The sequence below is a fragment of the Peromyscus maniculatus genome, chromosome 7 (assembly GCF_049852395.1).
Source record: "Peromyscus maniculatus bairdii isolate BWxNUB_F1_BW_parent chromosome 7, HU_Pman_BW_mat_3.1, whole genome shotgun sequence".
Lineage (NCBI taxonomy): Eukaryota > Metazoa > Chordata > Mammalia > Rodentia > Cricetidae > Peromyscus > Peromyscus maniculatus.
Genome location: NC_134858.1, coordinates 35,051,988 through 35,124,076, shown reverse-complemented (window position 1 = coordinate 35,124,076; position 72,089 = coordinate 35,051,988). Strand labels below are relative to the sequence as shown.

The window sequence follows — 72,089 nt, the reverse complement described above, 5'->3', positions numbered from 1 at the left end:
CAAACCTAAGTCCTCTTCATGAAAATGGAATCCAAAGGAGAGGTGAGCTCTGGTAGGAAGGCTTAAGTATATTTAAGGTGAATAGTTGTGAACTAACATGTGACTCTAATTTCCAGAGCACATTAAAGGGCTACACTTAACCTCCAGAATGAAAGCAAGGTTTGGGGTACATCTTTTAGACTCACAAATCAGTCCTTTAACCATACACTCCTGCCTCCAGCCTCTACACCAGTTACTAAAATCTAGACCTCCTCTCTGCAGTGAATGCTAACAAGTAGAAGACACCCTGGCTCTGGGTCAGCACTATACAGTAACAAGTTGAAGTACTGTTTCCCACAGTCTCTTAACTCAACTGCACATAAGTTTAGTAATGATGTTCTAGGCTAACACTCATTGAGGAGTTACTGTCAAAGGCTCTAAGTTACTGTCACTATACAGAAATCTTCACTTTACAGATGAGACACAGAGTACTCAAAGTCACAAACCCTCCAGACATCAGGCAGAAGGGGAGCTCCAGCAGTCCCACACAGAGTGCATTCCGAACCTGTTTTTCACAGCTGGTCAGGATCACACAGGCATGTAACCTTCCTTTGCTTGCAGCAGGGATGTTCTGCCTACTGTCTCTCCTCTGAAGTGTTCTGGAGGAGATAAAGACCCAGTGAGTAGAGGACAACAGCTTGGAGCTCCAGACCTTCTCTTGTCCCAGGCCAAAGCTCAGAGTCTCAGGTTCATCTTGTAATCCTCTCTGTACTGAAAACCTTGACTTACAACTGTTGTTTATCCAATGACCCTCCAGCTTCTAGTAAGGAGGCAGCTTCTGCCCTGTGAATAACAGAGTAAGAGTGTCTGATCTCAGTGGCCTGTTTATGAAGACAGAGGCTCCCTCAGGACCATTTCCTCAGAGTTTCACTCCCCAAGGAAAAATAAATGTTTGTTTCTTCTGCAGAATTCCATGTTTGCCTTTTAGAAACAATTCTTTCTGACAATTAACAGTTATAATAGCTGGGTAGGGAATGATCCTGGGTCCTGAAATATATACAAATTTTCAAAGTGAGAAACTTGAAGCTTATTATAAATACAATAAAGTAATTAGAAGTAGTCCAGGATCCAAAAACAAAAGTACGTTCAATAAATGCAGAGCAGTTTGACCTGGAATTAGAGGTAAAGACTTTAAAATAACCACTTGAATTACATTTTTAATTTACATAAAAGGGGAAAATGAGATAACAAATAGTACATTCCAATAGAATATAAGAAACAACAAAATACCAAATGAAAATTTCAAAGCTGAAAGTTTTTATAGGAAGTTAGGAATTCAGTGAATTAATATCAAACTAGGTAAAATCACACAAAGTATCAGTGAAATCAGAGACAGAATTAATAGAAATCAGCTATACTAAATTCTATCCTATTCACAATAGTCTTCTCTCTCTCTCTCTCTCTCTCTCTCTCTCTCTCTCTCTCTCTCTCTCTCTCTCTCTCTCACACACACACACACACACACACACACACACACACACACACACACACACACACGAATAAACCTAAACAAGGGGGGAAATAGACCTCTATATGATAGTTGTTCTTGGTTGTAAACATGACAAAAATCCCATCAGCTGGGCACAACTGAGAAGGATTTATCTTGGTTGATCACTTGAAGTGAAAAGACAACCCTAAATCTGGATCTTCTGATATGAGAAGATCCACCTTAAAGGCCACACCTTCTGGTGGCAGCCTGTTTAAAGGACATGGAAGAATGAAGCACTTTGCCTGCTTGCCCTCACTGTCTCTGGCAAGTTCATTCCTTCACTGGCATTAGATATAGCAGGGCACCAGACCTGCAGACAACTGACTCCATGATGGAAGAACCATTCAGGCTGTAAAACCCATCATGTAGACAGCATCAACTGCCAAAAAATGAAAACAAAGACCTAATCCATCAAAGCCCATAGTTCTAGAAAAGTATCTAAATGAACTAACCTTGTTTTTTGGCTTCTGTAGTTCTGCTTCTAGCTAATTGTTCTAGGTAACTGAAGTATGTCAACCCAGGACATGGTTTTTATGCTTAAAAGCTTACCCTGTGAAAGGCTCAGTGCTACACTGGGATCCCAAGCACCCAGTATAGTCACCTGACAGCTAATAAGCCTTTCTATTGGATTAAACCCATGTCCAGGCAGTCTTCTCTATTGAATATCCCACAACACAGAGCCTACATCTTCAAGATTCCAATGTATACTGAAGGCCAGCTGAGATATCCAGCCTCATGGACTGAACAACCACTGGATTCTTGGACTGTCTATCAATAGACAGCCATTGTTGGACTAGCTAGAAAATAGCCTGTAAGTCAATCTAATCAATACTGTGTGTATATACAGATGGACATAGATATATTCATTCAATCAATCCTCTTCCTATAGAAAACTTTGACTAATATACTGAAGAAATTGGCAAAGACACCAGAAGATGGAAAGACCCTTCATGCTCATGAGCAGAATTAATCTTGTGAAAATGTCCTTCAAAAAAAAAGGAATTTGCAGATTCAATCAAGATTTCAGAGCCATTATTTAAAGATGTAAATAAAATAATCTCAAATTTTATATGGAAACACAAAAGTCTAAAATGAAATCCTGAACAAAAGGAATGCTGCTGGATGTATCACCATCCATGATTTCAAATTATACCACAAAGCTATAGCAATAAAAAATTAAAATGAATAAATAAAAGCATGGTACTGGGACAAAAATAGACACATGGATCAGTGGAACAGAGTAGGGGATCCAGATAAAAATCCATGCAACTATAGCTAGAGTGAGGTCACATGAGTAGTAATGGCCCCCATAAACTCATATGTTGAATATTTAGTCATCAGGGAGTGGCACTATTTGAGAAGAATTAGGAGGTATAGTCTCGTAGTAGGTTTGGCCTTTTTGGAAGAAGCGTCTCACTGAAAGTGGGCTTTGATGTTTCAAAAGTCTATGCTACTGGCCAATCAGCATTTTATTTATCAATCAATCATAGCAACATATATTCACGGTATACAAGACATCCCATAGCAGAAATCCACTGTATTATAACCCAAATAAAAAAAGAGAGAGATTTAGTGACATTACCCTGCATAGCTGGATAATGCCACTCTACTCTTAGAAGCAGTGGATGATTTAAAAAATCCTCAGTCCCCAATGTGAGTTGGTGAGGGAGCAATAGAAGCTGCCAAACAGTGCATGATACCCCTTCAATAGGTATACCATCAAGTAGGATGCCTATTTTCCTTCATCTGATGTTATCTCAGATTTTACAATGACAAATTCTGCTGTAATGAATGTGAATTTTTGAAGTCATGACAATTTTTATTTCATTTTTAATCATCATAAAATTGCATAGTATGTGCATATGTACATTATAAAATTATTAAATAAGGATGATGAGCTTGTCTATTACCTCCAATACTTATTATTTCTGTATGATGAGAATCTTCAAAATCCTCTCTCCTAGTTATTTGGAAGTACATAATGCATTGTTACTATTACATCAAGTCAATTGTGCAGTAGCAGGCCAGAGCTTGCTCCTCCATTCTTCCTATTGCTTGTATCCATTGGCAACCACATTCTGTGCCCTTTCTCTGTGCTCTCCCAGCTTCTAGTGGCAGTTATTCTATTGTTGCCTTCTGTGAGGTCAAGGTGATCAGGGTTCATGTGAGGGAACTCACTCAGCATCTGCTCTTCTGTGCCTGGCTATCACATTCATCTTCTAAATATAAGCTCCTAACCAGTAACATTGCTGTTTGTAATCATGCATTCTGTAAGAATACTGGATTTGTTCTCACTAAATATTTTTTTTCAATGGCATTCCTGCCAGCAGTATTAACATACCCTTTTCCCCATGTTTTCTAATGATTTCTTTACAAATTGAAACAATTGGAGACTAAGATTTCCATCCTGATATATTAATCTATAGTTCTTCATTTATATACAGTTGTCTTAGTTCCTTTTCCTGATGCTGTGATAAATCATCCTGACCAAAGCAACTGAAGGATATAAGAATTCCTTTGAAGATAGGAGCTTAAGGCAACTAGGCACTTTGTATCCACATTGAGAAAGCAGAGAGCTATGATTGTTTGTGCTCAGCTTTCTCTCCATTTCATTCATTCCAAGACCCCAGTCATGGAGTGGTGCTACGCACGGTGGGTGGAGCTTCCCACCACAGTTCACTTGACTGATGTAATCTCTCACACTTAGGATCAAAGTCTCTACTAATCTAGAGAGATCCCTCACAAGTCTGTCATGGAGCTTGTCTCCTGGATAAACAGCTATCCTGTCAAGCTGATAATCAACATTAACCAACACATAACTTATGCCCGTGACACAGTCTCGGGCTCTTGATCAGGTTTGCTTTCTCTGTCAATTAAAGAATTAAAAGGCAGGAAATGTCCAGTGCAACAGATAGCAGAGGAGAAAGCTTGAACACCCCAGACGCAATCAGCAGTTAAGAAAGGTGTTTTGGGGGTGAGGAAACACACATACAGCAGGCTCACAAAGAAGAAGACACTCGGTGAAGCAGATCAGATACCCAGGAAACCGAGAATCAATCTCTTCTGGAGGCCCGGGGTTCCTAAAGTCTCTGAAGAGTTTTCTTCCCCTAGTTTGGGTTTGGTCAGTTTGAAGAAAGAGGGTGGTTGGCTGGCTGGGAACTGTTGTGTAGCACATCCTGCCCTGTCCTGAACTTATTGAGCCAGTCCATCAGCAGAGGGCCTATTGTTAGGAGACAAAAATACAAGACATTTGCGGTTTTTGCTGTGTTTTTATTTCTTGTTATTGAAAATAGATTCTTTTCTCATACATTATATCCTGATTACAGTCTCCTCTCCCTCCAATCCTTCCAGTTCCTCCTCACCTCCCATCCTCTCCAGATCCACTCCCTTTCTGTGTCTCATTAGAAAAGAACAGGTGCCAGGGAGTGGTGGCACACGGCTTTAATTCCAGCACTCAGGAGGCAGAGGCAGGTGGATCTCTGTGAGTTCGAGGCCAGCCTGGTCTACAGAGTGAGTTCCAGGACAGGCTCCAAAGATACACATAGAAACGATGTCTCAAAAAACAAAAAATAAAAAAAAGAACAGGCTTCTAAGAGATAACAACTACAGATTATAAAATAAAATATAATAAGATGAAACAAAAACTTTCATATCGAAGTTGGATACAGCAACCCAACCAGAGGAAAGGAGTTCCAAGAGCAGGCAAAAGAGTCAGAGACCCACTCATTCTCACAAGTGGGACTTCCATAAAAATACTAAGCTACTAGCTATAATATACACACACAGGACTTGGTATAGACCCATTCAGGCCCTGTGCTTGCTGCTTCTGTCTCTGGTGAGCTCATAAGCACCTTGCTTAGTTGATTCTGGGGGTCTCATATTCTTTGTGTCCTCCATCCCCTCTGCCTTCTCTTCCACAGGATTCCCTGAGGTCTGAGGGTAAGGATTTGATAGAGATCTCCAATTTAGTCTTTCTTGATGCATAATGTCTAGCTATGGATCTCTGCATCCATTATCATATGCTGCTGGAGGAAGCCTCTCTCTGATGATCTTTGGTAATAACCAGATAAGTCCTAGTGTATGAATATAGAAGAATAACACTAGGAATCATCTCATTGGTTTGGGTTGGGTTTTTTGTTTTTGTTTGTTTGTTTGGTTGGTTGGTTGGTTTTGTTTTTTTGTTTTGTTTTGTTTTGTTTTGTTTTGTTTTGACCAGTCATGTTTGCTTTTATCCTAGGTCTTTGGGCTATCTAGTCTCTGGTTCTTGGGTACCCAAGAAGTGTTGGGTATTGGTTCCTTCTCATATAGTAGGTCTTAAGTCAAATCAGATATTTGTTGGATACTGTCACAAATTCTTTGCCACCATTTGCCTAGCATGTTTTGCAGGCAATACAGATTGTAGGTCAAGGTTTTGTGGCTGGGTTTGGTGTCCACATTTCTTTTTTGGTAGCCTGCAAAGGTGTTTTCTAGTACCAAAGAAAATATACCATAGAGGTGAAGGCTCCATGTAGGCACCAACTTAACTTCTCCATGTTCAGTGAGTTGTGTGGATGTTGTTGGCATCAATGTGATCCCACTGTCAGTTTGTGGAGAGCAAACTTTTGTTCTAGCATCAGCTTGAATATTTTGGGGTTTTCCATGGGACTTTATGGTGATATTTTATTTTGTACTAAAATGTTAATTGTACGTTAATAAATAAAGTTGCCCAGGGGTCAGAGCTATTAGAGCCATAACAAGAGCGTGGCGGTGGTGACGCACGCCTTTAATCTCAATACCATAGAAGACCTGGAAGTCTCTACAGACAGGCAGTCATGTGTTTGGGTTTACAGCCAATGAGAAGGCAGAACAGAAAGTCTATATAAAGTCAAACAGACAGGAAGTAGCTCTCTTTCAAAGAGGTCTCTTGGCAGAAGAGCTAGCTGCAGCAGGAAGGGTAAGGCTCTTAGCTCTGATCTCTTGGCTTTCTTCTTTGCATTGGTTCTGTGTTTATTATTTAACAAGACAGTTGGTTACATCTACAACACTTCTTTGTCAAACAACTCAACTGAATGCAACCCAGGCCCCTCACTGGAAGCCTTACCTAGCTCCAAGACATGGCCAGTTAAGACTCAGTATCCTCCATTACTAGGAGTCCTCATTAGGGTCACTTTCTTAGATTCCAGAAAGTTTCCACTGCACTGGGTTTCCATACCACCCTCCGAGTGTCCCCCATTTCCAGCCATCTCTCCCCTTGCTCCACATCCTCTCCAGCATGAACTACCACCTGTATTTTGAATCTGTCACTTGTGAATTAATGATGCAAACTCTTCTTTCAGTCATTCTCATCTCACTTTCTGTAACTTTTGATAATAAAGCATTTCAAATGACGGAGAGAGAACAGAAGCAGATAGCAATCTCGTAAATACCTCACGTCGGGAGAGAGAATGTGGCTGTAGCTCTCAGAGGTTCTGATGCCCGGCTACAGGGATTCCGCCACCCAGGGTTCTCTCTAGATTTGCCACTCTTCCTTCTCCCAAATAACTACAGGTTTACAGTTGTAGCTGCTCACCACTATAACCAGGTCAAGACTACAGTTGCACAATGTCTCCCGACTGCTGGTGTCCCTACTGTTAAACCAGGAATTGTCCTCTGGTGAATTTATTTTGCCCAGTAGAGACTCTTCCTACCTTGTGCCACTTCTGCAAGTTGCTCCAGGTATGAACTTCTGGTGATGGGAGATTTCATAATTCGGGTCAGGATTGGGTAAGGATAACCCCACAGGCAGGCAAAATGTATACTTAAGACACCAGCATAGTGAATGGCTTTAAAAATATACAAACTGTATGTATATTTTATTAATAAACAAGTTCTATAGAGAAAACTAGTATAATTTCAATGTATATGTAAGAACCCCTCAGTGCTTTAAAAAGTAAGTTTTGTTCTACATTGGATACAGTAGCACATCTCTCTCAAATGCAAGAATCTTAAGCAGAAAAATTAGGTTAAGTCCAGCATGAGCTACACACACAGGAAAGAGAGAAATACATACACAGAGAAAGAGATAAAAGTGGGGAGGGAGATAGACAGACAGACAGAGACAAAGACAGACTTAGTCTGAGTTACATATGGGTGGTCTTTACAAGGTGTTGAGAGCAGCTTTAAGCAACTTGTCCTCTTGCAAAACAGTTTCCTCCCGGTCTGGGGTTCTGATTGTTTCCTCTCAATGAGGGGTTTGACTCTCCACCATACTGCATTCCTCATCACAGCCACTTCCTTTCCTTCTTTCTCCACTTCTCTTCATTCTTCTCTGAAACCCAAGCCACACAGACATCAACAAGCTGCTACATTTGCTGCTTCAGATTCTAACCCAGCAAATCCATAACCTCTACCAAAGACAACTTGGGCCATGCAGGAATTGGGGTGCCAGTTCTCCATCCTGGGTGTGCAGCAAGCTTGGCACATGTCCCAGGAATGCTTTCCTACCATCTCTTCTCTCAATCCCAGGATGGAGGGAAGCATTGCTTCCTCCCTTCTGACCCTTCCAAGTGAATGGAAAATCACACACTCTTCCTCAGTCTCGCATACCCCACTGTTTCAGAAATACAAGCAGAAAACCTTCTACAAATGTCAGTTACCCTGGAAAGTGCACTTGGCTGTCTAATTACAGGTATCCTAATACCTACAGTCGAGTCAGCAGGGAAAAACTAGAAGGCTGAGTCAGAAAATTTGATAACGTGGCACAAGCAGGTAAGTGCTGTCTCTTTAATGAGGCCCAGGAGGTTCACGCTGAGACAGGGAAGCAATTCAAGAGACTATATGACCAGATAACAGTTTCACCTGTAGGGACTCCCAGAGCCCTCTCTCTCTCTCTCTCTCTCTCTCTCTCTCTCTCTCTCTCTCTCTCTCTCTCTCTCTCTCCTGTTCCAGCTCAAAGTCATAGTCCTGTCCCAACACCCCAACCTCTGTGCTCAGTTTTCTGCTCTGGTCGACCTTGTAGGACTTCTTGGTCACTGAGATCAGAATGTCTAGCACTGAGAACAGGGCACCTCTCAGACGTTGCATATTTTAGTAAATATAGGCCATCTCACTGAGAAAGAGGAAGGCAACAGGCCACTACAAGCAATCATTTATTTTATTTTGTTTTAATTCTTTTTTTTTTTTTTTTTTTTTTTGAGACAGGGTTTCTCTGTGTAGCTTTGCGCCTTTCCTGGAACTCACTCTGTAATCCAGGCTGACCTCGAACTCACAGAGATCTGCCTGCCTCTGCCTCCCGAGTGCTGGGATTAAAGGCATGGGCCACCACCGCCCGGCCAAGCAATCATTTATAAATTACTAAGAAACCACCACAAAAGAAATGACCAGACCACACAACCAAGATCTTGCCCACAAATCTGTTTTCGGTTTGAAATATTACCTGATTTTCTGGGTTTATTTTTTTAATGCTATTTTTCTCATTTGATTTTCTTTTGACAATTTCACTGGACATAAAGAAAACATCTGAAAGTATAAGAAAGAGTAAGCTATTTATTATTATGTACTAAACACCCAAAGTCTGCTCCTTCATTGATTTTTTTTTTAATTCATATTTCTAGCTGTCTGGTATAAGTGTTACAGCTCTGAGGGGAAAGGTTTCCCCAGTGCAAGTATTACAGTTCTGAAGAGAAAGGCAGCCTGATATTTAGGAATACCACAAATCTCGGGGCTCAACAAACCTCACACAAGAGATTTATTGGAAAGGAAGAACAGTGGCTGCCTCTGCTCAGGGGTGAAGCAGGAGAGAACTAAGCCAAAAACAGGCTTCATGTAAGGTTTTCATGATCGAGGATTTTTGTGGGTTTTTGTGCTCAGGAATGGTGGGGTTTGTACTCAGGGATAGTGGGAATTGTGCTCAGGGATTGGTGGGTTTTGTACTCATGGATTGGTGGGCTTTATACACAAGGGTTGGTGGGTTTTGGTAAGTTTTTTTCACTGGGGAGTGGGCTCTGACCTTTTATCCTACATCCAGTACATTGGATACTCACATAAGTCTTCCTACCATAGCACTGAAAATGTTGAATAAAATGCTAAAAATGAAAAGCTAAGACACTAATTGGCTTAGCACATCCTTAACAATCTAATGTAAATACTCCTAATAAGCAGCTTTTTTATGTTGTCTTGATAAATAATTCCCCCTAAATTATTCACTGCTCCCTTAAAACACCCAATCCTTAGTTGGTTATCCTGAGTCACAGTCAAGGCTCAAATACTCAAATTTATACCCAAAAAGCTCTAAATTCTTTTCATTAGTCTTTAAACTTCTATAGCTTTACATTCAGCATCTTTATAACAATCAAGACCCTAGGAGTCCTAATGCATGAGACTGAAGTTGCTGTGTTCCACACATGATGTCAATCACAAGTCAATGACAAACACATAATACAGTGATGATTCCATTGTCCCTTGGATAAAAACAAGGAACGTTTTCTTCTATCTATGAAAAGATACAGATGTTTTATGTGCTTATGCACATTCATGATTATCTGTATTCCTCATACCTGTACACATTTGTAATATGCACACATATGCCCATCTGTGCTCTAAGTAAACATGCTAATAAACAATTTCAAAAGTCAAAAAAACCTTAATATTGAAATTTTTCTTGATTTTTTTTTTTTGCTTTTCCATAAAGCTTTGTCTTTACTTGGTCTCAAGACTTGGGAAGGGCTCCAGGGAGGCTAAAGAGCTGCCTAATGGCTTGAGAGGTTTGGGTGGAGGTCCTGAGGCTGGCTGGTGCAGAGCAGAGGAGGGAATCCCTCGAAAAGTGAGGACACCCTTTAATCATGCTTGAGAATGAGCCTCTCAAACAGATACTCACCCAGAGATGGTTGGGGCGAGCTAGTCTGCCTTGGCGTGGCCTAGCCAGCCTACACAAGTTGGTCATGTGGATGGCCATCTTCTTGATGAACTTCACCTCATCCAGGAAGTGATTTTCCAAGAAGTAACAGAGATTAGGGTCTGTGTGGGCAGAAACCAGGGAAGGAAGATCCAGGAATGAAGGGAGCCTGGTTCCAGTTCTTTTCCAGGGCCAAGGCTGCTTCCAAGGTCTCCCTAGTTTTACCCTACTCATCTTGAGATGGCTTCTGAACATCCTGGAAGAGTGTGTAGCCACACCATTGTTTAGCCACTTGAGGAGAGGCTCAGAGTCCTTGTGCTTCTTCTCGGTCAGTTCGGGGAAGAAGTAGTCTACACTCTCCCAAGCCATGTCATCATGATCAAAACAGTAGCCCAGAAAGATGTAGGTATGAGAAAGTCACAGATGCAAGTTGATGAGGCAGTTCATGGCAGCTTCCACTTTAGTGAAATAATAATTCTGACCAATCTGGGAGGTCATGGCTGATCCTCAGTAACTGCGAGGAGCCAGTGTTGGCTGGTCCTAGGAGCCAAAGGCGGTGAGGAGCTGGTCCCAAAGACTGAGACTGGAGAGATGTAAAGCTTCTGGAAGCTGACAAAAGGGGAGTTCCCGGGTCTGTTCTATCCAAACACTGTTGAAGCAAGACACAGATACACAGGACCTCCAAGGCAATGTTCTCAATTTGCTTGATTTTTAAAAATTTGGGAGGGTTTGATTTGTTTGTTTGTCTGTTTGTTGGGTGTGTGTGTTTGTGTATGTGTGTGTGTTTGTGTATGTGTGTGTGTTTGTACCACATGTGTGTAGGTACTTTTGCAAGCCAGAAAGGGGTGCTATGTTCTCTAAAACTAGAGCTACAGGCAGTTGGGAGCCACCCAACCTAGATGCTCAGAACTATGTGCAGGTCCTTAGAAGAGCAGTAAGTGCTCTTAATCACCAAGCGATCTCTACTACTACCCCCAAAATTGTTTTTTATGAAGTTACATTATTGTAAATACAATTAACTTTTAATGTATTATCATATTTTAAAAAGGAAATCTTAACAAGTGTTTGGCCCTAATAACATATACCATATACATATTATACATTATATTATATAAACTAATCAAAGTACATAAATCAGAATTTATATATTTAAATAATACGTAATATTATAAAAAATATGTAATAAAGAAAAAGAGGTCATGAATTTGAAAGAAAGAGGATGTATAGAAGGGACAAGAAGGAGGAAGGAAAGGGGAAAATATAATTATATTTTAATTTCAAAGATAGAATAATTTAAAATGATTATTTAAAAAAAGGAAATCCTAAATGATAGGTAATATGACAAGAAAACACAGCATAAAGACAAACAAAACAGACATCAATTCATATTTCTGAATTTCAATTTATTTTTTTACACCAGATATTTCTGTATCCTTGAATAAAAAACATACTTCTGAGTCTCCAATATCTGATAAATGAGATTAGATTAAATAATTCATCGGGCCCTTATAAGAATAAAAGGTCTGTGGTTATAAAAAAAAAAAGCTTGCATAAAATTAAAAATTGGATGAATGGCAAAATCTGGAATGTTGAGACGTGCTGAGAACTCGAACTGCGGCAACATTATAGGAAACTGCTACTTAGCTCTGTGTTTCTAAGTTACAGAAAAAAAAAACAGAGTTTGTAAATGAATGAGAAAATAACACCTAGTTATAAACTTGTGCATTTTCAACAGAGAAGTACATTTTCTCACTTAAAAAAAAAAAAAAGAAGTATTAAAAGACCAAAGGCTGAAAAAGGTCAAGAAGAATAGAGCTGTGTTTAAACCTCACTCAGATATAAAAGTTTGAAATGCCATTTCTGGGTCTAATGAAGCATGATGATGAAAAAATTGCCCAGCATCTGTAATGACCTAGGTTCACTCCCTAGAGCCATAAACGTCTCTTCTTGTACAAGAAGAAAAACAACTAGACCTTGAACCCCTCATTGCAAACTTGTATCTTCTTATCCAAACACAGCCCTTTCCATGTGAATACTGCTCATTGACCAGTCAAACCACTGAAGCTCTGACACTGCTCCTCTGTTAAGAAAATACTCTCCTGACAAGAGTTTTCCTCAGAGCAACCTTGACATCCTTATTTCTCAAGCTATAGATCAGAGGGTTCAACATGGGCACCACAATGGTATAGAACAGGGAAGACACTTTTCCTTGGTCAAGGGACAAAACAGAAGGTGGCTGGAAGTACATGAAAGCCCCAGAACCAAAGAAAAGACAAACCACAATCATGTGGGAGCTGCAGGTTCTGAAGGCCTTGGACCTGCCCTTTGTGGAATGCATGCGGAGAATGCTGGAGAGGATGAGGGCATAAGAAATGAAGATGGTAGCAATGGGCACACCGATACCAAAGGCCACAACAATGAAGACTACCAGCTCATTTGTGAAGGTGCTGTTGCAGGACAGCTCCAGAAGGGGAAGGATGTCACACATGAAGTGATTGACAAGGTTGTCAGCACAGAAGGTCAGATTCACTATGTTTCCCGTGTGGGCCATGGCTCCAACAAAGCCCATCACATACACACCCAGCAAAAGCAGTAAACACACTTGAGGAGACATGGTGACTGTGTACATCAGGGGGTTACAGATGGCAACATACCGGTCATATGCCATGGCTGACAGAATGAAGGCCTCAGAGATTACAAAGAAACAGAAGAAAAAGAGCTGGGTCATACAACCCGAGTGGGAGATGATGTTCTTCTTTGAAACAAAACTCATCAGCATTTTGGGAATGATGGTGGAGGAGTAACAGGAATCTATTAAGGAGAGATTGAAGAGAAAGAAGTACATGGGGGTGTGCAAGTGAGGGTTCAGCCCTATCAGGGAGATCAAACCCAGGTTCCCCACCACAGTGACCATGTAGAATCCTAGGAACAGGAAGAAGAGGGGCATGCGGAGTCCTGGCTGGTCTGTCAGGCCTGCAAGGATGAACTCAGTCACAGAGGAATTCTTGATAATCATTCTTCTCAGGAGGGAGACCTGTGTGACAGAGAAGAGGACCAATGGAGACAAAGAAACATCATCACCGTCCTCACAAACCTAAGTCCTCTTCATGAAAATGGAATCCAAAGGAGAGGTGAGCTCTGGTAGGAAGGCTTGAACTATTTAAGGTGACTAGTCAGGAACTACCAAGTGACTGAACTTCCAGAGCACAGTAAAGGGTTATAATGAACCCCCAGAATGAGAGCAGGGGTTGAAGGACATCTTTTAGACTCAGAAGTCAGTCCTTTAACCATGCCCTCCCGTTTCCAGCCTCTACACCAGTTACTGAAACCTGGACCTCTGCTCTACAGTGAATGCTAACAAGTAGAACACATCCTGGCTCTGGGTCAGCACTATACAGTAACAAGTTGAAGTACTGTTTCCCACAGTCTCTTAACTCAACTGCACATAAGTTTAGTAATGATGTTCTAGGCTAACACTCATTGAAGAGTTACTAAGAATATGTCACCATACAGCAATCTTCACTTTACAGATGAGACACAGAGTACTCAACGTCACAAACCCTCCAGACTTCAGGCAGAAGGGGAGCTCCAGCAGTCCCACACAGAGTGCATTCCAAACCTGTTTTTCACAGCTGGTCAGGATCACACAGGCATGTACCTTCCTTTGCTTGCAGCAGGGATGTTCTGCCTACTGTCTCTCCTCTGAAGTGTTCTGGAGGAGATAAAGACCCAGTGAATAGAGGGCAACAGCTTGGAGCTCCAAACCTTCTCTTGTCCCAGGCCAAAGCTCAGAGTCTCAGGTTCATCTTGTAATCTTCTCTGTATTGAAAATCTTGACTTACAACTGTTGTTTATCCAATGACCCTCCAGCTTCTAGGAAGGAGGCAGCTTCTGCCCTGTGAATAACAGAGTAAGAGTGTCATTCTGGTTTGCATATCTTAGTGGCCTGGTTATGAAGACAGAGGCTCCCTCAGGACCATTTCCTCAGAGTTTCACTCCCTACGGAAGCAGAAATGTTTGTTTCTCCTGCAGAATTCTATGTTTGCCTTTTAGAAACAATTATTTCTGACAATTAACAGTTATAATAATGGGGGAGGGAATGATCCTGTGTCCTGAAATGTATCCAAATCTTCAATGTCAGAAAGTTGAAGTTTACTATAAATACAACAAAGTAATAAGGATTCAAAAGTAAAAATATTTTTGACAAATGCAGAGCAGTGTGATCTGTAATTAGAGGTAAAGACTTTAAAATAACCACTTGAATTACATTTTTAATTTACATAAAAGAGAAAATGAGATAACAAATAGTACATTCCAACAGAGTATAAGAAACAACAAAATACCAAATGAAAATTTCAAAGCTGAAAGTTTTTATAGGAAGTTAGGAATTCCGTGCATTGAGTTCATACCAGACAAAGTATCAGTTAAATCAAAGACAGAATTAATAGAAATCATCTATATTAATTTCAGATGAGAAAACTAATTCTAAAAGGCCACAGAAACCAAAGCCTCTAGGACAATGTTAAACAAATCCAGTACATGTGTACTCACAATTCCAAAATGTGAATTAAAAAATTAGGTAAAAAAATAATTTTAAGTACTAAGTGAAAAAGTTTCCATCTAATAAATTTGATGAACCAGAAACAAAATAAAACATACATACACACACACACACACACACACACACAATTAAAGTGGATACAAAACATACTATGTATATTATGCATAACATAGTCAAACAGCTGAAAATTGGATTAAGAAGAAAAGAACTTTGAAGCAGGCAGAGACAAGAGGCTCAGTGGTTTCTAAGGAGCTGAAAAGAGATCAACTCATTTATTATAAAAGAAATGGAAATGGGAAGACAATTAAATGACAACTTTAAAACTCTGAAAGGAAACAATTGTCAATCTCGCATTCTATATCTTGTAAAAATACCTCTAGAAATGAAACAATGAAATTGTCAAACAAATGAGAGGTGAAATAACTTATCACCAAGCACTGCAAGAAGTGAGATAGGGAGAAGAAAATCCTCCCAGATTAAAATGTCAGTCTGCAGGAAAAAAACTCAAATATGTGGTCATATGTAAAATACTTTACTTTAAATATCCTTCAAAAATAACTTTTACTGTTTAAAGCAATAAAAGCCTATGGAAGATGTGTAATATATACAGTACATACATAAGGCAAATGGCAATCACACAAAATAACATAATTCAGCCAAAAATATAGATACATATAATGAAAACTACAAGAGAAGTTAGATTAAAAAGAAACTTATGTAAATCAATGGGATCAATATACTACAGGTATAAACACAAACATTTCCAGTTCAACACAAGTAACAACCTGCCATCAAAAGAGAAAACACAGAAGGGAAGCAGGGTTCTATACTTTACTTCAGACTTGCACATCCTTTCAGGTGTTGAGGGATATTTGATCACACTGTAAACCCCGAGTTTGCATTTATGATATTTAAATAAAATTAACTTTGGTTCAGGAGGCTGCGTTAGCAACTAGTTGACAAACAGTGATCATAGAGTCTCAGAGAGCATCCATGAGAGATAGAGAGACACAGGAAGTAGTAGTATAGGGTTTGGAGTGGCCCTGCAATTTACGATTTGGGAAAGCGGAAGCACCAGTCTTTTGTGGATGTTAGCATAGACAAGGGTTAGCTAGTTGCTATTCAGCCTTTCTGAGCTTGCAGGTTTTCACCCCAACCTTTGAATCCCGAGTTTTATTCATAAATAGAGTGATAGAGACTTGGTTAAAGCTACCTTTACCAGCAGTGACAGGGCCAGTGCATGCAGGAGCAGAATTTCTACCAGACTGCAGCCTAGAGAAGCAGGCTGGTAACTGTGGAGTTGTAATTGTTGGTTGATATAGCAGTATATTAAGGCGCAACCATTGTGTCAAAGTTAAAACAACAAAAGAAGAAATTATCTATGCTCACACAGTAAACACCCAAAGTCTGCTCCTTCACTGATTTTTAAAATAATGTATTTATTTAATTTACATCTGGACTGCACCCTCTCTTTCCACTCCCCCTCTCCTTTACTCCACTGCCCCCCAATCCACTCCTTTGCTTTAACTGCTCAGAAAGGGACAGGCTTCCCATTATGATTTTCAAGCTGTCATGAGACCAAGCACTACCCCCCCCCCCATATTCAGACTGGGCAAGGCAATCCAGCATGAAGAATGGGATCCCAAGAGCCAAAACAAGCACCTAGGACAGCCTATGCTTCCTTTGTTTGGAGTCCCACAAATAGACCAACCTACACAACTGTCTCATATATGCAGAGAGCCTGGGTTAGTTCTGTGCAGGCTCCCTGGTTGTTGATTCAGACTCTGTGAGTGCACATGATCCAGGCTAGTGTTTCCTGTGTGTTTTCCTGCCATGCTCCCCAGCCCCATTTCCTACAATCCCTCTTCCCTTTCCTCAGCATGTCTCCCCAGCACAGCCTAATGTTTGGCCATGGGACTCTAAATCTGCCTCCATTAGTCACTGGATGAAGGCTCTCTGATGACAGCCATAAGAGTCATCAATATGGTCACTGTGGTGGTATTGTGTTCCCCAAAATATTGTGTACCTTAATAAACTTATCTGGGATCAGAGAACAGAAAAGCCACTAGTTAGGCAGTGATAGCACACGCCTTTAATCCTAGCATTTCAGAGGTACAAGTCTCTCTGGATCTCTGTGAGTTCAAGGCCACATTGGAAATAGCCAAGCATGGTGACTCACGCCTTTAATCCCAGAAAGCCAGTCTTTAATCCCAGAGAGTGATGGTAGAAAGCAGAAAGATATATAAGGCGTGAGGACCAGAAACTAGAAGCATTTGGCTTGTTAAGCATTTGACTGGTTGAGCATTTGGCTGGGTAAGCTTCAGGTTTTCGAGCAGCAGTTCAGCTGAGAGCCATTGGGATGAGGACACAGAAGCTTCCAGTCTGAGGAAACAGGACCATCTGAGGAATTGGCAAGGTGAGATAGCTGTGGCTGGTTCTGTCTCTCTAATCTACCAGCATTGACTCCAATAACATGCCTCAGGTTTGATTTTATTAATAAGAACTTTTAAGAATCCTTCTACAGGTCACAGAGTTCAGGCTATACATCTACTATTGCCAGAAGTCTTCGGTGGGGCCATCCTTGTAGACTTGTAGAAGTTTCCTTTACATCAGCTCCAACCAATTCTGTAATGCCCCTATTTCCAGTCATCTTTCTCAGCACTGTCCCCCTCCACCCACTTAAATACAGGATCCCTCAAGTTTCCATGTTCACCCACCAGAGTCCAACCAGGAGATCTCCTTTATTTCCTCTTCCCAGGAAGATCCATGCATCCCCTTGGGCCTTCTTTGTTACCTAGCCTCTCTGGGTCTGTGAATTATAGCATGGCTATTCTTTATTTTACTCCTAATATCCACTTATGAGTGAGTACATACCATGTTTGCCTTTCTGAGTCCGGGTTACCTCACTCAGGATGATTTTTTTTCTAGGTCTATCTATTTGCTCTCAAATTTCCTGATGTTATTGTGTTTAAAAGCTGAGTAATATTCCATTGTGTAAATATATAACATATTCTTTATCCATTATTTGATTGGGGGGGCATCTAGGTTGTTTCCAGTTTCTAGCTACTACCAATAAAGCTGCTATGAACATAGCTGAACAAGTGTCCTTGTGGTATGGTAGAGCATCCTTTGAGTCTATATCCAGGAGTGGTATAGCTGGATCTTGAGGTAGATTGATTTCCAACTTTCTGAGAAATTGCTATATTAATTTCCAAAGTGGCCATACAGGTTTGTACTCCTACCAGCAATGGAAAAGTGTTCCTTTGGTTCCATATCTATTTGCCTAATCCTTCACATCAGATGAGGAATATACTACAGTTTATATACTTTTACAGAAACATGAAACATAATAAAAGCGTAAGCTGTCATTTATGTTTTTTATCTTAGCCATTCCAACAGGTGTAAGATGGAATCACAGAGTTATTTTTACTTGCATATCCCTGATGGCTAAGAATGATGAACATTTCTTTAAATGTTTGTCTGCCATTTGAGATTCTTCTGTTGAGAATTCTCTGTTTAGGTAAGTACCCCAGTTTTTAATTAGCTTATTTGGTTGTTTGTTTTGCTGTTCTTCTTGTTGTTTTTGATGTCTAGTATATATATATCCCTCTGTCAGATGTAGGATTGGTGAAGCTCTTTCCTCATTCTGTAGGCTGCCATTTTGTCCTACTGACAGTGTCCTTTGCCTTACAGAAGGTTTTCAGTTTCAGGAGGTACCATTTACTGTCGATCTTAGGGTCTGTACTGCTAGTGATCTATTCAGGAAATTGTCTCTGGTGCCAATGTGTTGCAAAGCTGTTTCCCATTTTCTTTTCTATCAGTTTTAGTATGACTGGACTTATGCTGAGATCTTAGATCCACTTGGACTTGAGATTTGGGCAGGGTGATAGATATGGATCTATTTGCATTCTTCTACATGCAGACATCTGGTTATACCAGCACCATTTGTTGAAGATGCTTTCTTTTCTCCATTGTATAGTTTTGATTTCTTTGTTGAAAATTAGGTGTTGGTATGTGTGTGGATTTATGTCAGGGTCTTTAGTTCAATTCTATTGATCCACCTGTCTGCTTTTATGCCAATACCATGCAGTTTTTAATACTATAGTTCTGTAGTAGAGCTTGACATCAGGGATGGTGATACCTTCAGCAGTTCTTTTCTTGTTCAGGATAGTTTTAGCTATCCTGGAGAGTGGGGTGCTGTGGGATGTTCTGTATGCTGTGAATATGTATTGTTCTGATTGGGTGATAAATAAAATGCTGATTGGCCAGTAGCCAGGCAGGAAGTATAGGCATGATAAGCAGACAAGGAGAATTCTGGGAAGAGGAAAGCTGTGTCAAGATACTAAACCACCATTCAGAGAGCAGCATGTAATGGCACACAGGTAAAGCTACAGAAAACATGGCAACATATAGATTAACAGAAATGGGCACTGAGTTTAAGTGCAAGAGCTAGTCAGTAGTTAGCTGGAGCTAATGGCCGAGAAGTTTTAATTAATATAAGCCTCTGTGTGTTTACTTGGGGAACTCAAATGGGAGAGATTAGTCCCCACTGCTGGCAGGCTAGGACACAGGAAATCTTCCAGCCACAGTGGACAGCCTTGTATTATTTCTAATTTTAGCGGAATTGCTTTGAGTTTCTCTCCATTTAATTTAAGGTTGGTTGTCAGCTCACTATGTATTGCTTTTATATATTTTATATATTGCTTTTCCATATGGAGTTGAGTATTGTTCTTCAAAGTCTGTGAAGATTTGTGTTGGAATTTTGATGAGGATTGCAGTGAATCTGTAGATTGCTTTTGGTAAGATGGCCATTTTTACTATGTTAATACTACCAATCCATGTGCATGGGAGATCTTTCCATCTTCTGATATTTTCCCCAAAATCTTTCTTCAAAGACTTGAAGTTCTTGTCATAAAGGACTTTCACTTGCTTGGTTAGAGTTACTCCAAGATATTTCATATTGTTTGTGGCTATTGTGAAGAGTATTTTTTCCCTGATTTCTTTCTTAGCCCTTTTATCATGTGTATATAAGAGGGGTACTGTTTGGGGGGGTTGTTTTTATTTTTGTCTTTTTAGTTAATCTTGTATCCAGCAACTTCATTAAAGGTGTTTAACAGCTATAGGAATTCCTAGGTAGAATTTTTGGGGTCATTTATATATACTATTATGTCATCTGCAAACACCAATACTTTGACTTTTCCTTTTATTTATTTATTCTTTTATATCATGTATCTTGATCCCATTCATTTCCCCTTCCCTTCACATCTGCCCTCTGCTCTTGTACCCTCCCCAATAAAACAAAATTTAAAAGAAAAAGAAAAAAATTAAATTATAAATCTCATTATTGAAGCTACAGTGTGACAGTGAATCACACCAAAAACCCCTTTGTCCATGTATCTTTACTTGCAAGTATTCATTGCAAAGAGTCATATTTCTGGTTCTAGGCCTCTGGTTTCTACTATACTATTGACGCTGGGCCCTCAGTAGGATTCTTCCTGGGTATCCTGTTGTTGACCTGTGTTGTGGAGATCCTGCAGCTCTGGGTCTGTGGGTCAGGTTCCTTCACCTGCTCTAGAAGATCATAGATGAGGTGGATGATGGGACAGGCCAAGTCATAACCTTGGGTCTGGACCTGGGCAGTTGTAGGGTTGGTCCACCCAATGAGAAATGGGGACAGCTCGCCTGTTGCTGGAGGGCTTCTCTCCAGACTCCACCAAGCCCCGCAGTCCCACAATCCACATATAAAATAATCACTCAGATGCTTATATTATTTATGAACTGTATGGCCGTGGCAGGCTTCTTGCTAACTGTTCTTTTATCTTAAATTAACCCATTTCTATAAATCTATACCTTGCCACGTGGCTGGTGGCTCACCGGCGTCTTTACATGCTGCTTCTCCTGGCAGTGGCTGCAGTGTCTCTTCCCCAATTCTCCTCTCTCCTTGTCCCGCCTATACTTCCTGTCTGGTCATTGGCCATCAGTGTTTTATTTATACAAAATGATATCCACAGCACTCGCCCATGCTTACTACTTCAGGGCTGGCTCACACACCTGCACTAACAGAGTTGGCTCTATTGTGCTCCCCTGGCGTGGTGCAGGGCCTGCTCTCCTGAGTGTTGCAGCTGGTGGGGGTCAGGGATGGCTCTCCCACTCTTATGACCACAGGGTCTGCTCTCCCACCTGCCTGAGACATTGATGGGGCCCAGCATTACCCTACCCAGGTCACCACAAGACAGATGAGGAATGGGGACTTCTCTCCCACGCTCACAATTTGGGGGCTGGCTCACCCACACCTATGTGAACAGGCTTGGCTCCATTGTGCTGTCCTTGGGAGATGCAGGGCTTGCTCTCCTGAGTGTTGCAGCCAGTGGGGTTCAGGAACAGCTCCCTCACTCTTACGACAACAGAGCCAATTCTTCCACCTGCCCCAGGTGTTGACTTCTTCTTTTCCAATTTGTATCCCCTTTGGTCTCCTTTTGTTGTCTTATTGCTCTAGCTAGAATTTCAAGTACTATATTGAATAGATATGGAAAGTGGACAGCTTGTCTTGTTCCTAATTTTACTGGAATTGCTTTGAGTTTCTCTCCATTTAATTTGATGTTAGCTGTTGGCTCACTATATATTGCTTTTATTATATTTAGATATGTTCCTTGTATCCCTGATCTCTCCAAGACTTTTATCATGAAGGGGTTTTAGATTTTGTCAAAGGCTTTTTCAGTATCTAATGAGATGATCATATGAGTTTTATCTTTCAGTTAGTTTATATGGTGGATAACATAGATAGATTTTCATATGTTGAACCATCCCTGAATCTCTTGGATGAAGCTCTCTTGATCATGGTGGACAATCTCTTTGATGTGTTCTTGGATTTAGTTTGTGAGTATTTTACTGAGTATTTTTGCATTAATGTTCATTGTTTTTTTAATTCATATTTCTAGCCATCTAGTACTTTGGATTCTCACATAAGTCTTCCTACCATAGCACTGAAAATGTTTAATAAAAATGCTAAAAATGAAAAGCTAAGACACTAATTGGGTTAGTATATACTTCTAATAAGCATCTTTTTAATGTTGTCTTGATTAATAACTGCATCCCCCCCAAATTATTCATTGTTCTCTTACATCTCTGAATCAGTTGTTTATCCTGAGTCACAGATTTCTCTGTCAAAGCTTAAATACTCAAGTCCACACCAAAAAGTTAATCTATATAACTTTATTTTCAGCAACTTTATAACAATTAAGACACTAGGAGTCCTAATGCATGAGACTGAAGTTACTGTGTTCTACACATGACCTCTCTTAAGTCAATTACAAACACATAATTCAGTCATGTTTCCATTGTCACTTGTCAAAAAACAAGGAAAATTTTCTTCTTCTATCTAAAATGCAGTATTGAAAATCTGCTTGATTTTTAAATTTTTTTAATGTGTGTGTGAGGGTGGAGAGAAAGGGGGATGTGTGTAATATTCATTTGCAAGCCAGAGGAAAGTGCTGGATCCTCTAGAGCTAGAGCTACAGGCAGCTGCTACCCAGTGTGGGTGCTCAAAACTCTGTGCAGGGCCTCTAAAAGAGCACTAAGTGCTCTTAATCAGTGAGTCATCTTTATCACTTCCCCTAAAATTGCCTTTTTAAGAAGTTACATTACATTATTGTAAGTAGAATCAAATTTTAATGTATTATCATGTTTTTAAAAATAAATCTTACCAAGGAGTTGACACTGATGTCACAGGCCATGACATAAATACAGCAGATGGCAATTGATAATTCAGATGTCAACCCACCAGGTGAATAATTCTCTGATGGAAGAACCCTGTCAAGCAAGACTTACAGACCATAGACTGAACACTGCTGCTTCTGTAATTTCACATGTACAAAAATAGCTAGTGGAATCTCCCTATTACCATACATTTTCATGTGCTATGTACATGTAATCTCATGATTACATCTCATTTTATGGGCATATATGTCTGTGAATCTTCAGGAAGATGACTTCTTTTTAAGCTGTATAATTTTGATGACTAGAAATATACTAGAATATTCTTCATAACTAGGTCTATTGTTCCATGAGGACTATAAGACACTTAGAAGCCTGTTTTATCTCTTTACTCAGACTGACATAAGAAAACAACAACTTGTCCCCAGTCTAAGACAAGCTATGTACAATTAGCTGATTCATAACCTTAGAGCAATTACAAACTAAACTAAACGCCTCTGCAAGGGCCTCATAAGTTTAACCTCCACAGAAATTACACAAGGACAAATTCCCAGAGGTCTAATTGTAGAACCAAGGTTATTAGCACAAAACAACCTAAAATACTATGTCAATTTTTCACTTGCTAATAGTCTGGCTGATAACACAGACTAGCAGTCATTGCCCGGGAAAGTGCCAAGCACCATGTCCCCAACTAAGCGTTGCCATGGTAAGTGGCTCCTCTCCTTATCATTTACTCAAGGAATGCATTATGACCCTCAGAAGGAGCCTTGTAACCTAATTCACACCCAAAAGCTTGTTGTAAAATGCATATATAGCCATGTAGAGCAAAGGAGCTAAAAAATTGGAGCTGAAGAAAAATAAAAAAAAATGACTGAAACACATATGTGAATCTTATTCCCTCAGATAGATGGAAACTTATTCTTACAGACCCTCAGGTAAAAAAGTCTCCTAAAGTCCTGCTACTCTGAAAGCATTCTCTTTGCAACCCTGAGTGCAGACCTGAGAGCTGATCTCTCAGGCTGCATCACCCTGACATCATATACCATATACCTAAAAATCATATTATACAGACTAATCAACTTACATTTGTTTGTACTTTGTAATATGTAATAACTAAAGAAAAAAAGTGTTCACCTGCACACCAGGAGAGGGCACAAGATCTCATTATAGATGGTTGTGAGCCACGATGTGGTTGCTGGGAATTGAATTCAGAACCTCTGGAAGAGCAAACAGTGCTCTTAACCTCTGAGCCATGTCTCAAGACCTTGCCTTGTTAGAAGAGGGAATGGGGGTGGGTTGGAGAGGGAAGGCGGAAGGGGTGGGAGGAGGGAGAATCTGTGATTGGTATGTAAAATGAATCTTAAAATTCCTTAATTAAAAAAAAAAGAAAAACTGGTCACGAATTTGAAAGAATAAATGGGTGCATGACAGGGGACAGAGGGAGGAAGGAGAATGGGGAAAAGACATAATTATATTTTAACTTAAATAAATAATCTGAAAATTATTATTAACAAAAGGAAATCATGAAGGAGTAATGTGACAAGAAAACACAGCATAAAGAAAAACCATAAAAAGACATGAATTCAATTTTATGGATATGAGTTTATTTTTGATAATTATTTGTTATGCTTGCATAACAATATATTTCTAAGTCTCCAGTATCTGTTAAATATGAGTTAAATGAGACTAGGATAAATAATTTATAAGGCCCATTCAAGAATAAATGGTCTGTGGCCGGGCGTGGTGGCGCACGCCTTTAATCCCAGCACTCGGGAGGCAGAGGCAGGCGGATCTTTGTGAGTTCGAGGCCAGCCTGGGCTACCAAGTGAGCTCCAGGAAAGGCGCAAAGCTACACAGAGAAACCCTGTCTCGAAAAAACCAAAAAAAAAAAAAAAAAAAAAAAAAAAAGAATAAATGGTCTGTGACTATAAATAATTGCATAAAATTAAAAATTGGAAGAATTACAGAGCCTGGCTTGTTGGACACAGGCTGTGAACGCTAGCTCTGCTAACACCATGGAATATTGCTATTTTCTTCAATGTTTGTAAGTTACAGAAAAACAAAGTTTATGACTGAAAGAGAATATAACACCTAATAATATATTTGATCATTTTCAATAAATAAGTGCATTTGCTCATTTTAAAAAAGAAATATTGGAAAACTAAAGGCATAAAAGGGGGTCAGAAAGAGAGCTGTGTTTAAATCTTGCTCAACTATGATTTGAAATGCTGTTTCTGGACTGAATGTAGCTGGGTGGTGGAGCAATTGCCCAGCATTCATGAATACCTAGGTTCACTCCCTAGAGCCATAAACGTCTCTTCTTGTACAAGAAGAAAAACAACTAGACCTTGAACCCCTCATTGCCAACTTCTATCTTCTTGTCCAAACACAGCCCTTTCCATGTGAATACTGCTCATTGACCAGTCATACCACTGCAGCTAAAGACACTGCTTCTCTGTTAAGAAAATACTCTCCTGACAAGAGTTTTCCTCAGAGCAACCTTGACATCCTTATTTCTCAAGCTATAGATCAGAGGGTTCAACATGGGCACCACAATGGTATAGAACAGGGAAGACACTTTTCCTTGGTCAAGGGGCAAAATGGAAGGTGGCTTGAGGTACATGAAAGCCCCAGAACCAAAGAAAAGACAAACCACGATCATGTGGGAGCTGCAGGTGCTGAAGGCCTTGGACCTGCCCTCTGTGGAATGCATGCGGAGAATGCTGGAGAGGATGAGGGCATAAGAAATGAAGATGGTAGCAATGGGCACACCGATATCAAAAGCCACAACAATGAAGACTACCAGCTCATTTGTGAAGGTGCTGTTGCAGGACAGCTCCAGAAGGGGAAGGATGTCACACATGAAGTGATTGACAAGGTTGTCAGCACAGAAGGTCAGATTCATTATGTTTCCTGTGTGGGCCATGCCTCCAGAGAAGCCCATCACATACACACCCAGCAAAAGCAGTAAACACACTTGAGGAGACATAGTGACTGTGTACATCAGAGGGTTACAGATGGCAACATAACGGTCATATGCCATGGCTGACAGAATGAAGGACTCAGAGACTACAAAGAAACAGAAGAAAAAGAGCTGGGTCATACACCCTGAGTGTGAGATGATGTTCTTCTTTGAAACAAAACTCATCAGCATTTTGGGAATGATGGTGGAAGAGTAACAGGAATCTATTAAGGAGAGATTGAAGAGAAAGAAGTACATGGGGGTGTGCAAGTGAGGGTTCAGCCCTATCAGGGAGATCAAGCCCAGGTTCCCCACCACAGTGACCATGTAGAATCCTAGGAACAGGAAGAAGAGGGGCATGCAGAGTCCTGGCTGGTCTGTCAGGCCTGCAAGGATGAACTCAGTCACAGAGGAATTCTTGACAGTCATTCTTCTCAGGAGGGAGGCCTGTGTGACAGAGAAGAGAACCAATAGAGATAAAGAAACACCATCACTATCCTTCACAAATCTACCTTGTCTTTGAAAGGGGATCCAGAGAGGAGGGGGATGAAGAACAGAAGGTTTTTACCATTTCCACTAGAAATGAACTGCCAAGTGACTCTACCTACCAGATAACAGCAAAAGGCTACACTTCCTCTCCAGGATGAGTGAGTGCAGGTAGTGTCCAAGAGAGGAATATTAAACAGAGTGGGTATCTTTTAGACTCTGAAGTCAGTCAATTTGCTATATCCTCCCCTCTCCTATCTCTGTACAAGTTGCTAAAACATGATCCTCTTCCCTTGGGTGAATGAATCTTGACAGGCAGATGCCACCAGACCTATGACAGTGTCTCAGTCTGCCTCATAAAAATGTGGCATCAGGTTTCTCACAATCTCTTAGCTCAACTGCGTGAAGGGTGAATAATAGCATTATACACTAATACTTCTTTAGGGGTTACTGTGAGAAGCTCTAAGAATATGTGACCATACTATTATCCTCATTTTACAGCTTAGATAAGTGCAACTATGAAATACCCAAAGTCATAAACCCTCCAGACTTCAGGCAGAAGGGGAGCTCTGGCAGTCCTACCCACAGTCTGCATTTATAACCTATGTTTCAAGACTGGTCAGGACCACACAGGCATGTACCTTCCTTTACTTACAGCAGAGATGTTCTGCCTACTGTCCCTTCTCCGAAGTGTTCTGGGGAAGATAAAGACTTGGTGGACAGAAGACAACAGCTTGGAGCTCCAGACCTCCTTTCCCAAGCTCAGAATCTTGGATTTATATTATAATTGTCTTTGTACTGAAATCCTTGACTTTCAACTGTTAATTTGTCAAATAGCCCCTCTAGCTTCCTGGAAGGAGGCAGCTCCTGTCCTGACCTGTGGTAAGAGGAGAATAAACAGTCATTTTTGTTTGCAGATCTCAGTGGCCTGATTATGAAGACAGAGTCTCCCTCAGGATCATTTCCTCAGAGTTACTTTCCCAAAGGAAGCAAAAATGTTTGTTTTCTGTAGAAGTGATAATTTGTTTTCCCCCCCTCAGGTAATAGTTACCCAATAGTATTCAAGGAAAAAATATTGTGAAAACAATTGCTACTTCTTAAATACCCTGTAAGGTACTTAAAACTGTGTCCTTACACTAAATCCTGGCTGCCAAGATCCCAAAACTCAAAAACATATCAATTTTTGTACTTATGTATTTAGGAATATATGTACATTTATGTGTGTGTGTATAACAAAAATCAATGAAAAGGAGGACATGAATTTTAGCAAGGAGAGGTATAGGGAAGGGTTTGCAGGGAGGAAAGGGAAGGGGGAAATGATGTGATAATATTATAATCTCAAAATACTGAAAGAAATAACATTTTTTAAAAATCATTTATTCATTCCTTATCACAGCTCTTACTTCCATTGCTGAGGTCTGGACCTCTGCAAGAGAGATAGCACGTTTCAAAGCCCACAATCATATCCAAGTCTGCCCAACTCAAAGTCCTTATCCTAACTATTAGATTAACTTCCTTATGGGACCCACTGAAACCCATAAGGCAGTGTCTTTTAAAAATGACAAATAATAGCCGGGCGGTGGTGGCGCACGCCTTTAATCCCAGCACTTGGGAGGCAGAGGCAGGCAGATCTCTGTGAGTTCTAGGCCAGCCTGGGCTACAAAGTGAGTTCCAGGAAAGGCTCCAAAGTTATACAGAGAAACCCTGTCTCAAAAAAACAAACAAAAAAATGACAAATAATGTCCAATCATTTTAGTAAAAGTGAGTACAGTTGAGAAAGTTTTACAGGGCTGTTATACTTCAGCATATTGAAAGGTTTTTTCAAATTTCAATTCATTCCAGGAATTAATATTAATTAATATTAATCAGACATCAATGAGACTTCTGATTCCTCTCCCTGCCATCTCACTTAAGTAAGATTGATGATAATAACAACAACAAAATCCCCAGGCAAGCAGGACTGCTCTCCAAAGCAGCCTCTCTCTGAGTTACTAGCGTGTCAAAATGCCCTGACTGTCTCTACCTTTCTCCACTCTCTTTGAGCACGTCCCAGCTGCCTCCTTGGTTTGCCTTTGTCTTTTTTGTCTTCTACACCCAACCTCACACCTCTGCCTTCACCATCCTTTGTCTGTGCTCTGTCTTCTTAAACCTCTGGAGAGGTTATCGTTCCCTCTGTTTTTCAAACCTGGTTGCTCACTACAAATGCCTAGAGTGAGAAAGAAAGTCTGGGCCGACAATCAGAATCTCCGGGTGGGAGTGTGGCCACAGTATCTTTCCAATATTTCTAACTATTTTCAGTACAAGCAACTTAGGGATTCACACAGTTCACAGCTACTCTCACCTCATGAAGACACTGTTCAGTTCCTAGAAGGGAAGATGATCGCTTGAAGTGACAGATCTACTTTAAGTCTCTCCGTTTCTGATCTCTCCTTCTCCATGAACCCATATGACCTCTGGTTTGACTGGAATACAAGGTAAAAGTCATAAAAATGTACAGCATATTTTACACCTCAGACATCAGATTACTCATGATAGAATAGCTATTATAGTACCTTCTCCAAACACAAGCAATGTAAGAACAACAACAAAACACAAAGCAACTATTTACAAACTGTGAACAGCAGATGATATAAGAATAATCAAATTATGGCCACTACTGTACCCACCCCAACTTTTCTGTAGTAGAAACCGAGCATAATAAAGTATATATCCCAAGCAAATGGCAGGAGTGCCTATTAGAGAAGTAAAGGCCAGAGTTCAAGGATGCTAAGATAGCTGGATGTTAATTTATAGGATATACAAAGAACTGTAAAATTAAACACAGAGAAAATTGAAACTTCCAATTAGTAAAGGTGTCAGTAAATTTAACAAATAGTTCTCAAAAAAATGAAATACAGTCAATGAATACATTTTAACACGTTTATTTGTTGTGTGCATGTACACAAACACACACATGCATGCACACACCTGTCTAGCACAGCCAATATGTGGAGGGAAGAGGACTACTTTTTTAAAAACTGTAAAGGCTTTCAACATCCTTATCCATCAGGGAAATTCAAATAAAACTACTCTGGGATTCCACCTTGCCCTAGGCAGAATGGCTACCATCAAGAAAACAAAAGACAATAAATAGTGATGAGGAGGAAAGGCAAGAAATAGCTCTGTTCACTGCTGGTGGATGTAAACTGACATGCCCTGTATCTGGAGTTTTCTCCAGTCCTGCTTGGGCCTGCAGCTGCTCAGACTCAAGTAAACACAGACACTTTTTTTAATTTTTTTTTTCTTTTATTTTACAATACTATTCAGTTCCACATAACAGCCACAGATTCCCTTCTTCTCTCTTTTCCTGCCCCCCTCCCCTTCCCCCCAGCCCACTCCCATTCCCACCTCCTCCAGATCAAGGTCTCCCCCGAGGACTGAGATCAACCTGATAGACTCAGTCCAGGCAGGTCCAGTCCCCTCCTCCCAGATTGAGCCAAGTGTCCCTGTGTAAGTCCCAGGTTTCAAACAGCCAACTCATGCAATGAGCCCAGGACCTGGTACCACTGCCTAGATGCCTCCCAAACAGATCAAGTCAATCGACTGTCTCACCTATTCAGAGGGCCTGATCCACTTGGGGGCCCCTCAGTCTTTGGTTCATAGTTCATGTGTTTCCATTCGTTTGGCTATTTGTCCCTGTGCTTTATCCAACCTTGGTTTCAACAATTCTTGCTCATATAGACCCTCCTCTTTCTCACTAATTAGACTCCCAGCACTCCACCAGGGGCCTAGCCGTGGATGTCTGCATCCAGATTCCTCAGTCCTTGGGTGGGGTTTCTGGCACAACTATTAGGGTGTTTGGCCATCCCATCACCAGAGTAGGTCAGTCCCGGCTGTCTCTCGACCATTGCCAGCAGTCTTTTGTGGGGGTATCTTTGTGGATTTCTGTGGGCCTCTTTAGCACTTTGTTTCTTCCTTTTCTCATGTGGTCTTCATTTACCATAGTCTCCTATTCCTTGTTCTCCCTCTCTTTTCTTGATCCAGCTGGGATCTCCCGCTCTCTTTCCCTCAACCCTCACCCTTCATTGCTCCCGCTCATGTCCAGGCTGTTCATGTAGATCTCATCCATTTCTCCGTCATTGGGTGATCTCCGTGTCTTTCTTGGGGTCCTGTTTTCTAGGAAGCCTCACTGGTGATGTGAGTAGCAGTCCAGTCATCCTTGTTCCACATCTAGTATCCTCCTATGAGTGAGTACATACCATATTTGTCTTTCTGAGTCTGGGTTACCTCACTCAGGATGATTTTTTTCTAGATCCATCCATTTCCCTGCAAACCTCATGATGTCATTGTTTTTCTCTGCTGAGTAGTATTCCATTGTGTATATGTGCCACAATTTATTTATCCATTCTTCAGTTGAAGGGCATCTAGGTTGTTTCCAGGTTTTGCCTATTACAAACAATGCTGATATAAATATAGCTGAGCAAGTGCTCTTGTGGTATGATTGAGCATTTCCTGAGTATATGCCCAAGAGTGGTATAGCTGGATCTTGGGGGAGATTGATTCCCAATTTTCTAAGAAAGCGCCATATTGATTTCCAAAGTAGTTGTACAAGCTTGCATTCCCACCAGCAGTGGAGGAGAGTTCCCCTAGTTCCACATCCTCTCCAGCATAAAGTGTCTTCAGTGGTTTTGATTTTAGCCAGTCTGACAGGCATAAGGTGGTATCTCAGAGTTGTTTTGATTTGCATTTCCCTGATGATTAGGGATGTTGAGCAATTCCTTAAATGTCTTTCAGCCATTTGAGTTTCCTCTGTTGAGAATTCTCTGTTTAGTTCTAAAGCCCATTTCTCAATTGGACTGTTGGTCATTTTGATGTCTAATTTCTTGAGTTCCTTATATATTCTGGATATCAGTCCTCTGTCAGATGTGGGGTTGGTGAAGATCTTTTCCCATTCTGTAGGCTGTTGCTTTGCCTTGTTGACTGTATCCTTTGCTCTACAAAAGCTTCTCAGTTTCAAGAGGTCCCATTGATTGATTGTTTCTCTCAGTGTCTCACACAGACACTTATATTACTTATAAACTGTATTGCCATGGCAGGCTTCTTTTATCTAGTTCTTATATCTTAAATTAAACCATTTCTATTAATCTATAAGTTGCCACATGGCTTGTGGCTTACTGGTACTTTACATCTTGCTTCTCATGGCAGCAGCGGCTGGCAGCATCTGCTGACTCAGCCTTCCTCTTCCCATAATTCTCCTTTCTCCTTATCCTGCCTATACTATACTTCCTGCCTAGCTACCGGCCAATCAGCATTTTATTTATCAATCAATCAGAGCAATACTCACAGCATACAGAAAGATATCCCCAGCAGTGCCCACTATGGAAATTAGTGTGGAGACCTCCAAAACTTAAAAATAAAACTGCCATATGGCCCAGATATGCCACTCCTGGTCATGCGCTGCAGTGATTTGAGTAAGAATGACCCCATAGGCTCACAGACTAGAATGATTGGTCACCAGGGAGTAGCACTGTTTGAGACAGTTAGGAGGCATGGCTTTATTGGAGGAAATGTGTCACTGGAAGTGGGCTTTGAGCTTTCAAAGGCCCAAGACCTCTTTCTCTTCCTGCTGCCTTTGGTTCTGGATGTAGAACTTACAGCTACCATGTCTGCCTGTGTGCTGCCATGCTCCCTTCCATGAGGATAATGGGCTAAACCTCTGAAACTGTATGCAAACCCCATTAAATGCTTTCTTTTATAAGAGATGTCATAGTCATGGTGTCTCTTCACAGCAATAAAACACTGAACAAGACATATGCCTAAAGGGCTCTACATTCTACTGCAAAGGTACTTGCATATCCATGTTTACTGATGTTCTATTTACAACAGCAGGAAAATACTAGAATCTGCATGCACATCCATCAATAGGCAATGAAAGTGTGGTACAAAGACAATGTAGTTTTATTCAGCCATAAAGAAAAGTAAAATTTGCAGAAGAAGACATAAATTTGGAGATTATCATGTTATGTAAAGTCACCTAAACTAGTATTATCTGCACATTATCTTTCGTATGCAAATTTTAGCTTTAATGTTCTGTTGGGGTGTGCATGTGTCTCTGTGTGTGTGTCTGTGTCATCTGTGTGTAGGTACAGCTGTCATGAAACCAGGAAGGGAGCCATGAGAGGGGAAATGAGGTCTTGACATGGTAGAAATTAATAGAATCCATGCAACAACATGGAAAAGACGTGTATAAGTGTAGAAAGGGAAATGGAGATGCATTTGGTATGGGAAGAGAGACAGCAAAAACAAATTTGAAAATGTCATAATGAAGCCTAATGTTGCTGTGTTTTATATATATATATATATATATATATATATATATATATATATATATATATATATATAAAAGAAGGTAATTGTTCAATCTTTCCCACATATCTAAGTGAATATAGCCATGGGAAAGGAGCTACAGCATAGTATCCATAAGGTGACCACTTGTCAACTTGCCTGGAACATTCAAGTTTATGATTGTCTTGCTAACAAAATTATCAGTAGTAATGGTAAATCACAAATTATGATGCCCCTCAGCATTCAAACTGTGAACTAACTTCAGTATAAGCCTTGGCTTTGTCTGTTACTAAATATGTGACCTTAGTAGGTGTTCAACCTCTCTCTGAACTTCAATCTCTAATCTTAAAACTAATAATAATCATATTTCAAAGGGTGAAGAAATGGTGCTGATTATAGCACTTAGAAGGCAAAAAGAATTGATTAAATAATATTAGCACTCAGATCTGTCTTTCTTAATAGCAGTGATGTTTTATATAGATGGTAATGTCAGAACAGGCTGATAGGGAGGAAAGGGCAGACAGGGAGAACAACCAGAAGACTTTCCACAGCAATAAATACAGAAAGAGGTGAATGGTGCAGGAGACACAGTAATGGAACAGTTGATATGTATTGATGTCCCAGTGGTAAAATAGAGATTGATAAGAAAAGCCCATATCAAATTTGACTAAGGTTTGAGGCCCAGAAAAGCAGTAATATGACATAAATGAGAAATAAGACTGAAGAAAGCAATTAGCAACATTTTGGATAAGACCATAAAGTGCTACTATAACATCTTTTTGCTGTTGTTGGTTTTTTTGTTTTTTTTGTTTTTCGAGATGGTTTCTCTGTGTAGCTTTGTGTCTTTCCTGGAACTCACTCTGTAGTCCAGGCTGGCCTCGAACTTACAAAGATCTGCCTACCTCTGCCTCCCAAGTGCTGGGATTAAAGTCGTGTACCACCACCACCCAGCTGCTACTATAACATCTTAAAGGCAAAGATCAGAAAGAAGGTGCCAATGTAAGGTCAGACCATGGTAGAGAAAAAGGAGATGCATATTGGAGAATTATCAACACAAAGATAATGCAGAAAGCAGAGCAATAATAACTTGCTCTAAACACGTCTTTAAAGAGACAATAATTGAAATTCAAGGGCTGAGGGCATCCTAAAGCACACAGGAAGGGAAATCAATCAACAGAAGCATTTAAACGACATATGCAACATTTAAAAGTGCCTTTCAGAAGTAAAACAAAATATTAAGTTTAGTAGCATGCTTAACAATGATCCAATACCCCCAGGTGAAGAACAGAAGTAACTATAGGAATCTTAAAGGTATTTTTCAGTGCTGCACATAGCCTCAACAAATCCTCAATTTAGCAAATAATTGTGGAATAAAATAAGTTTTGCAGGTACCAGAGGAGGAGAACATTTCAAAGGTGAAAGGATAACTATATCGTAGAGCTGCCAAGAGGAAAGACTGGGTATGACCTTGAATTACATTGTTCTTTACTATTCACTCATTCTTCAAAATTTTTGAAAATTGCTTGTCTATTAAATACAAAGCCCTGGATTAGAGTCCCAGCACCAAATAAACTGGATATGATGGTACATGTCTGTGATCCCAGCACTGAGAAGGTAAAAATAGAAGAATCAGAAGTTCATCCTTGGCAACAGAGAAAGTTCTGTGGCAGCCTGGTATATGTGAGACACTGTCTTGATAGATAGATAGATGATAATAGATTGTAGTTGGATTTTTTTGTTTGTTTTTTTCTTTAGCTCTATGGGAGCCTGTCACCCAGCTCCCAAATAAATACACAGACTTATTCTTACTTATGAATCTCCAGACTTAGCTTGGTTTGTTTCTAGCCAGCTTTTCTAACAAATTATCCCATTTCTCTTTAACTAGGCTTTGCCTCTGGGCTTTTTATCTTTCTATGTTCTATATATCTTCCTTTCCTTCTTATTCCGTGGCTGGCTGGGTGGCTGGGTGGCTGGCCCCTGGTGTCCTCCTCTCCTCCTTTTCTTGTTCCTCTCTCTTTCCTCTCTTCTAGCCTAGATTTCTCCTCCCATTTATTCTCTCTGCCTGCCAGCCCTGCCTATTTCTCTCTCCTGCCTAGCTATTGACCATTAAGTCCAGCTCTTTAATGGACTAATCAAATGTTTTAGGCAGGCAAAGTAATACAGCTTTATGGAGTTAAACAAATGCAACATAAAAGAATGCAATATATCTTTGCATCATTAAACAAACATTACACAGTATAAATGAATGCAATACATCTTAATACTCCACAACAATAGATAGATAGACAGACAGACAGACAGACAGACAGACAGAGAAGTTCAGTGTTTTCAGGTTACAAAGTCTTTTTTCTTCAGCAACTTTTACTGTTGGTAGAATCTTGAGAGGGACTTTGTAGATATTATTAAGTTTTAAGAGTTTTCTGAACCATGTGTTTTTGTTTGGGGCTTTGGGCTCTTTATTTCCTCGTTCTTAATGAGGCTTCTTCCAGTAGGGAATGCTTCGATTCGGAGAAAATAGCTACAAAACAGATGCTCATGTACTTTCTGAAGTAAATCATCAGTGGCTTCTGTAGATAATTGATGAACAGTCTTAGCATTTCCCCACTCCTATACACCATACACTAAAGAAATAAAACCAGTTTCCCTAAATAGATTTTAGGTATTTAAAATGTTAGAATTTTTAAATTTCACATATGTGTGCTGTATTTACATTTGCCTCCTCCCTACCCTCCTTTAACTCTTCCTGTGTCCCTTCCACCCAGGTCCCTCTCAAATTCATGGCCTCTTTTTCTTTCTCGTTTTAATATGATTTAATTAAGATATGATTATATTACTTCCCCTTCCTTTTCCTCCCTCCAACCCCTCTTATGCTCTCTTTCTCTCACCCTTCCTATATTACCCCCTCACTCCCTCTCAGATTGGCAGCCTCTTCTACTTTGATCAATGTATATGTTAATGTTACTATAATGTTGATATAGGTTAATATACTAATCAAAGTAGAAGAGGCTACTTAGGGCTACTGAGGTCATGGGTCTTAGAGAAGAACCTACTACCACCACTTTCCTAGGCCAGCACAATTCCTAATACATTCTAAAGCTCATTCTCATACCTACGCATAAGTATAGCTCTTACTTCTCATCAAGAAGCTTATCATTACAGCAAATGTAGGCCGTTACAGAAAGTCATAACTGGAAACAATACAGATATCAATGGATCACAACTGTGGGAAGCCCAACCCCAAGAGATACATCTACAACATAACTCTTACACAAACGTCTTGAGATTTTCTAACAATGATGTCAGATCATTTGTACCAATTATAGAATATTTACAAAGTCATTGAATTTGGGGAAGAAATTAAATAGAAATGCATCACAAAAGTAGCGGAAAGAAACGTGTAGGTGCAGCTGTCTCCTAGCTCATCTGTGCTATAGGTAGCTCCACAAAGATTTTCAAAATCAAATTCTTATCTTAAAGTACTACATTGCAGAGATGTGTGCTATTTCATAAACCAAAATCTGCCATTTCTGTACTATGAAATCTATAATTCCCAAAACCAAAATATAAATCAAGATTGTACAATGGGTTGAAATAAAGAAGAGATTAAGCAGAAAGAGAGAGAGAAAAAGTCATTGTTAACCAAAGAACAAGATGATTAAAGGAGCTAGATGTAGTTTGTTTACAAAGACCTTCCTGGATAAACTGTTCCACAACTTTACAAAGTCTTCTCTCCAGAACTTTATTCTGACAACTAGCTAAAATTATGAGGCAAGCCAGGCGGTGGTGGCACACACCTTTAATCCCAGCATTCAGGAGGCAGAGGCAGGCAGATCTCTGTGAGTTCAAGGCCAGCCTGGGCTACATACTGAGTTCCATGACAGCCAAAGCTACACAGTGAAAACCTGTCTTGAAAAACAAAAACAAAAGCAAAAACAAAAATTTATGAGGCAATATATTATCATGGAAAGAACACACTCTATGGATATGGTTCTGATTTTATTTCCTCTGATTGGATACCAAATTCTCTGCATTTGGTATTTTCCTATTTAGAATAACTATTATTAAATATGGCTTGGTTTTGATTGAGTTGTTTGGTTTTTTAAGTTAGGGACTTCTTTTTTTGGGGGGGGGGGTACCAAAATTCTTTATTTGAAGAAATGGTACAAATTAAAGAACTTAAGCGGATGTTTTGGTGCGACTTTTAGAAAAGATAGAGGCAGCCCGACATGCATGCACGGCCTCAGTGACCAGTCAAGTCACTTGTGGCTTTGGGGAAGTCAGCTTAGCTTTCATCACTGTGTCCCAGGGTGAGCTTGTCGAAGAGATATTCTGCCAGGCCAGCTTCAGGGGCGCCCAGCTTGCGGAGGTTGGTCACGTGGTCACCCAGTTCCTTGATGGATTTCACCTGCTCGTTCAGGTAATGGGTCTCAATAAAGTCACACAAATGGGGGTCGTTTTTGTCAGTAGCCAGTTTGTGCAGTTCCAGTAGTGACTGATTCACACTCTTCTCCAAGTGCAGTGCACACTCCATCGCATTCAGCCCGTTCTCCCAGCCATCACGGTCTGGTTTCTTGATATCCTGCAGGAAGATTCGGCCACCTCGTTGGTTCTGTAGCTTCATCAGTTTCTCAGCATGCTCCCTCTCCTCGTGAGATTGGTGGAGAAAGTATTTGGCAAAGTTCCTCAGAGCTACATCATCCCGGTCGAAGTAGCAAGACATAGACAGATAGACGTAGGAGGCATACAGTTCCAGGTTGATCTGGCGGTTGATGGCAGCCTCTGAGTCCTGGTGGTAGTTCTGGCGCGCTTGCGAGGGAGCCGGCTGGGCGAGGCGCGGTGGCGACGCTGGAGCGGCGGGGCGACGAAGTTGCAAAGGGTTCTGGATCGGAGCAGCCGGCTGGGGTCGGAAGGGTCGAGCGCCGGGTTCCGTTCAAGCACTGTTGAAGCAGGAAACCGGGGCGACTCTGGGCGAGAACGTCTAAATTAGGGACTTCTAAAAGATTTTTCCATGTGTTCTAAGTATAAGTAATTTTAGGTATGAATATTCTTGCTAAGAATATGTTTGCAATACATATTGAGTCAATTGGTGTAAATAACTTACTCTCTTGTAAAACTCTGTTATATATTTCTGTAAAGTACCCTTCATCCCTTCCCCATGTGATGCTCTCTGTGCTGTTCAACAAAGACAGAGTAAAGGCCTGTGTTAGGGTCAAGTAGACCTCAGGTGGGCATAAACAAGACACAGACACAGGCAATGTGAATGATTGAGACAGATTCACAACAGACAAGCCAGAAACCACAAACTACAGACAGACAGAAGACACAGAGAGATAAGTAGGGAGCTCAGACTTGGACTTGCTGTCGGTCAAATTAATCCAAAGGGAAGTACTTTGTTTTCTTTCTTTAAAAAGACGCTGACACATTTTTGGTGCCTCTGGCATTATCTTTAATGTGATTAGGGGACACAAGGTTACACTTTGAGAAGAAACACCACAATTAAGAAAACTGTCCCAGAAAAAACAATAAGAACTTTCTAGTAAACTTAGTGGACTTATTTTTAAGAAGGATACAAGGGGAAAGTGCAGAGAGCAGACAGAGGGAAACAAGAGACCCTTTGATTTCTTAACTGTCAGAAAAGACCCAGAAGCAGTGATGTTCCAGAAGCAGTGAGCCTCTGGCACCAGGTTTACATGCCTGAAGTGTCATTTGCCCACTGAGAGAATCAAGTTTCTTGGAGAAATGAATGGCTCAGCTCTGAAGAATGAAAAGAGTGTGATAAATCACAACATTTTGCCATACCATATGGCAAAGAAGGTATTAGAGATTACTATAATTAAGTTCAGAGACAAATTGAGAAGTCCAGAAACCAAATCTAGAAGACTTGAATGCCTGGAGAGATGGCTGGCTGGTTAAGAGCATGCCCTGCTCTTACAGAGCACCTGAGTTTGGTTCTCAGCACACAACTGCCTGTAACTCAAGCTCCAAGGGAAAATCTGTTGCCTTTGCCTCCAAAAATATCTCTGCTCACATGAACATACCAAAAAAGACACATACACAATTTAAAATAATGAAAATAAAATGTAAAATGTAAAAATAAAACTTAGATAACAAAAGCATAATAATTGTATTGGATTGAACGCCATTCAATGTGTTCACACTAGTGAGTTCATAAGGATACAAAAGAAAAATAGCCACCTGAGAAGGATACTAGGAAAACAAATCATTGTAAAATTGGAAAAATATATTGTATGTTTTTATCTCAACTGTGATAGTAGATACAAGAACCTATTCTGTTGAATAGATAGCACAGAAATCACCACCAAAATGAGTGTGGGTAAAACTGGAGAACTCTGAATAAAATTAACAGGCTATACTGACTGAGTACGGTTGTTTTAAAAGATGTCACTCTCCCCCGGGAAGGAACTTTAGCAGCAGGCTTCTACTTGTGCTCCAAGTTAAACCTGCAAAACAGAGAAGCCACAAGTCGAATTTGAGAGATAATGTACATCATTTGTCTTTCTAGGCCTGAGTTGCCTCGCTTGGCAGAATTCTTTCCAACAAAACTCTTTAAAACTAACCTTTCAAGGCTAGATGGAGATGTATCATGATAAATTACTAACAATGAATGTTAATCATCATGGCACTGAGAATGATGTTGCTGATAGTTACTGGGGTGCCTATGGAGATGAGGATGATGATAATGACGATGACAGTGGGAGTGAAGGTTATGATGGTGGCCACAACGGTGATGATGATGAGGGGGTGGTGAGGGTGGTGGTGAGGATTTTGGTGAGGGTAGTGGTGGTGGTGGTGAGGGTGGTGGTGGTGGTGATGGTGATGGTGGTGGTGAGGGTGGAGGTGAGGGTGGTGGTGGTGATGGTGATGGTGGTGGTGAGGGTGGTGGTGGTGGTGGTGGTGGTGGTGATGGTGATGGTGGTGGTGAGGGTGGAGGTGAGGGTGGTGGTGGTGATGGTGATGGTGGTGGTGAGGGTGGTGGTGGTGGTGGTGGTGGTGGTGGTGGTGGTGGTGGTGGTGAGGATGGTGGTGAGGGTGGTGGTGAGGGTGGAGGTGAGGGTGGGGGGGGTGGATGGTAGTGGTGGAGGTAACAGGGCTATTGGTACTAAATTGTTCATTCTCCCATTATATTCTAAGTTTCTGAAACTTCAAGATGACTCTACAGAAAAAAAGAAAAATGAACACACCTGGGAAATAAGACATGATTCACCGAACAAGAGAAAAGAAGAACTAATTGTTAGTTTAGGGACAAACATGGTCTCCAGAGTGACTACATCCCAGGAGATGGTGCACACATATATGTAAGCAGAACTCCCAGCTCTCAGTCACACCATATCACCTTTCCAAATGGCAATCCTTTGTTTCATGACTGACTGGGCCCTTTGTGTAAATTTCACAATGGATACACATCTGTGTTCTTCTAAAATTTACTGAGTGTTGAAACCAGTGTCTAGAAGACACTGTCTCCCTTCCCTTCAACACAGATATTCAGTTTCGTGCCTAAAACCTGTACGAGAAATTCTTTTTCTCTTGAGGGCTCTTGTTCATAGTTCAGGCAATTTATGAGCATATATTGGCCTTCAGTTTTAAATGCTTTGTTCTCTGTGTCTTGTTCTCACTTCCGGAACAATCTTGATCCTCTGAAAGCCTGATAATAGTTAGGACCCGTAGTAACTCAGGAGGAACGTGTGGTTCTAGCTGGCTTTTTATCTTACTAGAAGGCTGAAGCTGGAACTGGTAGCTCACACAGGCACCTGCACTTTCAGTACTTGGCCAGCTAAGACAGGAAGAGCTGCAAGCTGAAGGTCAGCCAGGGCTGCAGACTGACATCTTGTCTCAAGAATCTGTGGGGGTTGGGGGGAAGCCAAGGAAGAATAAAAAGCTGAAGAAGATAACATAAGTGGGGGGAAAAAGGCCACTTGAGATCATTCTACAAGGTAGTATTCCCATCGACACTGCCCTGGGTAAGTAATATTCACTCTGTTCAGACTTGCAAAGCATTTTGATCTATGCTAATGGTTACTGAATGTTTCTTATCATATTTATTAGAGATTGGATAAAGGGAGATTTGTAATGTGTTTAATTATTTGTCATCTAGGTAAAAATTATTCTGTGGTAAGTAAAAAGGATATTCAAAATTACACCCATCTCTGATACATCACTATTTAACTTTAGTTAAGCACCTTTCTATCACTAATTAATAATTTAAACCTTACAATGTAATGCAGATGTTCTGATACTCAAAGCAGATCCCATGGATTTTAAAGATTCTCTTATAATGAAGAAAAATAAAGTCACCTGACTCTGTAGATAAGGCCAAACCTGACAGCTGGAGTTTGATCCCTGGAACCTGCATGGTAGAGGAAGAGAAGCAAATCCTGCAAGGTACACACACACACACACACACACACACACACACACACACACACACACACACACAGTTTTTAAAAGAAGTACAGTGGATGCCAGTTATTACTATAGTAACACATTTAAACCATTGTTTTTAAAAGCTACATAAAACTTAGGTGACAAAATGTTACTACCAGCCTAAGTATGGCAGTGCGGTGTTAGCCTCCAGGTAGCAGAAAAAATTCAAGTTTATTATGTCTTTGCTTAGCTATATTTCTGACTTACTATGATGTATGTGTACTGTGTGTACACTGTAAAGAAAATATGTAATCAAAATTTAATTTATTTTACCAAGTAACAACAAAATGACCTCACAGAAAATCTGTACCAAAAGTTTAGTGGAGACAAAGCATTTTAGGGTCAATTTTAGGACCACTCTGCATCTGACTAGTATATCATGAGTAACTTACTGAACACTTAGAATTTCACGTTATTGAACAATAACTACTGATCATAGCATTAGTCGTTTTCCTTTGGATGCACATGCTAACAGCATGTGTTTCTTGGCATAGAGTCGTGATAATTAGTAGGCTTAAAGTGGAGGGAGAGGGGAGAGGCTCATGACAAGGAGAAAGCAGAGGTAAGCCAGCAAATATTAGTTAGTCTTGGGTCAGGCACAGCATATGACTCACTCTTGAAATACAACTGCTCCAGCAGCAGAGCCTTCTCACTGTTGAAAGAAAAATATAAATTCTTTTCTAAACCCACATTTTCCCACACTCAGCACCTTTAACAGTTACAAGGCTAACTGAGCATTTATTGGGCAAGCAAGTGAGCCTGAGTTTGAATCCATAATATCCACATAAAAGCCAAGCATAGGTACACATATCTGTAAACCCAACACTGAGTGTAGAGACAAAGGGGTCATAGGACCTCACAGGCTGTCTGGCCAAAACCTGAGCTTTAGGTTCGGTTAGGGACACTGTATCAAAAACTTGGGTTAAATGAGAAAGAGAAAAACAATCAATGTTCTTTACTGGCCTCCACATGTGCACACATACACACACAAAAAAAAAAAACCCATATGTCACACATACTTCACACAAAATTCCTTTTTACAGAACTGATATTAGGTGTCAATAATTAATAATTATGTCAGAAACAATGGCCATACTGGGATTTGGGTAGAACAGCACATGCCTATAATGCCAACAAGCAGGAAGAAGAGAAGCAGACATCACAAATTCAAGGATAACCTGGACTACATAGGAATACCTAACTAAAAAAAAAGAAAGAAGAGAAAAAGGATACCTCAAAAATGAGGATTCAATTCAATGGGTATCATAACTATCAATAATAACTCATACTTTATATATATATATATATGTGTGTGTGTGTGTGTGTGTGTGTGTGTGTGTGTGTGTGTGTGTATTTATAATATGCTTAATTTGACATTAGTGATAAATAGTGAAGTGTTTCAATACTGGAGTCTAAAAATAATAATTCAAATTAGCTAGGAAGCACTTGTTGACTCTATAACACATGCAACTACCCATCAAATATGGCAGGACAGTGGTAAAAAATAGAGAATGTTGCCTTGTACTAAGCTTCAAGACCTCTAAAACCCCAGAGACTGGTCCTTTTGTCAGCAAGAAGCAGGATGTGGAGAAGATGCATCAGTCATAACCAGGGCAACTCATCAAGTGTTAAATGCAGAAAACCAGCTGCTCCAAGCAGGGCAAGGACTGCCCCTCACAAGCTCCTTCTCTCTCACCCCACAGGACTCCCATCCAGACACAATGGCTGCAGAAAATCACTCCATGGTGACAGAGTTCATCCTCAGGGGGTTAACTAACAGGCCAGAGCTCCAGCTGCCTCTCTTTCTCCTCTTCCTGGGGATCTACATGGTCACCATGGTGGGAAACCTGGGCATGATCACCTTGATTGGACTCAACACACATCTTCACACACCCATGTACTTCTTCCTTAGCAACTTGTCACTTGTGGATCTCTGCTACTCCTCTGTCATTACCCCTAAAATGCTCATCAACTTTGTATCTCAAAGAAACCTCATCTCCTATGGAGGGTGCATGTCACAGCTCTACTTCTTCCTTGTTTTAGTCATTGCTGAGTGTTACATGCTCACTGTAATGGCCTATGACCGCTATGTGGCCATCTGCCACCCCTTGCTTTACAACATCATCATGTCTCCTGCCCTCTGCTCCCTGCTGGTAGCTTTTGTCTATGCCATAGGACTCATTGGCTCAACAATAGAGACTGGCCTTATGTTAAAACTACACTATTGTGAGGACCTCATCAGCCACTACTTCTGTGACATCCTCCCGCTCATGAAACTCTCCTGCTCTAGTACCTATGATGTGGAGATGGCTGTCTTCTTTTTAGCTGGATTTGACATTGTTGTCACAAGCTTAACTGTACTCATTTCCTATGCATTCATCCTGTCTAGCATCCTTCGCATCAGCTCCACTGAGGGCAGGTCCAAAGCCTTCGGCACCTGCAGCTCCCACTTTGCCGCTGTGGGCTTGTTCTATGGATCCACTGCATTCATGTACTTAAAGCCTTCCACAGCCAGTTCCTTGGCCCAGGAGAATGTAGCTTCTGTATTCTATACCACAGTGATCCCCATGCTCAACCCCTTGATCTACAGCCTGAGGAACAAGGAGGTGAAGGTTGCCTTGGACAAAACACTGAGGAGAAAACTCTTTTGATGTAAACGTTGATCTTTCTCCATGTAATAGTAAGTGGTTGTAAACACTTGGAAAAATGCACTCTGAAAGCCTACTCAACTGAGAACAGGAAGCAAGCACTTCTCTCCATGGCTGGGCACATGCCTCATCTCTTGTTCCTCATTCTCATCTTCTCTTCTATTGTTTCTATTTGTAACTACTCAAATTTAAGGTCACTTTTCTTATAATTGTGATCTTTCTCCTCATATAAGGCCAATGGTAAGCAATTTAAAATTTCTATTCTCTGATATTTTCATATATGTATATAATGTATATTGATCATGTCCATCCCCCGCCCCCACCCCATTCTCCTTCCTATCACCCTTGATATAGCTACCTCCCACTTTCATGTCCTTTCCTTTTTTAAAATAACCAACTAAGCCCAGTTAATGCTGTTCACACACACATGGCCAGCCAAATGAGCATGGGTCACCTACTTGTCACAAATTTCACACAAATTCCTTTAGTCAATGGAATCTAATTTACTTCTAGAGTACTAGCTACAAGTGATTGTGGGAAATGCAGTTTTCAGCTTTTTTAGCCTAAATAGAATTTGGGTCAACAGGACAGTGGGACAATCTCACCTAAGTAGCTTTTTACTCATTCTGTCATAATCTTTCCCCAACATAAGATGGAATTTCTACCACTATTGATCTTCTCTAATTATAGCTAAAGGCAAGAGAACATCTCTGCTTCCTCATAATGAGAACTCTTCAAGCAAAGAAGAAAAGGTGGAAGCAGAGGTGTAACTCTTCCAAGTCAGAGCACATGCCTAGGGAGAGCGAGGTGGAAGCAGGGGTGTAACTGCTCTGAGTCGGAGCACATGCCTAGAGAGAGCGAGGCAGTGAATTGGGTTGATTTAACCAGTTTCACAATTTACTTAAATTGAGTTTAATTATTTCTAATCTGCAAATAGGGCAATACCAGGAAAAGAGAATTTGGTGTTCTACAAAAGCCAATACAATCAGATCCGAATCTGTAGAATGAGTTATTTCCACAATAACATGCTGCTTCTTAGTTTAGGTTACTTAACCAAAGTAAAGTCCTGGAGAGAAAATTTGTGAAACATTGAACACCTTGCTAGAATGTCCATGGTTTTTGGCCCAAGAAAGTTCTTTGTCATCAGAGGTAGGACATTCAATTTTCACTACCTGATTAGTAATTACTTTTCACTTTTAAAATGTTTCTATTCATAGAGTAGACTCCATAATACTTCGAACCACCCCATCAACAACAGCACCCTCACGTTATACAGAACACCATGGACGAGAAGATCATAAATTCTTTCTCATTAACCCTGTCTTTACTTACTTTATTACACGCATAAATATACCTTTCATTCTTTGGAAATGATAAGCTTGATAGTATTGTAATGGCAAATTGCTTTATCAAGTGGATGAATTTCCTTGAAAATGTAGTATTTGAAGATAATTTTATTTTGAAGATCTTTGTGAAACTACTATAACAAAGATGACACAGCCTCAACACCAAACCATTTTCCGCCCTTGTGTTAAAACCGTTTAGTTTCTCACACAAATACTTCCGCTTTAGAAAGCCCCTAAAATCGGCACAAATAGTCCGGCATCATTGCTTTAAAAAATTTAAACTAATATTAGTATTTTTGAGATTTCAAATTGATGTAGGAAAATAAGGTGTATTTCTTTAGTGTGTGGTGTTGAGAGTCTAAGACTCTTCACCTAATAGATACGAGAATCCCTTGTGAAATACTACAAAAAAATACAAGTTCGCCCCTAAATTTATAGGTTTGCACTATGGACTTTTATTGGACTACTGCAGTCACACATTTTGTGATGTTCAAATATAGTGTAAAGGTCACCTATACCCAACTTATCAGATGTATTATTCCTTTTCTCCTTTTGCTCTTTTTTTCTCATAAATGAAGGTATGAAGACAGTTCAAGGATATGTTCAACTTTGCATTAAACACAGAAAATATTTGTGCATACAAAGGCTAAAAATACTTAATTTTCCTGGAGGAATCTTTTGATCTACCTGGAACCTGTAAAGTATAGCCCCTAAACGATTGCTTAACAGTGAAAGGGTCTTTTGTACTAAACACTTATAGAGAATTATATATGAGTGATAAGCTGTATAGGAGACTAATTCAATGTCATTTTCAGTTCTTCATCTTTTTTAAAATATTTTATTTTATAATTAATTTAATTTTACATATCAGCCACAGATTCCCCTGTCCTCCCTCCTACCACCACCCCCAGCCTTCCCACCCAATCCACCCCCAATTCCCACCTCCTCCAGGGCAAAGTCTCCCCTAAGGAGTCAGTCCAGCCTAGTAGATTCAGTTGAGGCAGGTCCAGTCCCCTCCTCCCTACACCAAGGCTGAGCAAAGTATCTCAGCTTAGGCCCTAGGTTCCAAAAAGCCAGCTCATGCACCAAGGACAGGTCCCGGTTCCACTGCCTGGGGGCCTCCCAAGCAGTTCAAGCTAATCAACTGTCTCACTTATCCAGAGGCCTGGTCCAGTTCCATGGGGACTCCTCAGCTACTGGTTCACAGTTCATGTGTTTCCACTAGTTTGGCTTTTTGTCCCTGTGCTTTTTCCAATCATGGTCTCGATATCTCTTGCTCATATACCTCCTTGCTCTCACCGATTGGACTGGATCTCTGCACCTGCTTCCATCAGTCACTGGATGAGAGTTCTATCATGACAGTTAGGGTGTTTGGCCATCTGATCACCAGAGTAGGTCAGCTCAGGCACTCTCGCGACCATTACCAGCAGTCTATAGTGGAGGTATCTTTGTGGATTTCTGGGAACCTCTACAGCATTCTGCTTCTTCCTATTCCCATGAGGTCTTCATTTATCATGGTCTCTCTTTCCTTGTTCTCCCACTCTGTTCCTGATCCAGCTGAGACCTCTCACTCCCCTAAGCTCTCTTTCAGTTCTTCATCTTAACCTCAAGAGTACAGCTGTACTTCACTCCTGAAATGTTCACATCTGTGAAATCCCTTTATCCCATAATTATCTGCTAAATAGGCTGAATCACATATATTCCTCACATATTCCTTCTATTTATTTATTTATTTATTTATTTATTTATTTGTTTGTTTGTTATTTGCTTTTTTTCAAGACAAGGTTTGTCTGTATAACAGTCCTGGCTGTCCTGAAACCCGCTTTGTAGATCAGGTTAACCTCAAACTCATAGAAATCAGCCTGCCTCTACCTCCCAAGTGCTGGGATGAAAGCCATGTGACACCAATGCCAGGCTCTATCTTAGTTTTGATTTTCAGTTGGTGACACTGTCTGACAGTATTGACCATTTCCACATTCACACAGCTAGTGAATAATAGCTGCTCTTATAACCCAAGCTTCAGCTGGCATTTCTGCTGTCAATGGACTATTTCCATTTGTGGACTTGTTGAAGGAAGCTTTCAGTCCTATCATAGTTGTTCTCTGTAGACAAATTACTAAATGGTCTTATTAAATAAAAAACCTGGAGCCAGATATTGGGGTGAAAACCCGAGAGATCAGAGGAATAGGAAAAGCCACAAGCTAACCTCACCTCAACAACACCTCAGTCCCCAAAAAGAGACCTACTTCCTGTATACCCATGCCTATATGCCTTTCTGTTCTGCTATCTCCTTAGCTAAAGTACCTCCCCTACACTGTTTTTTTTCCCTTCTCTTTTTATAGCACCTGTATCCTGGCTTCTGAAGTTATTCCAGACTATGCTCAAATCTAAAGATTCAGAGCTAGTCTCTTATGTAAATATTACATTTCAAGTTTTTATAATATCTGTTTTATTTTGTTTTAACTTTTATTGATTCTTTGTGGATTTCATATCATACATGCAGATCTCACCCCCACTCCTGCATCTGCCTCCACCTTTGCAACCTCCCCCACAAACAAACAAAATTTAAAAAGAAAAACAAAAACCAAACAGAACCAACAAACAAAATGAAGGAAAAAGAAGAAGAATCCCATTGTGGGAGCTGTGCTGTGGCCCATGGAGTCACACACTTCACCCTTTAATCCATTTGTCATCACTTGCAAGTGTTCATCACCATGAGTCATTGGTCTGGTTTGAGGCTTCTGGTTAAAGCTTAAGTTATATTTAGTGCTCACTGTTTCTATATTGTCTTGAATTTGATGATGCTTATTCGTATTTTTGTATTATAAAGCATATTGAAGGTCACTTCTCTTGAAGATGCTTCAGCAATATCCCTATTATTCCTTTTCACTGGGCTCAGAAAATTATGAATGTGCTGATTGCAAAGTAGGCAGGTACTTTCTATAATTTTTATGGGTACTTTTACAGATATGTTCTAAATTTTCTCTTTTCTTTTTGAATAATAAATGTATTGTGCTATCAGGTTAAAAAAAGATTCAGAGCTGAGATTCACAAATAAGAGAGAATATTGGATTTTTGTCTTTCTGAGTGTGCATTATCTTAGTATAGTTTTTCTAGTTTCATCCATTTACCTAACTATTTAATGTTTTTCTTTTTCTTTACAGTTGAATAGTTTTCCACTGTGTATATGTACCACATTTCCATTATCCATCTATCAGCTGAAAGACATTGAGGGTGTTTCCATTCCCTAGCGACTATGAGTAGAATGTCAATGAACCCAGTCAAGCAAGTATCTGCAGAGTAAGATGTCCAGTCCTTTGACCACATGCTGAGGAGGAATATATCTAGGTCATGTGGTAGAGAAGTTTGTGGAGAGAAGTCTCCAACATTGATTACCACAGGGATTGCCCTAGTTTGCAACCCTAATAAACCATCAATAAGGTTTTGACTTTCTCTGAATCCTGGACAGCACTTGTTTCAGTTGGTTTCTTGATCCTAATCATTCTGACCAGAGTAAAACAAAATGTCCAAGCAGTTTTAATTTGATTCCCATGATTGCTGAGGAAGTTAAACACTTTTCTACATATTTCTCATCTTTGTTACTTCTTTTGAGGTGTCTCTGTTCAGATCCATGGTCCATTGTGGGTAGGGGATGGTGGTCAATTGTTGGCCTGAATGCCTGAGGAAATGGAGTACTACTCAGAAAGTCTTTTCCTACACCTCTATCTTCAAGCAGTTTCAATACTTAAGGTTTCACATTGAAGTTTTTGACCTATTTGGAATTTTTGTGCAGGATGATAGATGTGGGACTAGTTTTAAGCTTCTGCATGTGACGTCCAGTTTTCCCAGTACCATTTATTGAAGAGCTTGTCTTTGCTCCAGTGTATATTTTGACATCTTTGTCAATTATCAGATGGCTCTACTCATGTTTGGGTTTTCTAGTCTGTTCCCCTAATTTAAATGTCTGTTGGTTCGGTGTTTTATTTTGCTTTCTTTTGTTACCAGTACCATGCTGTTTTTATTACTATAGCTCTGTAACACAGCTTGAAATCTCATCTGGTAATCCCTCTAGCATTGTTCTTCCTGCTCAGGATTTCTTTGGCTATCCTTGATCTCTTAGAGTTCCAAGTGAATTTTAGGATATTTTTACTACTTCTGTGAAGAATGTTGTGAGGATTTTGCATTGAATCTGTAGATTGCATTTGGTTGGATGGTCATTTTCACAATATGAGTTCTACCAATCCATCAGCATGGGAGGTCTTTCCATCTTCTGGTGTCTCCATCAAGCTCTTTCTTCAGAGATGCAATGTTTTAATTGTAAAGGTCTTTCACCTCCTGGAATAGGCGTATTCCTAGATATTTTAATATTTGGAGGCTATTGTGAATAGGAGAGTTTCGATAATCTCCTGCTCAGCATGTTATCAGTATATAAAAAGATTTCTGATTGTTATGAGTTTTGATTTTATATCTACCACCTTCATGGAAATGTAGATCATTTCTAGAAATTTTCTGATGGAGTTTTGGGATCTTTTATGTATAATACAAGTAGGAATCATTTGTTTTTTTCTATTTGTAGCCTTTTTACTTGCTTTCTTTTCATGATTATCTTTCACCTCTGTTCTGGTAATTTTCCAATTTGCATTTCTGTCTCTTCACCCCTAGCTCTGACCTTCCATGATTAGTGTCTTTTTGATCCTCACCTGTGAAGATTCTACCAGTGTCTTGTGATGAGTCTGAAATTCACTCCATTGTCCCCTTTCTTCTTTCTTCATTTGTGCCAGAAACAAGTGGATCTGAGTCAAATTGGTTGTTTATCTTCCTCTGTTTAATTTTGACTTAATTAGCTCTCCTTTTTCTAGTTTCCCAAGACAGAAACTTGGATAATTATTTTCTGATCTTTCTCCTTTTCTAATATTTATGGTTTTTTTCCTGTTTATTTTTTTCTTTTATTTTACAATACTATTCAGTTCTACATAACAGCCACAGATTCCCTTTTTCTCCCACTTCCTTCCCCGCTCCCCTTCCCCCCAGCCCACCCCCCATTCCCACCACCTCCAGATCAAGGCCACCCCCGAGGACTGAGATCGACCTGATAGGCTCAGTCCAGGCAGGTCCAGTCCCCTCCTCCCAGATTGAGCCAAGCGTCCCTGTATAAGTCCCAGATTTCAAACAGCTATCTCATGCAATGAGCCCAGGACCTGGTACCACTGCCTAGATGCCTCCCAAACAGATCAAGCCAATCAACTGTCTCACCTATTCAGAGGGCCTGAACCAGTTGGGGGTCCCTCAGCCTTTGGTTCATAGTTCATGTGTTTCCATTCGTTTGGCTATTTGTCCCTGTGCTTTATCCAACCTTGGTTTCAACAATTCTCGCTCATATAAACCCTCCTCTTTCTCGATAATTAGACTCCCAGCGCTCCAGCCGGGGCCTAGCCGTAGAGGTCTGCATCCAGATTCCTCCGTCCTTGGATGGGGTTTCTGGCACAACTATTAGGGTGTTTGGCCATCCCATCACCAGAGTAGGTCAGTCTCGGCTGTCTCTCGGGCATTGCCAGCAGTCTTTTGTGGGGGTATCTTTGTGGATTTCTGTGGGCCTCTTTAGCACTTTGTTTCTTCCTTTTCTCATGTGGTCTTCATTTACCATGGTTTCCTATTCCTTGTTCTCCCTCTCTGTTCTTGATCCAGGTGGGATCTCCCGCTCTCTTTCCCTCAACCCTCGCCGTTCATTGCTCCCACTCATGTCCAGGCTGTTCATGTAGATCTCAGCCATTTCTCCGTCATTGGGTGATCCCCGTGTCTTTCTTGGGGTCCTGTTTTACAGGTAGCCTCACTGGAGATGACATGATAGTATACTTGAGTGACCCCAAAGATTCCACCCAGGAAGTGATAAAGCTTATAAACACCTTCAGCAACATAGCAGGATACAAGATCAACTCAAAAAAATCAGTAGCCCTCCTATATACAATGGACAAAGAAGCTGAGAAGGAAATCAGAGATACATCACCCTTTACAATAGCCACAAATGACATAAAATACCTTAGGATAACACTAACCAAGCAAGTGAAGGATCTATATGACAAGAACTTTAAATCCCTAATATTTATGTTTAATACTATGTTTTCCTCTAAGCATTTTTTTATGTTTTGATTTTTTTTTTCAAGCACGAACTTTTCAGATGGTTTTATTCTGCAGTGTCAAGAGTTTGGACATGCCTGCCTGATCAGCTGCAGCCCTCTTTTTTGTCAATGTTTTGGGCATTATTGGTAGCCTGCCTACCATTCAGTGCTGGAAGCCAATGTTAATAGGCCATTCTGGTGGGAACTTGGGAGAATTCTGAGAGAAGCAAAGGCAATGGGAGCCTGGTTCATGAGGTTTCAGAATAGAATAAGAATTCTAGCAGGAAGTGGGTTGGGGTCATTTGTGTAATATTTTGGCCAAGAATCTGGTTTTATTTTGTCTACATCATGAGAACCTGAGTGAGGTTGAACTTTAATGTAATGGACTAATTTCTTTGCAGACGAAATTTAAAAACAGGAGAGCATTCAGACTGTTACTGAGAAAGCGGCTCTAACTGTTATAGACATCACTAAGAGAAACCTCTTTCACTGCTCTGAAGCTATAAAAAAAAAGTGTCCTGAGATCAAAACTGCACCTTGCAGAAGTGTTTAGAAACCCAAATTCATCTAAAGAAAGAAACCCTCCAATGAATGGCTTCACTATTCCTCAAAAATAGCTACCTAGGAAAGTTATTTCCCATGGGTAAGCACACAAAATGGATAGAATATGTTCCGAAGAATCCAAGCTACACCTCAAATTTTCAGACAAAATTAGCATCAGCTTCCACACAAGAGTGATTTTGAAAGCATAAAAGATACAAGATTGGAGGCACCATGGAAAGCAACTAAAATATAGCATGGTTGGAGTCCTAGCAAAGAGGACCAGAGAGGCCACTGCTTGATCAGTGGAGGTAAAGGCAGGTGTGAAGTAGAAAAACCAAGGATATTACACGTGAGGACCATGGAGCATCCATCAAGGAGGGCTGCCAAGTGTGCAGTACAGCTGACCTAAAGGGGAGTTTTTGCTGGCCAAAGTGGCCGGGCTGGAGGATTGGGGTTGACTAAATCTTTTGGAGCTCTGCTGATTTCCATCACAATGCTAGACATGGGCTGCAGAATTTGGGGTTAGTTTATGTCATATCAACTCCTTGCTGTACTCTGAGTCTTTCTTTTTGGAATAGGAATGTTTACTCTGTGTCATTATATGTTGATATATTATTTGCTTTTTGTTTTATTGGAGCTCACATTAAGATATTTTGACCTTTAAAGTGTTGGAACTTTTAATAGCTATGGGGACTTTTCATATTGGACTGTACATTTTACATTATAAAGTTGTCATGAGCCTATAAAGATAAAGGGTAGAATGTTATAACCTGAAAGTGATGTGTTTAGGTGTCAGGTCAATAAGAGGTAGAGTTTGGATAATTAATATGAATTATCCACTTGATAGAATCTAGAATCACCTGAGAGAAAGGCCTCTGAGCATTCCTGTATTACCTTGATTACATTACCTTGATTACATTAACTAATGTGGGAAGACTTGACCCCTGTAGATGGCACCACTGTCTGACTAAGACCATAGACTGTATAAATATAGAAAGATTACAAGCTGTAGTATGCATTCATCAATGTCTAGATGTTGTGTGATATTTTAATCACATTCTGACAGTAAAGTTTGTTTTGAACTAGCTGGCCAAAATTAACCATAGAGGTTTTGGAGGACTGAAGACAGGAGACAAGAAGTAGTAAGGTGAAGCTGAGAGAGCATCAGCCTTTTTGGGTGGGATAGAAAGAGTTGGGAGGTCAGTGGTGGCTTCTCTGCTGTTTCTCTGATTTAAAGCAAATTTTATTGTCGGAATGCGATCAAAATATCACACATCTGGATTTCAGTTGGGACCATCTGGTTCAAACTCTGACCACCTTGGCTTCTATTGTGATAGACTTCAACTATGAACTACAATAAGCCCTTTCTCCCATGAACACTGCAATGAGGGTTGGCAGGGGGTACTAAGTTCTGTCGCTGAGAATTTGGTCTTTCATTTGTTTTCTTTGTTGAGCAAAGCCCATAAATTGTTTATATCAGAAATACATCACTTGTAATATAAAAAAATTGGAAAGATGCAGAAGACATAAACATAAGCTCAAAGACAAACAATAATGTAGTATTACTTTAAAATGAACCAGCACATTATACAAAATGAATAATGTATGAAAGAGCAAGAAACTCAGAACTGGAAAAACTCAAATTACATAGAACTCATAAAAAAAACTATTAGAAATAGAGAAAAAAAAATAAATTAAGACAAACCAGGGAGTAACAGGAAAAAGTAAAGACAACAGTTGACATTGTGAGAAAAATAAGCTGAAAAGAAAATGGTGAAATGGAGATTTATAAATAAATAATTCAAATGTTAGGATAAAAAAAGATCTAATTGACATAGAGTAGAAATCTCAAAAAAGAAATACTTTAAACCAAGGGATACAGCAATTAATAGTACTTTTCTTGGCAGAAATAAATTGAAATGAAATATACAGAAGAAACATTCTACCCATGAGCAGTATCCCAGAATGAACAATAAAATGTAGCCTGGTGATGCTAGTGGGCATTTTTTATTTTAAAAAGGAAGAAGTACAGAAGGGAGAAAGAGGGAAAGGAGAAAACGGCAGGGAGGGGGGAGGAGTGAGGGAAGAAGGAAGTGGAGGGAGAGAAGGATGGAGAAAAAGGGAAAAAGGACAAAGGGGGAAGAAAAATAGGAAGAGATGAAGGGAGCGAGCCTCTCCCTGTTTGAAAAGACTTAGGTTGATGATGAATCCAGAAACAATGGTTCTCCAGCACCAAGTGTGTGTTCCTGATATATCATTGTAGTTGGAAGATTTCCTGTGTCCTGGCCTGCCGGTGGTCGGGACAAATCTCTTCCACTTGCATCCCCCAAGTAAACACACAGAGGCTTATATTAATTATAACTGCATGGCCATGGCTCAAGCTTTTAATAGCTAGCTAACTCTTATATCTTAAAATAGCCCATAACTATATGTATCACCACATGTTCTGTGACTTTACCTGCATCCCATTATGTGTTGCTCCTGGGGTGGCTCTCTGGCATCTCCCCTCTTCCCCCCACTTCTTCCTATCACCCTCTTTGAATTTCCTACCTTCCTCTAAGCTGCCTTGCCATAGGCCAAACAGCTTTATTTATCAACCAATCAGAGTAACACATATTCGCAGTAACACATATTCGCAGTGTACAGAAAGACATTCCTCCATCGTATCATTTCACCACTGAAAGAAAATAAGGCAAGTTTCTTAGAGAAATAATTGATTTCAGGTGCAAAGAATGGAAACTATAAGAAAATTTACAGTGTCTTGTCACATCAGACAGCAAGGAAGGCATTAGAAAATGCTATCACTGACTCAAAGTATGTAGAAAGAACGTGAAGAAGGTTTCAAATGCAAAGATTAAAAAACACATTATTAAAAATGAAATGATGGTAATGGATCAAACCACATAAAATTTAAAGTTTACAATGAAGCTTAAGAGAAATAACAGATCAGATGTAATAACAGAAAATCAAATCATTGTTCTGAAAATTGAAAGATGGAGGTGATGTAGGTGGGAAGACAGTGTTGACAGTTCTTGCTCTTTGGTCTTTTGAGGGGCCCGCCACCCAGATTCCAAATAAATCACGTGCCAAGGCTTAGTCTTAATTATAATGGCCCAGCCTTAGCTTAGCTTGTTTCTTGCCAGCTTTTCTTAACTTTAAATTATATCATCTACTATTTGCCTCTGGACTTCTGCTTTTGCTTTTGGGTTTTTTTTTTTCTTTTTGTTATCTTTTTGTTTTGTTTTGTTTTTTGTTTTGTTGTTTTTTCAAGACCGGTTTCTCTGTGTAGCTTTGGAGCCTGTCCTGGAACAGGCTTTATAGACCAGACCGGCCTCAAACTCATAGAGATCCTCCTACCTTTCCCTCCCAAGTGCTGGGATTACAGGCGTGCTCCACCACCACTCAGTGGGCTTTTTCTTTTCCTTACTTGTGTATACCTTACTTTCACTCTTACTCCATGGTTGGCTGTGTAGCTGGGTGGCTGGCCCCTAGTATCCTCTCTCTTCTTTTCTTGTTCCTTCCTCTCTCGTTCCTTCATTTTTCTTCCCTGATTTCTCCTTCTATTTATTCTCCCTGCCTGTCAGCCTTGCCTATCCTTTCTCCTGCCCCACTATTGACCATTCAGCTCTTAATTCATCAGGTGTTTTAGACAGGCACAGTAACACAGCTTCACAGAGTTAAACAAATGCAACATAAACAAAGTAATATGCTTTAAAATAATATTCCACAACGGGAAAGTTTTATTTGTTTCTATGTTTTAATTAACTTGAAAATTACCAGGTGTCTTAGTCAGTGTTTCTATTGCTGCAATGAAACACCATGACCAAAAAGAAGGTTGGGGAAGAAATGGTTTATTCCACTTACACTTCCACATTGCTGTTCATCACCAAAGGAGTCAGGACAAGAACTCAAACAGAGCAGGAACCTGAAGGCAGGAGCTAATGCAGAGGTCATGGAGGAGTGCTGCTTACTGGCTTGCTTCCTCTGGATTGCTCAGCCTGCTTTCTTATGGCACCCAGGACCATCAGCCTAGAGATGGTACCACCCACAATGGACTGGGCTCTCCCCCATGGATCATGAATTAAGAAAATGCCTTACAACTCGATCTTACAGAATCACTTTCTCAATTGGGACTCGCTCTCAGATGATTCTAGCTTGTGTCACGTTGACATAAAACCAGCCAGTATACCAGGTTTTCCTGTGGCACTTTCGTAATTACTTAGTTTTGGGTGAGCCTGTCCCTCACCCCCTCTCATGACCATTCCCATAGCCCCATCTCCACTTGAGCCTTTCTCCCCCAGGATCCCCATTCTGCTCTCACACCATGTGTGTGCTCTATTACCTTCTCCCTTGAAGCCTCTTTTTCTCTCTCAAGGCTGTCTTTCTGGTTGGCTGGCCTCTACATACTCTCACTACAACACAATGAACAAACAGAAATGTTGGGTGCTAGGGCAATGTGAGAGAACGTGCAGAGTCTGTCTTTGTGAGCCTGGGTCACCTTACTTGATGCACTATCCCCCAGTCTTGCCTGTTTTTCTGCAAATATTTATCATTTTATTTTCTTTACTTCTTTTTTGTTTGTTTGTTTAGTTTTGTTTTGTTTTGTTTTTCAAGACAGGGTTTCTCTATGTAGTTTTGGTGCCTGTCCTGGATCTCACTCAGTAGACAAGACTGGCCTTGAACTCACAGAGATCTACCTGGCACTGCCTCCTGAGTGCTGGGATTAAAGGTATGCGCCACCACCGCCTGGCTTCTTCCACTTTTATAATTTCATCTTTACTTTCAAATACCTGAATAAAACTCCATTGTGTATTTATACTGTACTAGTAGATCCAGGAAACCAATCACGTTGGTTAAAAAACAAAGAACAAAACAAAAACACAGAGGAAACAGTAAAGTTAAGCCAGGAGATAAGAATGAAATGAACTGGGCAGTTGTCCCACACGCCTTTAATCCCAACACTTGGGAGGCAGAGGCAGGAAGATTTCTGTGAGTTCGAGGCCAGCCTGGTCTACAAAGCAAGTTCTACAACAGCCAGGACTGTTACAAGAGGAACATTGTCTCATGGAGAAAAAAAAAAAAAAAAGAATAAAATCAATGGACGGTGTCAGTATAGTGGAGTGGGTGAGAATGTACTATTGTTTTGTAAGATGGAAATTCAATAAAACAGCAGAGAAGTCAAACATGGGATCTCCCTGTATTGTTTAGCATAGCTATAGGTAATCTGTAATTACTACCAAGTAAGGACTTCAGACTAAATCTCTGCAACATGAATATCTTCATAGGTCTTATTATGCTGTATATGTTTTTAATTTTTTTTTTGGTGTGCCACCACCACCTGGCCTTTATTTTTATTGTGTGTGTGTGTGAGTGTGTGTGTGTGTGTGTGTGTGTGTAGGTATGGGCACATATGAGTTCAAGCATCCATAGAATCCAAAAGAGGGTGTCAGATACGCTGAAGCTGGAGTTACGGTAGTTATAAGCCACCCACCATGAATGCTGAGAACCAAACTCAGGTCCTCTGGTGTCAGCAGGCAAGGGAGGATTGACCTTCTGCATTCTTTTACTAAAAATAGCCAATTTGTTTGAGTACAACCTTTGAGTTTGTTTTCAAAACCCTTTAGAGTAATTGTTTCCAAACTAGTTGATGGTGCATCATGCATGATGAATTAGTTGTGACATACAACAAATACCATGGCAGTAACTGCGGGTGATGTTGCTGCTGGTAGTGATTTGAGGTAGCCATGAATACCATGATGATGGTGATGGTGATAATGGTAGTGATAATCAGAGTAGTGAAAGAGCTCTTGGTACTAAATTATCCCATTGATATAATTGCATTCTAACTTTCCATCACGATACCTCTACCTCAAGATTCCCTCTCAGAGGGAAATTAACACAGAGGAGTGGGGAGCAGGTACAAGCCAAGACTAATTGCTCCTTTAGAGAAGACCATGGTCCCCATGTGACTCCTCCCAGGAGACTTTTCTGTATATACCTATGTAAACAGGGCCCAGCTCCCCAATCATGATGACTCCTTTTTCCTCACGGTGCCAGGCCTTTTGAATACCTGATTTCTACCTGTTGACTACCTGTTTTCTGCACTGGCTAATTGTGGAGATCAAAGGCATCCCTTAAGGGTTCCAGGGGGCTGACTGGCACTTCCCTTCCACAGAGGTACTTAATTTCACACTTGAATAGCTTTGTAAGAAAAATCTTTCTTCAGTAACCTCATCTTTTTTATACAGTGTGTTTCCGATCATACATTCACTTTCCTTCTTCTCCAAGTGCCTTGTTCTGTGTGTGCTGTGTTCTCATCAACAACAATCCTGAGCCTCTACAGGCTTAGTAAATAAAATACAGGTCACAGTAATATAACTCACAGAAGACATATGGTGTGTGATGTGTTTGTATGTAATTAGAAGATTACAGAAGTGAGATTTTAATCCAGGCTGTGTAGGCTTTCCTCTTCCAGTATTCTCTCATTTTCACAGCACTCAGTGAATGATGTTCACTGTGTCCTTCATAGATCAAAGCAGTCTAATTCGGGAGAATACTCGTTCACGGTAAATTTTCTGTTTCATATCGCTTCTAGAAGCAGAGGTTGATTCAAAGGGATGAGGTGGGATTTCACTAATCATTTATATCTAGAAAATAATTGATCTCTAATAATAAATGAAATATTTAAGAGATCACATATACTTCCAATACTTTTTAATATAAAGCCAAATTCACTACCAGTAATGATTTAACATGAGAAGCTTATTTAGAAGCACAAATTTTCTTCTCTTCAAACCACAATCTAAGGACTTAAAGACTTGTTCTTAACACCTGAAAAAAAATGCCAGATTAAAAGAATCAAACAGTTTTTAAATCCTAAACAGAGTTTTACAATTTACTTTATTTTAGACATGTGTTGCCTAGATTTGACACATTAATAATAAACTGGGAGTCACTAATAATGCACAGGTGTTGAATTAAGGAAAGAAATCAAAGCATTTCCCCTTGGTGTCATTTAACCAAAGGGGAGCCCAGACTTGAGATACCTTGCTCTCCCTCTGTCTTCCATCATTTCTGTCTGTTAAATGAGTCTGAATCTATATCTGCCTAAAAGATTTCCTGTGAAATGGTACCTGGGAGTCTGAATCTATGGCTGTGTCTGTGTGTCTGTCACTAGCAAAGGGCTTTGTTATCGAACATCACAGAAAGCCCCCCAAGGGGTAAGATACTTTACAAAATCTTTAACAGATATCAAGATGCAGTAAGACTAAACACCTCCCTGTATATTAAGGTGACACAGTATGGGGAGTAGAGTCCTTGAAGCCAGTGAAAGAGTCAGAAACAGCCCCTGCTCCTGCTGTTAGGAGCCCCCCCAAAAAAAAAAACTACACAACTGTAACATATGTAAAGCGCCTAGGTCAGCCTCATACTGGCTCTCTGGTTATCAGTTCATTCTCTGTAAGCCCCCATGAGTCCAAGGGAGTTGATTCTTTTTTTTTGAAATGCTTCTTTCTTTTTTATTATTTATTTATTTTGTATACAGCATATATGACTGCAGGCCAGAAGAGGGCACCAGATCTCATTACGGATGGTTGTGAGCCACTATGTGGTTGCTGGGAATTGAACTCAGGACCTCTGGAAGAGCAGTCAGTGCTCTTAACCTCTGAGCCATCTCTCCAGCCCCAAGGGAGTTGATTCTGTGAGTTTTCTTGCCATGTCCTTGAGCCCTCTGGCTCCTACAATCCTTCCTCCCCCTCTTCTGTGGGATTCCCCAAGCTCCACCTAATGTCTGACTGTGGGTCTACATCTCTTCCCATCAGTTGCTGGATGAAACCTCTCTGATGGCAACTGGGCTAGGCACCAATCCCAGCACATCCTGTAGGCAGGACAGACTATAGGTTGAAGATTGTGTGGCTGGGGTTGTGACCCAGTCCCTCCACTGGAACTCATGCCTGAACACAGGAGATGGCCAGTTCAGGCTACATATCCACTATTGCCAGGAGTCTTGGCTGGGCTCATCCTCGTAGATTCCTGGGAGTTTCCTTTGAACCAGTTTTCTACCTCACCCTGAAATGCCCCCCTTTTCCAGTCATCTCTTTCAGTACTCCATCCCCCAAACTGACTCCTCACGTTCACATCCCCACCTGCCCCTCAGTTCAACTACAAAATCTGTTCTATTTCCTTTTCCCAGGGAGGTCCATGCATTCACCCCACTTGGGCCCTCCTGGTTAACTAGCATCTCTGGGTCTGGGATTGTAGCATGGTTATCCTTTACTTTACAGCTAATATCACTTATAAGTGATCACATGCCATGTGCTTTCTGGATCTGAGTATTCTTACTCAGGATGATTTTTTTCTAGTTCCATCCATTTGCCTGCAAATGTCATGATGTCATTGTTTTTTCTGCTGAGTAATATTCCGTTGTGTAAATATTCCACATTTTCTTTATCCATTCTTCAGTTTAGAGGCATCTAGGTTGTTTCCAGGCTCTGACTATTACAGATAAAGTGTTCTTGTGGCAGACTGAGCACCCTTTGTGTCTATGCCCAAGAGTGGTATAGCTGGATCTTCAGGTAGATTGATTCCTAATTTTCTAAGGAACTGCCATATTTACTTCCAAAGTGGCTGTACAAGTTTGCACTCCCAACAGCAATGGAAGAGTGTTCTTGCTCCATTTCATCTCCAGCATGCACTGTAACTTGTGTTTTTGATCTTAGTCATTCTGACAGGTATAAGATGGTATCTCAGAGTCAGAAAATACTAATTTTCATCAAGTAATATCCAAGTGTTGTGTGCAACATTTGTGGTGGATATTCATCTTATAATGCTGCTTTCAGCCTAATTCTGTTTCCAACTAATGATTATCATAACACATATACAAACATACATATAATACTCTTGCATTGGGGGCATGGAACAGACATAGCTTAAGATTATAGCTAACACCAAATGAACTCCATGTTGTTGGGGATTTCAAAGGACTTTTACTTCATCTCATTTTGTTTGGACTTTTTTTTTTGTCTTATTAGGTTTTGTTTGTTTGTTTGTTTTGATTTTGGGGGTTTTGCAGTTTTCTGTTTGGTTTTGGTTAGTTATTCTTTGAGAGAGAAAACATTTGGACAGATAGAAAGGTAGGAAGGATCTGTGAGGAGTTAGGGGAGGGGAAAACATGATCATAATATAGTATATGAAATAAAAACTTTTTTTGGTTTTTCTCAAGACAGGGTTTCTCTGTGTAGCTTTGTACCTTTCCTGGAACTCACTTGGTAGCCCAGGCTGGCCTCGAACTCACAGAGATACGCCTGGCTCTGCCTCCTGAGCGCTGGGATTAAAGGTGTGTGCCACCACCGCCCGGCGAAATAAAAATTTTTTAAAGGAAAAAAATTAAAGCTTTGCATGAGCCTAGGTAGTAAAAGTTGCTTACATGGAGAAAACTGAGGTTGATTGCCACATTGTTCTCTTAAAAGCAGGTTAAAGCAACAGGCTGAGTACACAGTACGATAGAAGTCTTTATTGTTAAGTGACCTCAAAGTGTGTTATTAACTCTGGCTGTGGGGTCATTCAAAAGTTCTTATCTCTTAGAATGTAAGAATTATTTTAGCATAATGCATTCCCATAACATGTAATGCAAATATACAAAAATTCCTACTTTTACTCTACTTTAAATAAGAAAATATACTTATGGTCATACATTTTGTGAATTTTTTTCCTCTTTGATATTTTTCTTTGTTGTTTTATCATTGTTCATCTGAATCTCTAATAAGTATAATACATGTACGGCACTTTTGATTCTTAAAAGTGCAGTAAATTTTTCAATATCCTTCATATACCTCCAAAATTTGATAAATTAATTTTAATAAGAGATTCACAAAGAGAAGACACAGAAAAAAAGAGAGTTTAACAAACACAAAACAGACCTGGAGTCATAGTCCTTTAACTGACTATTAATTGTGTCCCATGTGATCAGATGTATTATATGAGAGAAGAAATTTTTTTTCTTTTTTCTTTTACTCCTTTTATTTTGTCTTTTCAAAACAGGGTTTCTCTGTGTAGCCTTGGCTGTCCTGGAACTCATTCTGTAGATCAGGCTGGCCTTGAACTCACAGAGATACACTTATCTCTGCCTCCCCAGTGCTGGAATTAAGATATTTATTTTTGATTTTAAAAAAATTGTAAAAAAAAAAAAAAAAAAAGACCTGGGTAACTTCAGATAAAATGTAACTTTCAGTTTTTCAATTTCCTAAGAAACAACAAACTGTTAGCCAGCATTCTCTTCTTCTGTGCACATCCTAGGATGTGGGGGACACAACCTGCCCGAGTCACACAGTTCTTGGAGGGCAGGTGGGCCCTCTAAGACTTCACATGAGAGTCAAAGGAAGAAACTAGAGACAACAGATGTGAGTTCAATTCCAAGTCTCTCTGGCACATTAATTTTCTCAAAAATGCTTCTCCACGCATGTCTAACCCAGAACTTTTAGGTTTTATAACACTGATCTCTGGTAGAAATGTACAACTTGATGAACATTTCAAAATTTTTAAAAAAGAAACACATTTCCAACACAAGAAGGAATGTGTGGATTAATGTATCCAGCAACATTAATGGATGCTTCCTACAGACATGTCTATGATCTCAGCATTTACCATTAGAAGTCTGAGGGTGCCATGTTTTGATACCATTTTCTGAAACTAGCAATAACCATAAGTTACCTGTGGAGCATTCCCTGAAGATAAAACTGTGTGCTCTGAACATCTGGACAGAATCCAGGCATCAGTGCATTCTAAATGCTCCAGGTGGTCACACAAAGCGGGTGACACTGGGGATGAAAATGCCTGGGACCACAGGTAAGAACCTCAAGGATTCTGAGTCACTGAGACTACTAGACGCCAACTCCTATTTTCATAGAAAGGTGGTATTTAAGTGAGATTTTAATTGTTTATTTCTGTTATGAAACAGTTTCACTGTATAGTCCAGCTGTATTCAAACTCCTAGTAATCCTCCTGCCTCCAACTCCTGACTGATGGGATCCTATGTGTCAGCCATCTTGCTCAACTTTTGAATGAATATTTTTAAATGTGATTTGTCCCATGATATTTCCACAACCAACTTTTAAATTGATGTTACTGTGTCTCAGACACAGAACTTGACTTGCAACTCAATACGAGAGGAATCATCCTGACCAGGTCATCCTGACAGGGCACCTATTTCAAATATTAGAATGTTTATTAACTGAATATTTAGAAATTTCATACAGGAGGCCTGAGCGATGTCACAGTAGTTCAGAGCACTTACTGCTCTTGCAGAGGGCACAGGTTCCATTCTCAGTACCAACATGTCTGCTCACAAATGTCTGAAACTGCAGTACCAGGGAATCTGATGCCTCTTCTGACCTCCACAGACTCCTGCATACATGTGATACACCTACATACACTCAGGCAAACACACATACACATAAATTTTTAAAGGAAATTGCACACATGACAGTTATGAACTATGAAAATGCCTCTGGTTAGTTACAGAGTTGAGAAACATCAACATCCCTAGAGAAACTGCTGAAACAGAATCCTGGTCTCCAACATAAACTTTTAGTTTAATGTCTATGAAATGGAACCTGAAATTTTGTGTAAAAAGGTAACTGCTGGCCCAGAACTGTGGTGATATATTGTGTCCCCCAATATATAGTGAATCCTAATAAAGCTTATCTGAGGATCAGAGGAAAAAGCCAGCCACTATATTAAACATAGAATTCAGGCAATGGTAGCAAACGCCTTTTATGCTAGCATTCCTGAGGCAGAGATTCATCTAGATCTTTGTGAGTTCAAGGCCACACTGGAAAACAGAGTCAGGCATGGTGACAACACCTTTAATCCCAGCACTAACCACAGAGGTCTGGAGGTCTGTACAGATAGACAGGAAGTGATGTAGCTGGGCAGAGAAAGGAAGTGAGATGCAGAACAGAAAGTTATATAGGCATGGGTATACAGAAAGTAGGTCTTTTTGGCTGAGGATTTCAAAGTGGTAAGAATGTGGCTGGCTTCTTTCTGCTTTTCTGATCTCTCAGTTTTTACCTTAGTATCTGGCTCTGGGTTTTTATTAATAAGACCATTTAGCAATTCACCTTATATAGAACCACAGTTCTTATACATTTGTGAAACCAGTAAGAAATTCAGACCTCTCCCCTATGGCTCTCAGCTTCAAGATCTCTGAAACCCTAGGCTAGCTCTGACACCAAAGAACAGCAATGTGGAGAAGATGCATCTGCCACAACCAGGGCAGCTCAGCAAGTGTCAAATGCAGAAAACCAGCTGCTCCAAGAAGAACAAGGACAGCCCCTCACAAGCTCCTTCTCTCCCACCCCACAGGACTCCCATCCAGACACAATGGCTGCAGAAAATCACTCCATGGTGACAGAGTTCATCATCAGGGGGTTAACTAACAGGCCAGAGCTCCAGCTGCCCCTCTTTCTCCTCTTCCTGGGGATCTACACGCTCACCATGGTGGGAAACCTGGGCATGATCACCTTGATTGGACTCAACACACATCTTCACACACCCATGTACTTCTTCCTTAGCAACTTGTCACTTGTGGATCTCTGCTACTCCTCTGTCATTACCCCCAAAATGCTCATCAACTTTGTATCTCAAAGAAACCTCATCTCCTATGGAGGGTGCATGTCACAGCTCTACTTCTTCCTTGTTTTCGTCATTGCTGAGTGTTACATGCTCACTGTGATGGCCTATGACCGCTATGTGGCCATCTGCCACCCCTTGCTTTACAACATCATCATGTCTCCTGCCCTCTGCTCCCTGTTGATAGCTTTTGTCTATGCCATGGGACTCATTGGCTCAACAATAGAGACTGGCCTTATGTTAAAACTACACTATTGTGAGGACCTCATCAGCCACTATTTCTGTGACATCCTCCCGCTCATGAAGCTCTCCTGTTCTAGTACCTATGATGTGGAGATGACTGTCTTCTTTTTAGCTGGGTTCAATATCATTGTCACAAGCTTAACAGTACTCATTTCTTATGCATTCATCCTGTCCAGCATTCTTCGCATCAGCTCCACTGAGGGCAGGTCCAAAGCCTTCAGCACCTGCAGCTCCCACTTTGCCGCTGTGGGCTTGTTCTATGGATCCACTGCATTCATGTACTTAAAGCCTTCCACAGCCAGTTCCCTGGCCCAGGAGAATGTAGCTTCTGTTTTCTACACCACAGTGATCCCCATGCTCAACCCCTTGATCTACAGTTTGAGGAACAAGGAGGTAAAGACTGCCCTGGACAAAACACTGAGGAGAAAACTCTTTTGATGAAATGTTGATCATTCTCCATATAATAATAACTTATAATACATGTCTGTATGATAACTTCTGCAAGCCTACCCAACTGTGAAGCCAAAACAATTACTTCCCTCTATGATTGATTATGTGTTTCTTCTACTTATTTTCTCCTTTCACTGTAGCTAGTTTTCAGTTCCATTTGTTGATATTTAAGGTCTGTGGTGGTTTGACAGAAAATGTCCCCCAAAGAGAATGGCACTATTAAGATGTGTGGCTTTATTGGAGTTGGTGCGGCCTTGTTGAAGGAAGAGTGTCACTGTGGGGATGGGCTTTGAGGTCTGATTTATGCTCAAGCCATGCCCACTGTCTCAGTTCACTTGCTGTTGCTTTCATATCAAGAGGTAAAACTCTCAGCTCCTTTTCTAGCACCATGTCTGCCTGTACACCACCATGATGATAATGGACTGTCCTGTGGAACAAATGTTTAACAAAGTAACAAGTGTTAATTACTCTCATTAATTAATAAAGGACTGAATGACTGACCAATAGATAGGCAACAAAATGTTAGGCAGGATTTTTGGCAGGGAAGGAGAGGAAGAGAATGTGGGGAAAAGGAAAAAAGGTACCACCACTTGGCAAAGCATAGATCAAAAATATGGGTTAATTTATCTTGCAAGAGCTAGTTAGTAACAAGCCTAAGCTATAAGCCAATCATTTATAATTAATAATAATTATAATTAATAATAAGTCTCTGTGTGGTTATTTGGGAGCTGGCTGGTGGAACAGAGCTGATTGGTGGTCCTGCCAAAAAATTCTGCCTACAGGACTAAATCTCTGAACTGTAAGCAAGACACCTTAATTAAATGTTTTCCTTTTTAAGGGTTGCCGTGGTCATGGTGTCTCTTTACAGCAATGAAAATCCTAAGACATGATCATTTTTCTCTCATTTGGGATTCATTTCCTCCTTCCTGAATCCTTCATTTAACGGTTATTGATTTATTTTAACTTATAAGCTAAACATATAGATGTTAACTCTGGAAAGCCAACCAATCCTGCCCCATTGCCAGCTGCTGTAGACAGGAGAGCTGGCCCTTACCTGGACAAAGCAGGAGAGCTGGCCCTGGTGTCATGGATGCAGGAGAGCAGATGGTCTGACCAATTCAATCACCACTCAGGCCCAGATCCAGGGCTTTGAGATGTTAGGATACCCCCAACATCTACCCCATCTAGGAGCTGCTGGAACATGTGAAGGGGCTGGTCCTGCAGAACCAAAGCTTCCAGATCCCCATGACACAGGACAACAGTAGAATATCAGAGAAGAGTCCTACTGAGGATCCAGTACTGATAGCATAGCAAAAGCCAGAGGCCTCAAATCAGACATGACTCATTGCAATGAACATTTGCAAGCAAAGCTGTTGAGGCCAAAGAGTCTACTGAGTGACACACCATGACACACTGCAGCTTGTATGATGAGATTTTTTTTCACTTTTTTTTATTATTTTTACTTTTTGTTTTCTTGGGGGACAGGTTGAAAGGGCTGAGGGCAGATAGGGATGGACAGGGACATAAGTGGGATTGGAGTACACAAAGAATCAATAAAAAAAAATTTTTAATGATGATGAGCAAAGTAATTTTAGCCACAAATATTGATCAAGAAGTAATAGAAAATAAATAAAACATGTGTTAGGAGTAGAAAGTGAAAAATGGACAAAAGAAAACTAAAAATAGAGATGGAGGAGTAGGTGAGTGACCCCTCCCCCTAGGCAACTGGACTGCCCCATTTCCTGGATCCTATTCCCCCAAGACCCAGTCAATAAAAATGAATGTCCAACATACCTAAACTAACAGGACATATTGAAAGCAGTACTAAGAGGAAAGTTCATAGCACAAAGTGCCTACATGAAGAATTTAGAGAGATCTCATACTAGTGACTTAATAGCACACCTGAACAAAAAGAAGCAAACACAGCAAGGAAGAGCAGACAGCAAGAAATAATCTAGCTCAGGGATGAAATCAATGAAATAAAGATAAAGAGAACAATACAAAGAATCAATGAAATGAAGAATTGGTTCTTTAAGAAAATCAACAAGATAGACAAATCCTTATGCAAACTAACTAAAAGACAGAGAGAAAATCCAAATTAACAAAATTAGAAACAAAAAGGGGGACAGAACAATAGACTCTCAGGAAATTCAGGAAACCGTTAGGCCATACTTCAAAGCATGTACTCCACAAAATTGGAAAATCTAAAAAAAAAAAAAAAAAGGACAAATTTCTTGATAAATACCACTTACCAAAATTAAATCAATATCAGATAAACAATTTGCATAGACCTATAACTCCTAAGGAAAGAGAAATAATCAACCAAATAGAAGTCTCCCAGCAACAACAAAGCCGAGGACCAGATGGTTTTAAAGCAGAATTCCACCAGACTTTCAAAGATCTAATACCAATACTTCTTAAATTATTCCACAAGGTAGGAACAGAAGGAACATTGCCAAATTCTTTTTATGAGGCCACAGTCATCCTGATACCCAAACCACACAATGATGCAACAAAGGAAGAGAATTACAGACCAAGCTCCCTCATGAACATTAATGCAAAAATACTCAATAAAATACTGGCAGAACACATCAAAAAAGATCACCCACCATGATCAAGTAGGCTTCATCCCACAGATGCAGGGATGGTTCAACATATGAAAATCTGTCAATATAATCCACCATATAAACAAAATGAGAGAAAAAAAACACACAATCATCTTACTAGATGCTGAAAAAGCCTTGGAACACCCTTTCATGATAAAAGTCTTGGAGTAATCAGGGATACAAGAGACATAAACATAATAAAACCAACATACAGCAAACCAGTAGTCAACACCATATGAAATGGAGAGAAACTCAAAGCAATTTCACTAAAATCAGGAACAAGACAACGCTGTTCATTTTCTCCATATCTATTCAATATAGTACTTAAAGTTCTAGCTAGAACAATAAGACAAAGAAAAAAAGATCAAGGGCATACAAGTTGGGAAGGAAGAAGTCAAAGTATCATTATTCTCAGATGATATAATAGTATATATAAGTGACCCCAAAAATTCTACCAGGGAACTCTTACAGTTGATAAACATCTTTAGTGAAGTTGCTGTATACAAGATTAACTCAAAAAAATCAGTAGCCCTCCTATACACAAATAATAAACAGGCTGAGAAAGAAATCAGGGAAAGAACACCTTTCACAATAGCCATAAATAATATAAAATATCTTGTTGTAACTCTAGCCAAACTAGTGAAAGACCTGTATGACAAGAACTTTAAGTCTTTGAAGATATAAATTGGAGAAGATATCAGAAGATGGAAAGATCTCCCATGAGGATGGATTGGTAGAATTAACATAGTAAAAATGGCCATCTTACCAAAAGCAATCTACAGATTCAACACAGTCTCCCTTAAAATCCCAACACAATTCTTTACAGACCTTGAAAGACCATATAAAGTTGAGTAACTTTATATGAAAAAATAAAAAACCCAAAATAGCTAAAACAATCCTGTAAAATAATAGAATTTCTGGAGGTAGCACCATGCCTTATTTCAAGCTCTACTACAGAGCAATAGTAATAAAAACCACGTGGTATGTAACACAAATTGCTATCCAGTCTTATTAATTAAAAAAAAAAACCAGAACTAGATATTGGGGTAAAAGCTGAAAGGTCAGAGAGGCAGAGCAGCAAGCCACTAGTTCTTACCCCTACAAAATCCTCCGCTGAAAGAGAACAAGCTCCTCTCTCCACCCCACCTTATCACTTCCTCTTTCTGCTCAGCTCTATCACTTCCTGTCTATCTATACTGTACTCCAGACCTCTATGGTTAACTAGTTGCTAGCTCCTCTTTCTGTTCTTCAGGCAAGCTTTATTTGTTAGAGCACAAATAAAATATCACCACATTTCTCCTTTTTTATCTAAATAAAAAACAGTTTTTAATTACTAATATAAGACAAACTATATATAATAGGTACAATAACTATATAATATATGCAGGCAATAAATACATCAACAATGTCTAGTCCATTTACATTTGACAAATTCAGAGAAAATACTCCATTATCTATTCTGTCTTTGTGAATCCAAAGGATTGTGTCTAATTCACCTTCTATTTTAATTAGCATTACCAACCAAAATTTAGCTTTTGATGTCTTTCAAACTTATATACTTTACACCTCCTTAGTGAGTTTCTTTTCTGAATTTCTTAACAAGGAACACTATAACTATCTAATCTTCAACTCCCTCAGAGACCCAAGAAGGAAATAATATTAACTGAGTAAACAGGAAATGCAAACAAGCGACTTCCAAAAAAATGTGAGAAATAACAGAAACAGCTGGCTGCCTGGACAGTCACTCAAGATTTCTCTGCAATGTTGGGACACCCATCTTCAGCCTAAAAGCCTAGCATATCTGACAGACTCATCTGTGAAACAGGATTTTCTGAATGGCCTTCCTACCTTGTCTTGGCAAGGATCAGCAGTCCTTTCTTCTATGTCTTGCTTGTCCATTTTGGATAGCATACTGTCAGCAGTCAATGTAAGGGTACTTTCTTGCCAAGTAGTGAATATTTGCCACAATGAAAGTAAACGCCATAAGGAGTTTCTTCAATGCCCATCATCTACTCTGAAGTAGATTGGTGCTGCAAAAAGTAGACATGTCTCATTGTCATAAAAAAGAAAAATGTATTATTAAAACATCTTAAATGCCATATTCTGCAGATCTCTGCAGTGTTTGAAGATGACCTGTCAATCTAAAATATGACTACAAGTTAGATTGTAATGACTAACTACTAACCTGCATTTCTTTATTATCCTAAATAGTTGGTAATAACTTTCAAGGACTAGAAAATGGTGTCTTTGAAATATCAGCAGCTGTTGTGCCCTGTTCTTATACAATAGGGATGGTCAGTGACTGTTCTTTATAATACCTTCTAACATTTTTCTAAAAAATATGTGTTAGTTTATGGTTTGTTTCTGAAGTTGAAGGAATGTTAATCTGGGTATTCCATTGTTGTAATAAATCACATCCCCATAGATTCATAGCTATATTAGCCACATATGGCTTTAATTTTCCTCTCTGTCCTTTTGGCCCTATATATTCAACCCATCTCACACACTCTGTTTCACTTGAGATAATGTTCCAATCCCTAAATTTTTATTCTCTGATATTTTCATATATGTATATAATGTATATTGATCACGTCTACCCCCACCCCATTCTCCTTCCTATCACCCTTGATATAGCTACCTCCCACTTTCATGTCCTTTCCTTTTTTAAAATAACCAACTAAGCCCAGTTAATGCTCCTCACACACACATTAGTGTGTGGCCAGCCAAATGAGCATGGGTCACCTATCACCAAATTTCACACAAGTTCATTTAATCAATGGACTCTAATTTACTTCTAGAGTACTAGCTACAAGTGATTGTGGGAAATGCAGTTTTCAGCTTTTTTAGCCCAAATAGAATATGGGTCAACAGGACGATGGGACAATCTCACCTAAGTAGCTTTTTATTCATTCTGTCATAACCTTCCCCCAACATGAGATGGAATTTCTACCACTATTGATCTTCCCTAATTATAGCTAAAGGCAAGAGAACATCTCTGCTTCCTCATAATGAGAACTCTTCAAGCAAAGAAGAAAAGGTGGAAGCAGAGGTGTAACTGCTCTGAGTCGGAGCACATGCCTAGAGAGAGCGAGGCAGTGAATTGGGTTGATTTAACCAGTTTCACAATTTACTTAAATTGAGTTTAATTATTTCTAATCCGCAAATAGGGCAATACCAGGGGAAAAAAAGGTATCAGTTTTCCGTACAAGCCAATACAACTAGATCCGAATCTGTAGAATGGGTTATTTCCACATATTTCCTGGAAGAAGCTTTGGAATCTGTAAAATATAGTCCTAAAATGATTGTTTAACAGTGAAAGGATCTTTTGTACTAAGCATTTACAGAGAATTATATAGGAATGACAGTATAGGAGACTAATTCAAGGTGATTTTCAGTTCTTCATCTGAACCACTCAAGAATACAGCTGTCCTTCACTCCTGAAATGTCCACACCCTTTAACACTTGTGAAATTCCTTTATCTCATAATTACCTGTTAAATAGGCCGAATCACATATATTCCTCACATATTCCTTTTATTTTATTTATTTAATTGGATGATTAGTTTTTTTTTTTTTTGAGACAAGGTTTCTCTATGTAACAGTCCTGGCTGTCCTGAAACCCGTATTGTAGACCAGGCTCACCTTGAGCTCACAGAGATCCACCTGCCTCTGACTCCTGAGTGATAAGATTAAATTAAAGCCATGCACCACCAATGCCTGACTCTATTTTGGTTTTGATTTTCAGCTGGGGACACTGTGTCTGACAGTATTAAACACGTCCACATTCACACAGCTAGTGAGGAATAGCTGCTCTTATTACCCAAGCCTCTCCTGTCTTTTCTGCTGTCAACAAGCTGTTGCCATTTGTTGACATGTTGAAGGAAACTTTCAGTCCTTCTATCATAGTGGTTCTCAATCTTCCTAATGCTACCACTCTTTAATACAGTTACTCATGTTGTGGTGACTCCAACCATAACATTGTATTGTTGCTACTTCATAACTGTAATTTTGCTACTGTTATGAATTGTAATGTAAATATCTGATATGGAACCCCCCCCCAGAGGGGTCATGACCCACATGTTGAGAACCACTGTTCTATCACCTTTCATGAACACATTTGTTTGAAGTAACTCACCATTACTTTCTCTTTTTAATTTAAATGTTTTATTTTTATCAGAATTTCATAAATGAATACGGTATTTACATCATTTTATCCATCCCTCTCCCCTCTCCAACGCCTCCCATGCCCTCCCCCAAACTCATGACCTCCTCTTTAGTTATTATTATGTGTGGGGAGGGTATGAGACCCGAGTCCCTGTAGTATTGCTCATAAGTATATGTGATTAGGTTGATGATTTTGGATTGAATAACCTATCAGTGAGCTTATCCTTGAAGAAAACAGATTTGGCCCCTCTTTCAGCAGCAATTTATTTTCTGTAGCTCTTATTCTAAAGACGAGCCTTGTGAAATTTCCCTCATCCCATTGGTCAACTGATGTTAGCATTATGTAGATCTTGTTGAGATTGTCAAGATTTCATAGGTGAAGCTTCTGTGTCATGTCCAAAGCAGCCATCTCACAGCAGGGACCCTGTTCTGCTTTCCCTCCCTCTTCCATGAAGATTCCTGAGCCTTAAACAGAGGGGC

At 40.0% G+C, this 72,089-nt stretch overlaps 4 protein-coding genes and 1 pseudogene across 4 annotated transcripts; 2 read left to right on the top strand and 3 right to left on the bottom strand.

Annotated features, from left to right (window-relative positions):
• Window positions 1–12,462: 12,462 nt before the first annotated feature.
• On the bottom strand, window positions 12,463–13,407 carry LOC102921730 (olfactory receptor 8B12-like). Its single transcript, XM_006997066.4, has one exon. The coding sequence runs from the start codon at window positions 13,393–13,395 to the stop codon at window positions 12,463–12,465; it is 933 nt and encodes a 310-aa protein (XP_006997128.3). The 5' UTR covers window positions 13,396–13,407.
• An 11,704-nt stretch (window positions 13,408–25,111) lies between these two features.
• LOC102921426 (olfactory receptor 8B12) lies at window positions 25,112–26,044 on the bottom strand. Its single transcript, XM_006997065.3, has one exon. The coding sequence runs from the start codon at window positions 26,042–26,044 to the stop codon at window positions 25,112–25,114; it is 933 nt and encodes a 310-aa protein (XP_006997127.3).
• Window positions 26,045–36,555: 10,511 nt separating this feature from the next.
• LOC102923917 (ferritin heavy chain pseudogene) lies at window positions 36,556–37,571 on the bottom strand (annotated as a pseudogene).
• A 5,017-nt stretch (window positions 37,572–42,588) lies between these two features.
• LOC102921127 (olfactory receptor 8A1) lies at window positions 42,589–43,518 on the top strand. Its single transcript, XM_006997064.3, has one exon. The coding sequence runs from the start codon at window positions 42,589–42,591 to the stop codon at window positions 43,516–43,518; it is 930 nt and encodes a 309-aa protein (XP_006997126.1).
• A 20,380-nt stretch (window positions 43,519–63,898) lies between these two features.
• On the top strand, window positions 63,899–64,828 carry LOC102920805 (olfactory receptor 8A1-like). Its single transcript, XM_006997063.2, has one exon. It carries the CDS (start codon window positions 63,899–63,901, stop codon window positions 64,826–64,828), a length of 930 nt encoding a protein of 309 aa, XP_006997125.1.
• Window positions 64,829–72,089: the final 7,261 nt, after the last annotated feature.

Coding starts and splice junctions, on each gene's coding strand:
- LOC102921730 (XM_006997066.4), bottom strand. CDS start 13,395: ATGATTATCAAGAATTCCTCTGTGACTGAGTTCATCCTTGCAGGCCTG.
- LOC102921426 (XM_006997065.3), bottom strand. CDS start 26,044: ATGACTGTCAAGAATTCCTCTGTGACTGAGTTCATCCTTGCAGGCCTG.
- LOC102921127 (XM_006997064.3), top strand. CDS start 42,589: ATGGCTGCAGAAAATCACTCCATGGTGACAGAGTTCATCCTCAGGGGG.
- LOC102920805 (XM_006997063.2), top strand. CDS start 63,899: ATGGCTGCAGAAAATCACTCCATGGTGACAGAGTTCATCATCAGGGGG.